Here is a 70,746-nt window from a genome sequence, read left to right as displayed (position 1 = left end):
ACCATCTGTTCCAAGGCACTTTTAAAGGTTTTCATCATCACCATTATGTGTGAGATGTAAAATATATATTCATAATTATTCATTTCTAAGAAAAAGGTAAAAAACAATTACACTTAGGCTTCAAAGATATAACATTTATACAAATGCAGCTGTTTAAATTGCAGCAAATAAAGAAATTTGATATACCCGTAGACCTTCTAGTTATGTACACATTTGATTGATATCACTAAAAACTAAAGGAACATCTTTTTGCACCAGAATTGCAGTCAGTGCTGGAGGTAATAGTACTACATGCAAATTCTAAATGGGTGTCTCCTAATTCCAGGAGCTGCTCTGCAGCAGCTGTGTGCTGTCCTCATGGGTGTGTCTCAGTGACACTGATTTCTCTTCCCGTCAGAGCCCTGCTAGGACCATGGTTCTACCTACTGCCATTTGAATTCCAGGTTCTGATTCAACTCACGCCTTTACTTACCCAATTTGTTTGTTCAACCCTTTCTTCAATTCCGTGATCCAATTAAAACTCCCTGTATGACCAAGCTAGTTCTAACTGGGTTTTTGTCATTTTACACCACCCCCGACTAAAAAAAAACACCAAGAAAAAAAGAAAATCCTGACTGATATATCAAATATCAAACTCTAGTGGCCCTTTGTTCTAGTCTTTTATTCCTTATTCTCTAGCTAATCTGGTTAACTAGTCCGTGGTATGAGTTCACTACGTGCCAATAATATCTTATCCCTCCCAGGTAACATAGATGCCTCTTAAACTTGACCTCTGGGGGAATTTGCCTTCATCTGGGACGTGACAGATGGTCAGCAGTAAGGAGATTTGGGCCAGAGTAAGGATGTGTCCTGTTCTTCAGTGAGTTTAGAATACAAACATCACCTGGTATAACTCTACAATAGAGCTGCCCTGGTGAAAAGAGGATCGGCCTTCCTCTTTCTGGAGGCCAAGAGCAAGTCCTGGTAGACTCCCACGTGGGAGAGGAGCTTAACGGAACCAACAGGACAGTAGGCATCATGGACAAGAAGACGCAGATTGAGCTGTAAGGAGGACAGTTAAATGAAGGCATGGTGTATCGGGTCTGTGGTACAAGCTGGGGCCTTGCTGTTGGACTTGGGATTGCATGGGGCCCTGGGGGTGATGACGCGGGGGAGCGTTCCAGAGAGGCGATGGCCTGTAGAAAGGATGAGAAGGGGAGGGGTCAGAGGTGGGGCCCTCCTACAGAATGGGGGTGGAGTTGAGATAGTCTGGGACCTGGGACCCTTTGCTGTAAAGCTGGCATCTGGACAAACATCTCCTTGAGCAACAAATACAAAGGAACTATAAGGGACTAAAAATAACTGCATGCATGCACAGTTGGGGCAAATTATGGACAAGAAAACACAAAAAGACCAAAAAGACCAACTGCCATTTCTGAAGAGCCGGGAGCAGAAGCAGGGTGTCGGGAGCAAAAGCAGGGTACTGTGCACGCCCCCTGCACACAACACCACCAAAGGGGTGGGCAAACCACCTACGTCACCCCTTCGGCCCGACCCCTGGACCCACCCCTACCCTTACCCCATATAAGGAAGCAGCTTGCCCCACCCGGGGAGTGAGCGAGCAAGGGAACCTCTTACTTGATCTTGCACCCCTCAGCTGCAGCAGGGGCCCCAAAAAAGCCTTGCCTGAATTTCTTGTCTGGCCTCTGATCCATTTCTGTTGATTAAGGAGGCCAAGAACTCTGGTCGGTAACAGGTTGACAGTCCATGAAGCCCGTGATTAGGAACTTTAATGTAGAAAGTGTGCAAAGTAGCTTTTGAATTTGACAGAGGCTGTACCATAGGTTTGCAAAGAGGGGAGTGGGCTGATTCAAGTGAGATTTAAGCTTTGTGTAGGAAGGCTGAGGGAGTAGAGGAAGGCCAAAGGCAGAGCCCCAGATGGGACACGTGCCAAATTTGCAGGAATATATTGGGAGGGATAGGTTGAAGGATATGAAGACAGGACTCACCGATGACTTCTGTTGGGGAAAGAGAGGAGAGAAGGGAAGGGCTAAGCTGATTCAAAGCTGTGAGTCCCGGGGACCAAGGGGAGGGTGCTATTAATGTAGCTATTTGAAGGTGGGGAGGAGAGAAGAGGGGCAAAGGAGGAACAACTGAATCCTGAAGAAGGAAGATGCAAGTGAGACTTCAAAACCTGGTGGTTCTTCTAAGATGAGACTCCCAAAAGGAGAGGAGAACTGTTTCTTTCACTCAATCACTGTCAAATCAAACTACTGGACAGTAGGAGAATTAATTCCATCTGGACTTACTCTGGGAAACATCTAAACTACTCAACTCAGACAACTCATTAAGGAAACCCTCTTACAGATTTGTTTTTCTGCCAAGAGGTTTATATGAATATTCATTTTTATTCCTGTTCTCTCTTTGGGAGGGAGGGGTTGTTTGGAAAACTAAATAAGTGATGAATAATGATAAGAATAATTGTGTAAGGAAGACTTGAGCTATATATTTTTTATAATTTATTCTCATAATCTGCAGAAACTGTTCTAAGCAGGGGAGAGAACTGTGAAAACCTAGTGTCTGGTTTCTGTAAGTGCAGACTTAGGTGTGAATGTGTTAGACCCACCAACCATGGATGCAATTCAAGGTCCCCAACTCCTGAAACCCTCTTGCCCACTGCCCTTCAGTATCTGCATGGGAGCAGCCATGTGGTGTGTCAGGTGATCCAGGCCCCCAGACACAGCTGATTGGAGCCTGGTCAAGAAACTGACACAAGGTCAGCCAATCCATGGCCAGAAATCCCAGCAGAGGTTTTGTGGGGAAAAAAGAAAAAAAAAAAAGCTTTGCTCAGAGATAATGGTGATTAAACACACTAATCAATTTCTGCCTCTTGGAAATTTTGCTCCTTAGAAACTCAAAAAGCCCATCTAGAGTAGTAATATCTCCATCACTGAGAAGTTCAATTGCACCTTTCTGCACTCTGCCGCCACAGGCCAGAAGCTCCTATAATCACTACTCTCCTTGGCCTACAAACAAACACAGTCACATCCCTGGAACAGCAACAGTAGTGGAGGTGAGTTTCATTGGCGTTGACTGGAATAGCCTCACCAGTGTCTGACAACTGGAGCCCAGAACCAGATTTGTAGAGCCCTTCCCGCCATCCCCACAGCATCAGATAAACTTTCCTGCTTCTAGTGCACACAGAAGAGGATGACTATGACCTCTGACCATCCATTACCAAGGGTTGTTTAAGAATACTGTCTGCACCCCTTCCCTCCTGAATGCCGCCAACATCCCTACTCCAGCGGCACCATCCTCCTAAGTGTCATCAAGGAGAAGTGCCTGGGGCAGCTCCGATACCTCTAATTCTGAAGAGCAATGCATTATTGTCCTGTGGACTTTCCAAGTAGTATAAAAGGGCCTGCTGCCATCAGCCAATCACTAGAGAAGAGATTTCTCTGATTGATTCTTCCAGATCCAGCTCTTTCCGATCACCACAGGATAATTTATAGATCTTGCTGTTGCTTTAGAGTAATCGGCTCTTCCCTCCAAAAGAGCAAGCCTTGCACCGCTCACCATTGTCTAGCCTGTCAGGCATTAGAGCAGCTGTTTCAACCATCTTCACAGGCGTGATGGGTGAAGTGTCTGGTTTGCACTGAATGGCAGATCTCTGACGCTGCTGCATTAAAGGGAAAAGGGAGGGAGGAAGGGAGGGAGGGAGGGAGGAAGGAAGGAAGGAAGGAAGGAAGGGAGGGAGGGAGGGAGGGGAAGGAAGGAAGGAAGGAAGGGAGGGAGGGAGGGAGGGAGGAAGGAAGGAAGGGAGGGAGGGAGGGAGGGAGGGAGGGAGGGGAAGGAAGGAAGGAAGGCAGGGAGGGAGGGAGGGAGGGAGGGAGGAAGGAAGAAAGAGGGAGAGAGAAAGAAGAAAGCAAGAAAGTAAGAAAGAAAAAAAAGAAAGAAAGAAAGAAAGGAAAAGAAAGAAAGAGAAAGAAAGAAAGAAAAAAAAAGAAAGAAAGAAAGAAAGAAAGAAAGGAAGGAAGGAAAAGAAAGAAAGAAAGAAAGGAAAAGAAAGAAAGAAAAGAAGGAAGGAAGAAAGAAAAAGAAAGAAAGAGAAAGCCCGCCATCTGGCCCAGGAGCACAGAGTGCCTTTCCTGATCCAGTCTGCCTTCCTACAATTGCCATCAGTCTCTGTGTGCTCTGCGGTTGTGAGGGTTACAAGGTGAAACCCCTCCAGGGCAGCTCTGAGACTTGTCAGGAAATAGGCTTCATACACACCCTGTTTCGCTGACCAGGGTGAGCTGCTAGAATTTCAAAGGATAAGCCATACCTGTCCTTAGTGACTAAATTATTAAGAACATGGAATGCAAATCAAAACTACAATGAGATACCACATCACACCCCCATTAGGATGGTTATTTTTAAAAAAGAAAATAAAAAATTACATGGGCTTCCCTGGTGGCACAGCGGTCAAGAATCCGCCTGCCAATGCAGGGGACACGGGTTCGAGCCCTGGTCCGGGAAAAACCCACATGCCGCAGAGCAACTAAGCCTGTGCGCCACAGCCACTGAGCTTGCACTCTAGAGCCCACGAGCCACAACTACTGAGGCTGTGTGCCACAACTACTGAAGCCCGCACACCTAGAGCCCGTGCTCTGCAACAAGAGAGGCCGTGGCAATGAGAAGCCCGCGCACCGCAACCATGAGCAGTCCCCGCTTGCCTCAACTAAAGAAAGCCCGCGCGCAGCAACGAAGACCCAACACGGCCGAAAATAAATAAATAAAATTTATTTAAGAAAAAGACCAATCATAAAAAAAAATAACAAGTGTTTGCAAGGACGTGTAGAAGTTAGAACCCTCATCTATTGCTGCTGGGATGTACAATGGCGCAGCTAGCGTAAAAACAGTTCGGCAGCTCCTCGAAAAGTTAAACATAGAGCTACTGCATGATCTTTAACTCCACTGCTAGGTACATACTCAAAAGAATTGAAAGCAGGGTCTCAAACAGATATTCCTTCACCAATGTTCACAGCAGCATTATTCACGATTGCCCAAAGGGGGAAACAACACGACCATCCATGGAACAACAGACAAATGGAGAAACAAGATGTGATATATACATACAATGGAATATTATCCAGCCACAGAAAGGAAGGACATTCTGACTCATGCCGCAACGTGGATGAACCTTGAGGACGTCACGCTAAGTGAAATAAGCCAGACACAAAATGAGAAATAGTATATGATTCCACTTCTGTGAGGTACGTAGAATAGGGAAATTTATAGACAGAAAATAGAAGAGAGGTTACCAGGGGCTGAAGGGAGGAGGAACGGGGACTTACTGTTTTAACAGGTAGAATTTCTATTAGCCTTGATGAAAAAGTTCTGGAAATGGATAGTGGTGGTTGTACAAGATGGTGAATGTATTGATACTTAGTGTCACTGAATTGTATACTTAAAAATGGTAAAAAAAAAAAAAAAAGTATGGAAAAGTACATTTCTTTGTTCAATTCCTTGCCAAGGGTGTAGACACCTCAGTTCCAGGTACCGCCTTCTGCCCACACCTGTGTGTCACCTCGCCGCAGAGAACCACCGGGAGCTCTCTGAAGGCAGGTGGCACCGGACCAGTCCAGGTGCCTTGCAGCCGCGTGGTTAATATTCTGCAATTCCAAATGTCTTCCTCCATTTTCCCCAATTCAATCACATACATGTCCATTTTTCTGCCTGCCATTCTGGGCAAGTGAATTCTGCTGGGGAATGTCCCTTCTTCTCTCCCCGAGAAACCCTTCTCAAATGAATAAAACATGGGCCCGAGCAATTCAGCCTTCGCAGCTGGTCTCGCCAGCTTATAGTGCATCTTTTGTTTCCTTCCATCCTCGACAAGCATGATGGCTTTGCTCTCAGGCTAACTTTGATTCCTGGGAAGTTGAGGCTGGCAGGCGCCTGTCGGTCCCATCACACCCGAGTTCAATTTAGACTAATGATTAGCAAGGCCACGCTCCCCAGGGTTACACGTGTGTCTTCTGTTGTCTTAACCCCCCAGACATGGCCCTTCACAGTCCCACTGCATAATTAGAGAAGGGATGACCGGGCAGTGCTGGGATGCTGTCCCTTGCCGAAACAGGCAGCCCTGCTTCTCTGTCTGGCAGAGTGAGCTCCCCAGTCTTGGAGGACCTGACTTTGAAACTCAGCCCCAGCTGTGGTTTCTGCCATCAAGGACCGCCTGGGCAGTGTAGCTATTCTGATAAAATGCAAACACAGGCGTGCGAACTCTAGAAAGAAATCACTCTGTCAGATTTCTGGGTGGGTACCAAATGCTCCAAAAGTGCCTGCGTGAACCATATTGCTAAATTCGAAGTGAAAACACATTTGCCCCAGGAAGCATCAGGCTAACTCCAATTGTCATCTCAGTGGAGAAGATTCAGAACAAATGACAGCTCTGGGAAGTGCGTGTTCACATGAAATGAGGATGCAGGAGTGGCAGGCTAGGCAAACGGAGGCGTGACAGCTCTTTGCTTTTTCCTCTAATTCTTCCAAGGGATGTCTTCCCCCTTTAGCAGATACTAGAGAAACAAAGACACGCCGCCCTAATTTCGAGCGCACTTTTCCCTTCCCACTCGCTCTGGCTTTTTCCACTGAGCTGCTCCATAATCTGATGGCATGGTTCTGGCAGGTTGGCTTCTGCCAGGGTTTTTGGCGTTTCTGATGTGACATTGGCTTCATTGGATGCACGAATTCTTCTCTGGAATAAATGTAAGTTTCTAGAGTGGGTTAAGGGGACAGCTTTGCTTCGAAACCCACCAAAGTCAGAGCAAACCTTGGGCACCTTCTCTCCTTAGTCACTTATTATATAACAATTGCCCAGTGTCACTGCTGCTGACAGGGAGATTAGATCAATGAGGCCATTCCCTGGAGCTGGGATAAAACTGTGTGAAATGTCACCAGGCTAATGTGTTTAATGAGGAGAGGACATTATTCCTGAGGAAGGCTGCTGAAAGCAGATTGAAGGCAGCATGTGACAGTCCGTTTTGTGGGATTTTTCTTGGTATTGGCGGGGACTCTGTTTGCACTGGCTCCTGCATCCCCAAAGCCCATTTATTTCCTTCAGAGAGGAGGGCCACGCCGACCCAGTCCACTCTGGACTCCAGGGCCTTTTGCCTCAAGGAAGAAGATGGCTCCTAGAAGTCTATAGAGATTTCCTGCTTGTGAAATCCAGATTTAAATAAAATAAGTAAAGCCTTTAAAAGTTAGTTGGATGTGGGAAATGGCAAAAAGGGAGTCAGCCTCCTATGACAGCAGGTATTGAAAGCATGGTGTGTCAGGATGGGATGGATACAGGACAGGGACCGGGGGGGTTGACAGAGCCACCAGCTGCCCTGTCACCTTCCACCACAACCTTGTTCTGAGGATTGCAAGGACTCTCATGACTTCTGCCCTTTCTGGATTCCTGTCCCCTGTTGGGATCACGGCAGCTGCAGGTCTCCGGAAATCGCTTCCGTTGTGTGTCCGAGTGGACACGGAGCTGTGCCCATCAGCTCTACCCCTGCTATGATGCACTCACACATGAGGTGAGATGCGATCCACCTGGGAACGTTTAAAAGCCAGGCCACAGAGCCAGGCTGGCTCTTCGGAATGTCCAGGCCAGAGAATCTGGCTCAAGACACACAAAGAGGACTTGAAGTTGAAATTGCCGAAACTTTCAGTGAGTTTTTTCTTTTCCTTGTTTTTGGCCGCGCTGAGTGGCTTCTGGGACCTTAGTTCCCTGACCAGGGATTGAACCCGGGCCCTTGGCAGTGACCGAGTGGAGTCCTAACCACTGGACAACCAGGGAATTCCCTCAGTGAGTTTATAATATGGTCATATTACGTTCATCTTGGCCAGTTGCCTGCTTGGTGCCCTCCCACTGAATTTGGAAGAAAAGGGTGAAAGGTCAGTGCAGTAATGTCCTAGCCACAGGTCCACTATGGGGTAATATCCAAAAGAAGAGTCATGCAAACTGACCCCCATCAGGGATGCTTCAGAGTACACTTGAGTTAGACTCAGATAGCTATTTTGTCCACAGTATTTTTGTCAAGATTTCTAACACGTTTCTCCATTCTGTCGTCATTGGGTTAAAACTACTTTTCTAAATCCTGAAAGCTGGTTCTTTTACTGGCCTCTTCTCTCTCTCTCTCTCTCTCTCTCACACACACACACACACACACACACACACACACACACACACACGGAGCCAGACGCTCAGATTAAGCTCCGAGCCTTCCTTTACAGTTTACAGTAGGTAACAGTCCTCTCACTAAAGTGTTCTCTTGGGATCTTGTGGTATCTGGGATCCCTGGCAGAATCAAGGTAGCTCTAAGTATCCTGCCTTGCACAGTCTTTTAACTAAATTCATTATGATATTTCAGTAGCTTTAGTTAAAACCTTTGTTTTAACTTAAAAATGCAATGCTCTTTGAGATACCATTCTCTTGTCTGCAGAGCAGGAAGGAAGGAAGGAAATCACAGTCTTGCCTTTCAATTAAGAGGCTAAGTGGAACAGTCCCTACAATCTGTTAATCACCTAATATCTCTGTAACGTTTTTCCTACCACAAGCAAATGAATACCGGCAAGCCTCAGAGATCTTGTGGGTTCAGTTCCAGACCACCTCAGTAAACTGGAGATAGAAACAAAGCAAGTCACACAAAGTGTTTTGTTTCTTAACGCATATATAAGTCATGTTTACACGTCTCTTAAGAGTGCAATAGCATTATGTCTAAAAAAAGTACATACATTAATTAAACGTTTTATTATTGAAAATACTAACCATCATCTGAGCCTCCAGTGAGTTGTAATAACAAAGATCACTGAGCACAGATCGCCATAACAAATATAATAATGAAAAATTTAGAAATATTGTGACGATTATCAAAATGTGACACAGAGACACGAAGTCAGCAAATGCTGTTGGGAAAATGGCGCCGACAGACTTGCTCAATGCAGGGTTGCCACAAACCTTCCATTTGTGAAAAACACAATGTTTAGGAAGCACATTAAAGCAAAATGCACTAAAATGACGTCTTCCTGAAGAGAGAGAAGTTTCTCCCTTGGTTCTCAACAAATGAGGGGCTGCGCTCAGCAGTTACATTTAGTCCCCAGCACGTGAAGACACTGGGAGCTCTTGTTGAGAGTGTGTGATGGCCAGGAGTTTCCACCTCTCTCGTTCATTCTCACGTGAGCCCCAGGAAAGCGCAGCCTTCAACATTTATGACAGCTAACATTTATGGAATGCTGACTCCGTTCTGAATGGTTTCATAAAAGATCTCATTTGATCCTTGTAACCACAATGTGGTTTGTTATCCTGTAGGGAGACTGAGGCTCAGAGAACAAAGTGATTTCCCCAAAGACACACAATCAATACATGGCAGCCTGAAGACCCAACCCAAACCCTCAGTTACGTCACTGCCTGACAAGCAGGGGAACCGGGACGCGCGTCACTGTGAATGCATTCGCTCCTCACACTGGGCAGCCGGTGGCTTTGTAGGTAACGAGATCTACAGGGCAAGTGAAGAAGCATTACTAAGAGGACCTCTCAGTAGCAAGTTAATTCCAGGATATGTTGCAAACCGTGGCTCCTAAACTTTGCTGCTCATTTGAACCAAGGAACTTAGGTAAAATGCAGTTTTCTGAGCCCCAGCTCTGGATTCCTAGCCAAGGACAGCTACCCACTTCTTTTTTTCCAAACGGCCCATTACTTTAATAAAATCAGATGGTGACATTTTCAGCCTTAATGGTTTCTGTTGTGAATGGTAGTTGTCATCGGGTACCTTGTCATTTAGAAGCTTACAGTCTGGTGTGATGAAGGAGGCCTTTGTGTGTGTAGGTTCTGCAGGAAGCACGTGCTTATTCTGAGATATTAGTAAACATAGTGTCTCTGCTATAGCGTGGAATACAAAGGGTAGCACACAACCTAGAAAGTGGGAATGCTCAATAAATGTACTCTGCTAAGTAGCAGTGGGAGTTAACTGTGCGCTAAAGATGTTTCATGGCCTTTAATTTAAATGTCACGTAAGTTTTTATGATGCTAACCTCTGGTCGGCCAACTTTACTAGAAAGAAGAGAGCATTTTGTTTTCCCAAAGCAATGATGCACTAGCATCTGGGGGGCTTCTTCTCATTTTCTTTATATTAAACTTTCAAACCTACACCTAAGAAAACCTATCTGTCTTTTAACTTTTAAATATATTCCCTTAAACATAGGTATTAAGACCTTAAAATCTAGAGATTATCATACTAAGTGAAGTTAGCCAGACAAAGATCATGTGATAACGCCTATATGTGGACGCTTACAAAAAACAAAAGCAATACAAGTCAACTTAGTTACAAAACAGAAATAGACCCACGGACAGAGAAAACAAGCTTACAGTTATCAAAGGGTAAAGCGGGGGGTAAATTAAGAGTTTAGGATTAACATATACACACTACTATATATAAAATAGATAAACAACAAGGACCTAGTATATAGCACAGGGAACTATATTCAATATCTTATAATAACCTATAATGGAAAAGAATCTGAAAAAGAATATATATATATATTACACACACACACATATATATATATGTATTACATAACTGAATCACTGTGCTGTATACCTGAAACTAACACAACATTGTAAATCAACTATATTTCAATTAAAAAAAAGACCTTAACATTTTACATCAAATGGCTGAAAGTCAGATTTACCCTCCAGCAATTGCTTCAACATTAGAATATTTAGTCCTTATATTCCTCATTCTGTCACCATCTCTGTTTCCATGTGCTGGTGCCCTGTTCATACTACAGTTCATTAGGAAAGCTGCGGAAATAAATAAAAATAAATTAATAATTATAATGGAACAATTTATTGTGAGTTAGCAGCAGAGAATTAGTAACTAGGAAATGTTCTACATTTTAAATTAACCTGTCCACGTGTAAAATCCATCATAACCTCATGTGTAGATTTGCCCACTGATAAGCAGGTGGGCCCTGACCACAAATCAGGCAGTGTTCTCTGGAAAAGATATTAGTTTTGCTTATGAATAGCATCTGTTCCAAGAATGTATAATATTATGGCTCCAGCGTATGCTGTGTAGAGAGGAAAAAAAATAGGGGTGGATTTAACACTACATCTGTGACTAGTTAGTTATGGTAACCTTCAGGTATTTGGTGGTTCCAGCAAAAGTTCTAATACACATTCCAGGCATCGAGAACTATAGCGAAGACTGTAAAAATATTGAGACAAAGAATTAATGCATTCGCTAGTTTGAGAAAACTAGAAAGTACGTACGGCTCCCTGCTGACTTGAAAACTGCGCTCAGTTCATCCTCTCCAAGGGAGGTTTGCTGTGGGTTCCCACGCGGGGACAGAGGCTCTGGCCCAGGCAGATGCTGAGATGGGGGCGACTTATCAGTGGGGACCCCGAACGATGGACTGAGTTTCCACTTATCCAGGGGACAGTGGGTGACAAAAGGAACACTGCAGGCGTTAAGGTGTTACCCAGGAGCTCACTAACAATCGTCCCAGCCAAATGAGACACTGGGTTTGGACTTTTATTGTTATTTTTTAACCACTGCTGATGAAAAGCTGACTTTCACTAATGATTTATTTTCTTTTCTCAGACTTACGCTTCGTGTCTATTAGATGCTTTCCTACAAACCACTAATTATTCTCCTTGACTCTCTTATTTGCATGTTTTACATTATCTGCTTCTAGAAAATTTAATTTTTGTGGGATTACACCAAATAGCATGCAATGTGATCTATCTATATCTATATCTAGTGATATAGTGGATCAATCAATCACCTGGGTACTTAAGCGACTAATAAACAAAGGAAGAGTAGGCTGGGTTTAAGACGGAACACGGAAATAGCTGAAATAAAACTCAAAACAAACTGGAAACCAATAGACCAAAACCTTGAGAAACCCTCGGCACTTTCTGAAAGTGTTGGTCATTTTTCCTTCAGTGGCACTCAGCCCTCTGCTCACTGATTCCGCCCTGTTCATATGGTGAGGAATTATAACTCAGGATTTGCACAATGTGAGTTCACGTGGCCATTTTCCACTCAGAGATACTCAACAATTCAGTTCAACCCTATGGTGCTGGGTGTGGTAAACAGAGGGATTGATCTGGGTCTTAATTTATAAAGGTGAGTGAGTGACAACTCAGAGAGGTCAATGCCTTTGACAGAAAAGTTTAATGTCCCTCACAGATCCCCTAGAAAGGAGAGGCATGCCACGGCACGCAGGGCCACGGGGGCCCAGAAAGGAGTGATGGGAAAGCAGAGGTCACAGCTTTTACTGGGGTCTCCGTGGGTAAGGCAAGACAGGGCTGGGAAACAGCTTGGGATTGGCTGGTTTGAATGACTCTGGTGGGCTCTGGGACATCAGGGCTGTCCCTTGTTGTCTGGGTTGATTTAGGGCATGGAAAACATCGGCTTGGTGTGCGAGGGTTAGATAAGGAGGCTGTTTACAGCATGGACTCCAGATCACAGAAGAGTTATAAACAACGGAGGCCACTGCTTTGGCCCTGTGATTAATGGTTGACAGACAGATAAATATGGGACCTAAGAAAACACAGTTAGGACAGGGTGGAGCCAATCCCTTCCATCAGGAACTCAGAATCCAGTAGCTGAACTAGATATGTAGGCTGACACAGCCAATCCAGGTGTATCGTGATAAACGCTATCCTAGCAGCTTAGGCCAAATGCTGTGGGAGTTTTATGAAGGCCAACAAGCAGAGATGTGGAAAGCTTTCTTATATGGGGGATTTATAGTCTCTTCAGCATTCGACTTGAATCACTCCTTCAGAATCATCCAACCCTGGTAACAAATCCATGGAAGAGCTTAAGTCGAGGCCTAGCCAAGTGCCTGGCACACAACGAACACGAAACGAAAGCAAGGCCTTGCCTCTCCCCACCCTGGTGTCCTTTTTGTATGCTAGCCATCACCTACTCAATGAAAGCCTGATATCTTATTCTCTCCCCTGATGGAAGCTTTTTTTTTTTTTTGCAACTAATGTTGATAACCAACTTGTTTCACAGTTGTTCACGTATCTCCTTTTTTTTTTTTTTTTAATTTATTTTATTATTTTGGCTGTGCCACTCAGCTTACGGGATCTTAGTTCCCTGACCAGGGATCAAACCCGTGCCCCCTGCAGCGGAAGCAGAGAGTCTTAACCACTGGACCGCCGGGGAAGTCCCTCCCATTTTTTAAATTAAAAGTCACACAGGGTTAAAGAAAATACTCAGTTTTGGTTGCCTCTCGATCAGCTGGTGTGAGATGTCAGGAGAGGAGGCCAGAGTGCCTGTGCCTGTGTCTGGACACTGCGGTGCTGGCCTATGTCACTGTCCTCCTACAGCCACATCTGTCTCTCTTGTGTCCCAGGTGCTCCCAGCCAGCCACTGTCATTCCCCGGAGGACAGGAAAATTGCGTTTTCCTTATGAATCTGACAAAGACTTGTAGACCGCAGGCAGGGGGATGCTCAGAACGAACTGCACCTCTGCTCCGGGGGCAGGTGGCAGGGCTCGGGAGGGAGGCCGAGAGGCTTTCCCGCAAGTGCGTGGCCTGATGGAGGAGAAAGTGGACAAAGAGAAAACAATGAAAAATCATTTTTCTCATGCAATAACCATGCAGATTCAATCTCCTTAGAGTGAAGGTATAGGACTGAAATACATTTGTCATCCTTTTTCTTAATCCCCAGGGTTGTAAAATTTCTGTTGGGGGTGGTGGCCAGTCTTCTAAGCCTGCAGTTAACAGACACCTAATGCACTTTATTCCCCCAGGGCCTCCGCCAGCATCATGTAATGATGACGACGGCTGCTGTTCTGTGAATGTTTATTACGTGCCAATCATTCCGTTAGGCCCTCGACACACTAGCTCTGTTTCTTGTGCTCTCTCCCTGCTTCTCAAACTTTGCAGTGTATGCGAATTATCTGGGCATTCACTGAAAGTACAGGTTCCAGGCTTTCAGCTGTAGCAACTGGAAATTCTGATTGTGTCCAATGAGGCCCAGGAATCTGGCTTTCTGGCAAACCCCCTGGTTGATCTGGAAGTAAGTGGTCCAGGGAGTACATTTGGGAAAACAGATTTCTAGTTCTTAGTTAAAACTAATAATGCAGTTCTTGGTTAAAACTAATAATGCAGCATAGCATTATGAATTAATAGAAAGTATGTCGAGGTCTAAAAACAAGTTTTCTTAGCACCTGTTGCTATAAAACCCTTTCTAGTTTTTGTATAACTATTATTGTCTGACTTTCTAGAACAAGCCAACAAGAGGGACTTCAAGATCTTATCGAGAACATTAATCTTTTTAGAAAACAAGAACTGGTAGTGTTTTTACAGACTGAGAAAAACATCAAACAATAGTAAGTTAAAAGAAACCTTGTGGTAGGGTCATCACTGAGGCCCTAAAGCAAGGACGGCGGTGGGGCGGGGGGCAGGTTTCTAGGTCCTTATAAAAGCAGCAAGTCAAAGGAACAAGGGCTTTGTCCTTTTTATTATTTTTTTCCTTAAGAAGGCCGTTAAGCATTCTCTCTCTGGTCATCGCACATCTGCCCTGATGACTCAATAATCCAGTTCCTTCCTGAGCCTGTGAAATGCCTTCTCCAGGACTCGGAGAGAGGCGGAGACGTGCGGCCATCCGGGGCTGGATCCTGGCACCGGGTCCCGCTCAGGGTTGCTTTAAACCACATTTTTTGTTTTCTTACAATTGCATAAGCAGTAGATAGATTTTTTTTTTCCTGTGTTTAAATCTCCCAAAATCAAGTAGATGAGAGAGAGGGGGTAAGGTTACACCAAACTGAGAGTGGGAGGTGATGGGGGGAAGGAAAGGGGTTCTCTTTGCAGTCAAAATAAAACCTACGCAGGTGCTTTCTGAGTTACAGAGACCTGCCTTTTTTTTCTAAAAACAATAACAAACATACGTATACACGTATATGTGCGTGTATATATAAAAGGCAGAAGACCACATATACGCATATGGATACACAGCTGGTTCGCACATCTGTCCACCACCCCTGGTCTATGTACTGGTGACCAGTGTGGGAAATGGGCACAATGGATTTCCCTCCCCAGCTTTTACCTTCATCTGGGGAAACACGATGCTCCCGTTCACCTCTGTTTTCTTCTGTTTATAATTCAGACACCCACCCCTCATACTCATGTACCTTTTCTATCTTGCCCTCTCCCCTCTTCACAGCAGTATCCCCAAATCTGCAGAAAAGTCTCCCACCTTCTTCCTTGCTTCCCACTGCCCCATCCTCATTTTTTCATTCTGCTTGTTCTTCTGAAACGGCCTTAGTCATGGCCGTGATTAGAGCAGGGCCAGTGATGTGTCTGTGCTGAAGAAAGAGGGAAGGCAAACACTCTGAACGAGGTTGTCATGATAAAGAGGCAGTGTCAGGAAACCACAGGAATCTTGGAAATCATGAAGTCATCTTCTCCAGCATCTCCAATATCGCAGTCTCGGTACCTCCCTCTAATGAAAGCTGCCTTTGCCCTACCTTTCTGCTCCCACCGTTTCTTTCTGAAGAAGCTTTATGTGGGTTAGTTGAGTTTGTTTCTCCCACTGCTTCAGTGTTGTCTTCTGCTGCAACGACACAGCATTTCAGCTACATTAGGAAGTTTCCGTGGGGCTGACCCAGAAACCCGACAATATAACGTTGTTCTATGGGGAACCGTGTCCTGATCTCAATGCGCTGGTTGAGAAATGATCCTGCGGGAACATTTGGCTTCGTGTGTGCGCATATGTGTACTGCTGGGCACATGTAGATGTTCCACACCCCAAAAAAGTTATTTCATTGTGTTGACAAATTGAGGACAAACGGGAGTGGTGTGTCATTGAAGCCGTCTATCCCTGAGAGATGCTTTTATGACAAGAAGTAATGTCACCGCTGTATATAACTGCGATTTCCCAGAAAAGCCTCTGCATTTTATTTTCTTTGTTTTTTTCTCATCTTATTTTCCCAGCCCGGAGATGATCGCCTTCCTCTTTGCCTAAGTGCAACCTACCAGGCCTTCAGGGCGCTCCCCACAAAGCCTTCCCACAGACCACTATCAGGACAGGTGTTGGCGGTAGGAGCTAACATTTCTGCGTTCTTACCATGTGCCAGCAGTATGCTGAGTGCTAAAAAGGCATTATCTCACTTAACTCTCATGGCTTCCCTATGAGGTGAGCACTGTCGTCGTCCCCATCTCAACAGACAAGAAATTGAGGCTCACGGAAGTGAAGTGACACATCTGGAAAGTGGCAGAGCGCCCAGGATCAGGACCCAAGCCGTCTGCCCCTTGAGCTCCTGCTCATGCAGTCTGCTCCCATTTCCCGGTCCTGGTTTCCTCGGATGCACTACAGATAAGGAACGACACAGCCCTTGATCATATTCTCTTTCTTTCCCAGCACTGGCGTGTTTGGCTTTTTTTTTTTTTCTCTCTCGTAGACTGCACACTCCTTGCGATGAGGGTTCAGAATGAGAGTCTTGAGCCAGATTCTGAGATTTGCTAACTGTGGCACCTCCCCGAGACCCACCATCTCAAAGGACGGTGGTGAGGATTAAAAGAAAATAATGCATTTGAAGGGCTCAGCCTGGGGCTGCCCGCGGTGAGAGTACAAACGACTTTAGATATTATTGGTACGATGGCAACGAGCACAGCCCGAAATCCATAGTGGGGCTGAACGTTTTTCTACCAATTCGTTCTGCAGGGGTCCCAGGCTGCTCCGCCCACCCATCCTTGCCTCAGTGAAACTGACTTAGCCAATACCCTCTCCCTCTCTGTGACTCATCAGCAAAGTTGAACGCTTTGTCTTTTCTCTGCCCTCCGAAGTACAAGGACTTTTGCCACCACAGAACTGGCAGCAGCCTGATCACTGTTTCGAGAGAGGTGGAGGGGGCTGGAAGCAGGTAAATGCTCATCCCGCTGAGCTCCACCTCCTCCTGGCTTCAGTTTCCTCATCTGTCAGAGACGGGAGATAGGACGGAGCCGCTGACCTGCCAGGGCCCTGGCAGCCTCCAGCGAAGGCTCCCAGGGCTCTGCTTTTAAAGAAGGCGATCCCAGGCACTAAACTGTTGTCAACTGTCTTCCGCTCTTCACGCCTTTCCCGCGTGCCTGTTTTTGTGAAAGTGTGTGTGCATGAGTGTGTTTGTGTGAATCTGTGTGTGGCTGTATGTGTGTGTGTGCATCTGTGTGTGTGTGAATATGTGTGTGTGCTTCTCTGTGAGTGGATACGTATTTGTGTGTGTGTGTGTGTGTGTGTGTGTGTACATTCGCACAGGGTTGAAGCAGCCCAAACCAAAGGAACAGGAAAGAGAGGGAAGGGTGGCCCGCTCACCTGTGCCTTCGGCGGGGTGGGAGGGGGCCTGAGCCCTCGGCTCTGCGTCCGCCGCTCGGGTGCCGCCCTCCGGCCGGAGACCAGAGCCCGTAGGCCGCCTGGCGGGCGGGGAGGGGCTGGGGGCGGAGCGAGGGGTGGGCGGGGTCGATGGGCGGGGCGGCCTGGGTGGGCGGGGCGGCCGGCGGCTCCGGGCATGCTCGGCCGCGGCGGCAGCGAGCGGGGCGGGTCGCACTGGTCCCCGGCGGGCCGGAGTGGCGGCGGCGGCGGCGCGGGGCAGCATGAGGGAGCCGCTCGGTAAGTCCCGGCATCCCTCGCCCCTCCTGACTCCCACCGCCCATCCGGTCTGCTCCCACGGCGCCTCGCCCCCAGCTTCCCGCGCTCGCCCCCCAACTTCTCCAGCCCGGACGCGGCTCGGGTCGGCGCCCTCCCCAGCCCGCCGCGCGGCCTCGGGCAGGGGGCGCCGCTCTGCTGGGAGCGCGAGTCCCCGCCCTCAGGTGCCCAGCCCCGGGCGCGCGCTGCCCGGCCGGCGCCGAGGGCCGCGGCTGGCGTCGGCGCGCGTGTCGCCCCTCGGCGCGGGGGGGCCCGGAGGGCGGGGGTCGCTGCCGGGTCCGGCGCCTTCGCGGGCGTGTCCACCCTTTGAGCTGACAGCCGCTGCGCGGGGTCCCTGAGGTCCCGGTTCCCACGGCCCCCCCGCGCCGCGCCATCTCCGCCCGGCCGCGCGCACCCGCCGCCGGGGGGTCAGGGCCGCCGGTGTTAGGGCGCAGATCGCCGCCAGTGCCCGCGGCGGCTCGGCCCCCGGCTGCCGGCGGTGAAGCGGAGGAGGGAAAGGGAAACCGGGGGGGAGAAGGGCAGGGCCCCGCCCGAGAGCGCCGTGCGTCTGGCTGACCAGCTCCCTGTGCGGTCTGCAGCGCGCCCGCCCGCCGGGCCCGGGTCTCCGCGCGCACCCTCCGCGCCCCGCACCCGCGGTCGCCAGCGGCTCGCCCCCGAGGGCCAGGGGTTTCCTGCACGCCCGATCTACGGCTCAGGGCGCCGCTCTCGCCCCCGAAACGGGCCAGAGCAGCCGAGCGCCTGGGATTCTCCTAGGGGTTTGGAAAAGCAGCTGTGATTTCACTACCGAAGGAAAAAATGGAAACGGGAACTTGACGCCCGCGCAACCTGGCCGCGCCCCAGCCCTCGCTCGTACGCGCTCTCCGGGGGCAGAAGGCTTCGGGGAGCTAGCTTAGGCGGGTTCCTACCCCCGCCCGTCCCCTGCCGCCCTGGCCACCCCGTGCTGCGTCTCCCGCCCCGGCTCTAGACGCCTGGCCTGCTGGGGAGAGAGCGGAGCCGTGCGGACCACACAACTCGGAGGTCTTCCTTTCGTCTTTTCAGTTTCGCAAGTGTGTATCCCGGGGATCTGAGATGCGGGTTGGACGATGGGAGGGGATTCTTGGGAGGGGGAGTGGGCCAGGGATTCAGGCGGCCAGAAACGCTTGGGTGAAAATCGCAGACGCAGTCGTCTGAGTGGGGAAAACTAAAGGGAAGCGTTGCCGTCTGTCAGGTAGTTTTAGAATTTAAGATGAATGGATTAAGACCGTCCAGCAGGGCAGGCGAGTGTAAGTTTGTTTGGAAGTTCCACGCAGATTCTATTTCGAGGAACTCGTGTTGGTTTTCGTGTAAAGTGGGGAGTTTGGTGAATTCGTTCGGTTTTCCGTAATGCTCTGTGGGCTTGGACTTTATATTTACCTTGATAGTAGGTGTCTAATTCTTGGCCACCAGCTGAACAAGCTTCCTGAAGGGCTCCAAGCGTTACTCAGGGCAGGCGGCGTGCAGCAAACGGTTTCCCTCCCACTAGAGGGGTGAGCAAATATTTGTTGAACAGAGGCCTTCATCTGCTGGGCCTTCCTCCAGACTTCACCCGCTGTTGCAGAGATGGGAAGGTCAGGCCTTTGGCAGGCCCAAGAGATTTAGGGGGATTGGGTGGGTGGAGGAATCCCGTGCCAGAAAGGAAAAAAAAAAAAAAAAGAATTTTTGTCTTTCCACCTCCTTGGAACATAACTTAAAATGCCGAGTGTCCACATGCTCTGGAGGGTTTGACAGGCTAATCAGAGTTATCCAGTAACGCATCTGAGTAAGTCACAGATTCCAGAGACATTGGGCCGTAAAATTTTAGCTATAAAAGGTAACTGACGACTGGAGGTACACAAGGAGAATAAATAAGGACCAATTTTTCAGTTAAAAAAAACAAAAAAACCTTTGAAAAGATCCTTGGAGTCTAATCTTTAAAATGCAGTTTAAAACTAAATCTTATGAGTAAAGAAAGCCCGGCGGTCTGCAGCCCCAGCAGGTTCTCGAGTTTGGGAGGACCGCAAACACGGGCCGGGCTGTTCAGAGTCCAGCGTTTCTCTGTTAAAGAGCTTGGCCGGTCTTCTCGCTAATTAATCTAAAGAGAGTTTAGAATGCAGAGCGTTGGAGTGAAACAATTGTTCTGTTGTGGTTTTTATTTTGAGAAGCAAGGACTACGTCTCTGACGTCCTCCAGGCCGGTGGCTGAACCCATTACTGCAGTTTATTTGGCTTTTCAGCAGATGTTGTTGTTCACCTTTTGCATGGGAAGTGTTATCTCAGTTGCTGAAACCTTGCTATTGTGCTTTGTCTCGAGGGCGGGCTGACTTAGGGAATGCAGCACGCGCTAAAGGGGCGCTCACTTGCTAAAGCCAGCAGCCCAGAGGGGCTAGAACAGTCTCCAGTACTTTGATATAGTCTTTAAACGTTACATGTTATTGAAACATACAGGAACCGTCCGGGTGCTAAAACCTCAATTATCTTGTTCTGAATTTGTGATGTTTTGTTTAGTTTGGCTTATTACCTTAACTTTCTTTAACTAAATATATTTTCCAGAAACTTTCTAAAGGTAATATATTGACAGTTGGGGACCGCCTGGCCCAACTGACAGAGCCTTTTATTATCAGACCACTAAATATCTTTGTAGTTTGCTGCTTTTTGGTTCTCTCTCTAGAGCTTTCTCATTCAGCTTGTTTCTTCTGTGTGTAAGTCTAAGAATTTAGATACTATTATAAAGACACACCAAGATACATATTTCAAGGAGGGAAAGAAAAGGGAGAGAGAGAAAGCAACTGTGTATAGGAAGACTAATTGGAGAAACAGAAACCAGATGGTTTTATCTCTTGACACAGTGGGGCTTGGGGGGACTTTAACTTTTTACTTAAACGCTGAGTTTTTCAGTGTTTATTTCTAGAATAACATTATATGACTTTCCCAATTAGAAAATAAATAATGTAAGAATTATATGAAATAATTTAAACTTTAACATTTTTAAATGTTACATGTTGGCTCTTTTATTCGAAACAAAACGAGTGTGTTATACGTTTAATAGACGACTTCAGGAATCTTCGTATGTGGAGTTTGATGTCTCTGGTGATAGTGGAATTTAATTCTAACCTATTATAAGTTTTACAGTTGTTTTGCAAATAGCCAACAATTCCAGAAGATTTAAAAAATCGTATCCAATTTCAGTCCTTTTCTTAATGACTGCTAATCTTTTGGAAATGTTAATGAGGTACTTAGGGTCTCTTACAAATGGGTGAGGTCTCCAAAGCAATAATTGTGTGACAGGATTTAGAGGTGAAAGAGAAGATCTGTGTGTGTGTGTGTGTGTGTGTGTGTGTGTGTGTGTGTGTGTGTGAGAATGTGTTTGTATGTGTGTTCATACAAGTTGTGGTGAAGAGACAAAGAAGTTAGAAGAGATAATATTTATGAAAAAAATAAAGTCTGTAATATTTGGTACTTTATTTTCTTCTCTTTTTGAATCAATGCCTTAATACCAACCCAACCCAGCAAGATTAGTGTTCCAGGAACCTTTTGATCTCAGACCCAAGTTTTCCATCTCGTTTTTTTTTTTTTTTTTTTTTTTGTCATCTTAAAGAAACTTAACTCCATGACAGTTGCCCTACTAAAAACTATTACTTCCCAGGTTCGATATGCTTTTTATGTCTAAAGGGGTTTTCACCACTTGAGGGCCCTGGCAGAGCTGGTCATCCCTCTGTGGTGTGGTGACCACAGTGTGTGAGAACTTACTGTCCCAGGACTTAAACTGTTGAGCTCTTTATTTAATTATTAAGACTGGAAAGGGAAATGGCAATCCTCTTGCTCATAATAAAATACATGGCTCTACCATCGAAAAAAACACCAAAAAAAAAAAGCTGTAGAAAGCAATAAAAATCCATGCCTCAGTTAGCAACATGCCTCAGTCTGGTTTGTTTTGTGTCTTGGCTATTCACCTCTTGTTTAAAGAAAGTACTTTGTTATATATTAATCATAACATTTGACCAAAAAATTGTCAGTTGAAGAAATATTTACAGTCAACTGCCAACAATTTGAGGGACTAATTGCATCTTAAGGATGGAATGTCAGCAAATGCAACTGAGAACGTTTTCTAGAAGAGTAACAATGTCTCATCGAGACCTTTAGAATGCTGCTTGTAATCTTACATACAATTCTATCAGCAGAACGTGATTTTGAGCCTACTATAATCAGGTTAAGTATATCTGTAGCAGATAAGACGCAAATACCATATACTAGACCCTTTGAGCCTTACGTAATTTACTATTCATTTATTCTTTTCTTCTGTGTCACTTCTATGCTCGTTGAGTCTTCCAACTATGCCGTACGTTTTCAGTGGTACATTTTCCTAATCCTACCCATGTAGCTTTTTGTTTTTACGGGTTTTTTTCTCTGATGATGCAATAATAATAAAGTGTGAGAAAGTGCCAATATTTGACCATTTTTTACCCATAAAACGTCATACGGTTCGATCTACTCCATTTCATGACAGAACATCATAAAATACAGTAAAGTATAAATAAGGACATTGTTTTAAAAACTCAGAATCCAATAGCACTGTTGCTATTTTAGTATGTTTCCTCTTCCCCACACTGTGTGTGTGTGTGTGTGTGTACGTATATAAATGAAATTGTATTGTATGCACTGAATCTAGGCTTTTGTAAACTGTCTGTTTAACACGGGACCAGGAGCATTTTCTCCTGTGCCGTTATATATCTGAAAACATCATTTTATACACCTGTGTGCATATTGTAGTCTACCACGTGGACGCACCAGAATTTTAACCATCCCTTAAATGAACATTTAGTTTAGCTTTTTTTTATTGTCATAATTAGAACTTGGATAAGTATCCTTATATAAAACTTTGTGTGTATCTTGGATGATTTCATTAGGGTGGATCCCAAGAAGTGAGATTATTAGTCTATAGGGTTTCAGATTTTTAAAGATTTTATAACATTAATCACTTTTAAGAAAGGAAATAGCATTTACCTACAGATCCCTGCACACAGTCATACACAAATAGGAGAACCCTTAAAGCTCACTCACCGTGTCCTCACCAACAACAGCTATTGCTTTCTAGAAGCTTCAATAATTTGAGAAGTGAATAGTGGCATTTGGGTTTAATTTGCATATCCTTGATCACAGGTGAGGGTGAACATTTGGTTCATATTTTTAATTGGGTATTTGTCTCTTAGTTTTTAGTGCTAGGCAGTTGTTAAAAAGGCAGAAAAGTGCTGGTTGATTTCATGAGTTTATTAATATTTTGTTTCATTTCACTGTCTAGCGGAGCCTGCTGACCGTCAATACGAAAAGATGGAACATTTTTATAAATGGGAAGGGAAGAGGCAGTGGAGCCTGTTTAGGTACCATTCGTTCGCAAGGCTCCGCCTCTAGTGATGAGAATGCCTGAGTCACGCCTCCCAGCCTAGGAGGTCCACAGGTGGGGGTGTGGGCGGGGCTTGTGTGTCTTTGTGTTCTCCGAGCGCAGGGCCTACACACCCAGGGCAAAGCAGGTTGCAATCAGTGGGCATCACTGCGCTCGGGGTCTTCTGGGAGCGAGGGTGCTGGGTGGTAGACTCCCTGGCCTTACCTGCGCCCTCCTCTCAGCGTGTGGCCGCTTAGCTCTGCTCTCTGGGCTGGCCTCTGTATGGGTGCTACGTACGAGGCCAAGGTCAGAGGGTCTCTCTTCCTGTGACCCAGTTAGCTTTGTTCTGTGTCAGAGCCACAAGCTGTATTCTCTTCACCGGGGCCGGCTGACTTAGAAATGCACGCTGCTCATCACAGGGGAGAAGAGGCTAGAGAGAGGGGCGATTTCTAGAGCTAGACGGACCCCGAAGAACCTCTAGTTCAGTCTTCTTAATTTACTTTTTGGGGAGAAGACTGAAACCCATGGGTTCTCTCCTTTTCTCCTATGCATCGTCTCAGGCCCCGTTCCACACAGCAGATGTGTACTGAGCAACGTGCAGGAATGGAAATTAGTCCCTACAGCGAGGGGGTGGACGGCTCAAGTTCATGCTCCAATGCTGATGGGTTGTTAGCGGTGCTTTCCTAACCTCACCGTCCCTTCAGCCTGGATATAAAGGATACAGCTGCTACTTACAGAACTTAGAAGCCCACCGCGGAGTAAGACGGCTTTAAGTGGTCTCGTTCGGGTTCTTTGGAAAGGACAAAAACTCTGATGAAAAGCCATTCGAGAATGATTTGGGCACAAAGAAATTTTGCAGGAATAAGTTGGTTAAATTAAAATCGAATGACCTGTCATCTTCTCCAACCGGGAGTTATTTCCGACTTCTGTGTTTCTCCTAATGAAAGGACCATTACCTTAGTCACCAAGACCAAAATCCATTGTACTTCTTCCCTTGAAAGTTACTCTCAATAATTTCCTTCATCCCTTATCCTCTCTGCTACCACCCCTGCACATTACAAAAGAGGGGACTTGTGACTACTTGTCCACACGTCTGTCCTTGTTCTGACCGTGTTAGTCCTTCACTTTCCTGCCAGAGTCAGTGTAAAGCACCTTTCCTTTATCTGCCCAAACCCTTCTGTGGTTTCACACTGTGTGCTCATTTAAGTCCAGATCCTGTTATCGTTGCAGATAAGGGTGGCTGTTTCTTTTTTACTTTTTTTATAAATTTATTTATTTGTTTATATTTGGCTGTGTTGGCTGCACTGGGATGCGCGCGGACTTTCTGTTGTTGCGGTGAGGGGGGGCTACTCCTCCTTGCAGTGTGCGGGCTTCTCACTGCGGTGGCTCCTCCTGTTGCAGAGCACGGGCTCTAGGCACGCAGGCTTCAGCAGTTGTGGCACGAGGCCTCAGTGGTTGTGGTTCACAGGCTCTAGAGCTCAGGCCCAGTAGTTGTGGCACGCGGGCTCAGTAGTTGTGGCTCGTGGGCTCTAGAGCGCAGGCTCAGCAGTTGTGGCACATGGGCTTAGTTGCTCCGCGGCATGTGGGATCTTCCCGGAACAGGGCTCGAACATGTGTCCCCTGCACTGGCAGGTGGATTCTTCACCTCTGCGCCACCAGGGAACTCCCAAGGGTGTCTGTTTCTATGCAGATAATTTTTTTTCTCTTAGAATTTAGTTTTTTTCTGAAAGTTACAAGCTCCCCTCCCATCTCTCATACGTGCAGTTTGTCCGTTTTTCAGCTTCACACGGCAGCTTTTATGAGAACCCCAGGTCCCCAACCAAGAGCCTGGAACCCAGAATAATTGAAGAGGTCTGCTGAAGGTCGGAGAGCATCGTGTGGTGTATTTGTGAATGAATCGTGTTACTGAATATTTGAGTGTTTAGAAGTCAGTGCTAGTACGGCCATCAAGACGTTGCCATCAGCGAGGCATGAGCCCTCGTGTGTGTGCATGTACGTGCGTGTGTGTGTGGTGTGTGTGCTCAGTGTACAAGGGAAGCATCGCCTCGAAGAGCCGTCTCAGTCCAAGAGAATAAAGAATTTTTTCCTTTTAAATATAGTTTTCATCTTCATGCCACCATGCCTTCTCTCCTTTCTTGTTTATATTTATGCATTATTTGGTAAATTGGGAAACTTCTGTTGCTTATTAAGGAAGGAAATTTAGAGCCTACAATAGTGCACGGGCTGTGAAGCTGGACAGACCTTGGTCTGACCCTTGGATCTGTGCTTGCAGGCTGTGTCACCTTGGACTCTCAGCCTTGGTTTTCTCGTCTATAAAATGGAGACGTTCATATCCACAGCAGGACATTTACTGGGAGTAGAAAACAAAGTGCGCCAGGCAGCTAGCAGAGTAGCTGGCAGACTGCAGATGCTCGGGGACGGATGATGTTATTATCTTTCATGCGCTGCTATTCTGAGCTTATGGAACAGGCTCTTCCTTCTGCTTTGTACAGAGAGAGTTAATTGCAGCGGTGGCAGGGGGATAAATTAACCACAGATTGGAAGATGTTCTTGGTGAATTCGTCATGCATCTCCTGGAGGGTATTTGAGCATCTTACCACCTAGCCCAAGCATCCTCAAGGGGAAGAAAAGTAATAGAATATAAACCTAGTGATGTCATGACTCAATCATAAAACCCAACCCGGGAAACTGAGCTGTTCAGCATTGTTATTCCTCTCCCTCCCCCCCTACCCCTCTAAACCACCTAGATCACAGCCTGTGTGCCGTAAGCATTTCTCTTTGGGCCTCATCTCATGAATTTCGTCTAATCTAAACCAGTCCTGTCGAGGTGAACAAGAGAACTGTGGACTGAACCCAGTCTTCTCACCCAGCTCACTGTTCCTTGTTTTTTATTTCCTTCACTGTTTCTTCGATTATTTTTGGAGTCTTGATGCTTATAATTATGCATTTTAATAACAGAACAGAGGGGGAAAAAGCAATAGTTTGCATTTAGTGTAACTATTTTTTGGTGTGTTGTCACACACTCAGCACAAAAGTTTTCCTCTGTAAAAAGAGACTTGTTATGAATCCAGTTTTCCTTCTTTGTATATACTGTCCTACACAATTTGCTTTAATCCAATGGCTTCTGTCGCTCAACTCAAGTTGTATAAACGGGTGAGAGGTTCTCTGAGCCGGGTGGCCAGGTTGGGCCCTGATTTCTCTTTGGTAACATTGAGCAACGCCACAAAGTCCAGTAGAAATTGCTCTCCTGACATCCTAGTAGCTACTAGAAGCCACACGCTTTTCTTTGGAATAAGCGGCTTGGAAGTTGAGTCACTTGGTAAAGGCCATCCGCCAAGCAGAAGCCAGGATGGAAAGCGAGGCCCTTCTGCCGAGAAAGCTCTCTGAGCTGCTCCGTTTTCGCTCTGATCGGGTGGAAGTCTGCAGACAGCTTCCACCTGAGATGAGAAGAAACAGCCGAACATACGCCCCCCAGAGAAGGAGACCCACCAGGACACGTGGCCCTTTTGCCAGGCCATCAGGTTTTTATTGGGGTGGCAGAGTTTTTCAACCGGTTTCTCAATTTTGTCTTTGAAATGATGGACTTAACTCTAGCAATTTGTGGGGCAGAGAATAGTAGGAAAAGATGAAAAGAGCCATAGTGAACTCAAAAGAGACAAAATGCTGCTTCCTGGCTCTCTCCAACCAAAAAGAATAAAAGCGGCAGCACTGCAGGTCCAGTTCATGCTGAGGGCTCCTTGGTGGCCCTCTTGGCTCCTGCTACACCGGGTTTTATCTGTCAACCAGGGATGCTGTGCTCCAAGGCCTCAGGTCTCGAGCCCCAGGTAGATCACAGGCAGAGGAAGGAAGCAGCAGACTGTCCTTTCCCTTAAGGAGGTTTATTTCTTTTCGTCTTTTGCTCTTAAGAATAGGAAAGTAGCTTCACTTAGTTGCTGTGACTTTTCTTGAAAGGAAATTGTTGATAGGACAGAAGAGGTGTATTTGCTGTTGAGAACAGAGCAAGGAACTTGTTAGACTACGGAATTTCTCGTAGCTTGATGGGGTCATTGAACTTGACAGAATTTCAGGGGTCACCTAGTCCAGCATCCGACCAGCGCAGGACTGATTTCTGCATCAGTGCTTTCCAAACTGCAGGTTGTGGCCGATTCGTGTGGCACTGAATTTACTGGGTAGTGGCCAGCATGTTTCAAAAGTGAAAATGGAAGAGAAAATATGAGAGCACCCGTCAGGATGTGAGGGTAAGTACTTTCCCTTTCAAGTTTTGACTAAGGTGTGTACACACACCTTCAGTGGATTTGCTGTAAAAACAACAGAGTTGACAAATCCTTGACCGCCACTGAAGACTCTCCCAGCCACGAACTCCCCCCTTTCAGAGGCAGCCGGGCCCTGATGGACTGTCCTGTTAACACGTGTGTCCTTATCTTAAATGTCTTCTCTGCATTAATGGTATTCAGATAGTCATAGAATGAAAAAGATACTGAAAGTGGGCTCCTTCGTCTCTGTCCTTGTGTCCCGGGATTCCTCCCCTGAGAGTGTATCTACGTACCTGCGCTGACTGGACTGCTCTTTATTAGATGTTCCACTATGAGTATTTGACACAAGGTGACAAAGTAGCAAAGAAAAAAATTTCTTACATGGACTGGCTGGAAAATCATACTCACAGGGTGATCTCACAGTGCAGCTCTACCTTGAGGGATTTGTTTGGCTTAGAAGCGATCTTCCAGAGGCCTTCCTGACCCCTTGAGAGCCTGGGTGAGGGTCCCGTCTCTCCTCCTGTCCTTGTCTCCGCCGCAGCGCTGTGACACTGTGGGGAGGGGCAAGCTCCCGTCGGTGTGCATGCGTGTGCCATGCTTCAACGACCTGTTTTCCTGCTGTCGCCACAGCGAGCCAGTGAGCTGCTTCTCGAGAGCAAAGAACATGTCTCGTTCATTGTTATAGTTTCAGTGTCCAGTGCATCCTAGGCCCTCAGGAATTGTGTTTCCACGTTTGGGACTCTGTAAAATAACATTTGCTGTTGTCAGTGACCCGGAGGGCGATGGAAGTGTCCCTTCCTGGAAGACAGCTGTCTGGGTGTTGGAAAGCGGGAGTGACTTTCGAAATCAAGAGTCACATCCCAAGTGACACGAAGGGAATCAGGAAGGGTCTAGTGGTCACAATGAATAACGAAGGTGAAAGCTTTTCATCGGGCAGGTAACCCTTCAGAGACAAAGGAGACATCGCTGCATGATGAACTCACTCTCACATTTGTGCACGAGTTACACTTTTCCCTGTACTTATGTGGCCCTCAGAACGGTCTGGTGAGCCAAGAAGAGAGTGGCCATTTTGCAGGTCAGAAAACTGAGGTTTGGTGTGGTTCATGACTTGCCCCCGGGATCATGGCTGGGGCTGGGTGTCAGCACCACCATGGGGATGAAAAGTCTCCTGCCCGGGCCCTAGAACAACGCAGGTCTGACCTTCGCGGGGCCGCAGATACACAGATTCTTTTCAGTAAGCGCCTCCTTACAGGGTGTGAGCCTGCACGCCCAGGCTCGGTTGAATCCGCGGATGGGGAACCGAGGATACAGAGGGACCCTGTGTACAGAGGCCTGACTGTAAAGTCACCCCCAGATTTCTGATGACCCGGGCGTCAGCGACCCAAGGGTCCACTGTACACACACATCTCTCCAAGTTGTAAACCCTCATGTTATAATAGCTTGCGTTTATGTCCAGCTTTGCTGTGTGCTTGTCTGAATAGCAGCCCTTTGGGCTGGTGGGCAAGGGTGGCCTCGGGTGCCATCCGTTCAGAAGGCCGCTGTCTCAGGGCTGGGCAGAAAGTTTGAAAGGGCGCATCTCCTCCTCAGCACCTTGGCGTCCCCTCCTGGTGGCCAGGGGGATTGCTGCGTTAGGGACAGGCCAGCCCTTCTGCAGTAGGTAAGGATGCTACGGGAAGGACACTGAATCCAAGAGGGGTTGGGACCACCGCGTGGCTATTGAAACTCTGGCTGAGGGGAGGGGTGATGTTTGGCCTGGGGTGGAAAGGAGGGAGAAGACCAGGCTCTGAGTTGGGGTCGAGAAGTGGTGAGTGCCAGCCAGAGGGAGAGGGGTCCTCTGGGGATTGGGTGGGCGCTGGGCATCCCACCCGGGCGGCAGGGCCTGTGGGTCACCCCCTCCCATGGGGCCCCACGGCCTGCGTGCCGAAGCTGCTGTGTTTCATTCTCCTGCTCCCCCAGGCTGCTGGCCTCTGAGGCCGAGCAGGTTACGAGTGCCCCCAGATCAATACACTTTTGACCTCAAACCTCTAAGGTCAAGTACGGCTTGTTTGCGTTTGGGTCTTTTTTGAAAGGTATTCACGGCCTGGCCTGAGCTGGCGTGCCACTTAAGGGTTTGCTAACTATACTTACACACAGACAGAGCCAGGATGGAGCGGTTCACCTAATCCCGGAAGGACAGTGACCCACGGACCTTTTCCTTGAGGGTCATTGCTTCTTACCGCTCTCACAGTGGATTCTGTGGTGGACGCCGGCCTGCTCCTCTGCGTACTGGGTGGCCAGTTGGGGTGCAGCGCACTTGGCTTTGCTTTTCAAGAGCCTGACGTAGTAACGGAGAGAGAAACTGAGTGTCCTCGGACCTAAACTCTAACTTTAGCCGTGGTGCCAACTGGCTGTGTGACCTTGAGCCAGTGAGTCTGGGGACCCTAGTCTAGGCTACCAGGATTCTGTTGCCGTGTCATTTCTTTACTCCTGGTATGACGGTACCCCAAGTCTATTTTAAATGCCAGTTCCCCATCTCATACACATGCATGTGCAGTTTATGGAGTGAACTCCTAATCATTCTTCAAAACCTAGCTCAAATGTCCCTTCCTCCCACTGTGCATTCATTCAACAGTGATTTATTGAGAGCATACTCTGTGCCAGATGCCAGGGGCCTAGCACTGAACAAGACAGACCTTGCCTCCACGTCCCCACGGCCCTGGGTTTGTGATGGAATCCCTTTCCTCTGCAGTCCCAGCCCAGGGCCTGGCTTAGTGGAATTGGAAGGAACGCTCGCCTCTCTGGTCCTTCCATCTCTCTGGCCATGTTGTACAAGCGCCCTAGAAGACGCACAGCAGCAGGGTCAGGAGTGGCAGAGTTGCTGTGGAGACGGTTCCACTAGTAGTACAGCCACGGCAGGAGCTTGTGGCTGTTCCGTGACGTGTAGGTACCTGACGGAGAACCACAGACTTCCACAGTCTGGTCCCCTCACCCTCTCCGTGCTGACAGTGGAGACTTTGCTGCTGCCGGGCCGAGAGTGTGATGAGCTGAGGACGGGCACAGTCAGCGGGATCCTGTGATGGGCCCCCGTGAGAGGTCCCGTCAGCAGGAAGCACGTGCGCCCCCTGCGCCCCCCTGCACCCCCCTTTCACCTGCAGGCGGGCGGCAGGCATTTCCTGGCCATTGTCTGCAGGGGCTGCCACGGTGCTCGAGCTATTTCCGTCCACCAGCCAAGCGGGGCTGGAGCTGGCCCGGCTCTTCCAGGCCCGCTGCTGTGTGCTGCTCTCCCAGGCCAGCATCACAGCCCAAGGAGAGGCAGCGGCAGGTCTCACCAAACCGCCTTCCACCCTATTAGCGATGGGAAGACGCAGGAAAGAAGATTCTCTGGTGTCAAAGTAAACATGGCAGTGCCACGCCTGTGCACGCGTGTGCCTTCTCGTAGGGCTCTGTCCATTTACATTCTTCTTGGCCGGTACTGTTGTCTTAGGACAGTGTGTTTGGGGAAGTTGCCACTGTTAAACTAAGGTGCCCTGGCAGGATTCGGACGTGGGCGCCCTGGGCTCAGAGGTGCAAACCATCTCCCCAAGATAACGTTGCGGAGGGATTTGATTCTTACAGGTTTCGTGTGGGAAGGAACTTGGGATCGTGTAGCGCGTTGGGTGTGTAGGCTTGGTCAGCGTTTCTCATTAAGGGCTGAAGATCTATTTTCAGCGGCTAGTTACCCACTCAGATTGCGTCTGCTGAAGTGTATCCTGGCCCCGGGTTGATTAAAGATCTCGCTCTGCCCTCTTGGAGCAAAAGGTGTGTCTCCAAGATGAAAGCAGGGAAGTACAGTAAGATTAAGCTGGGAATGGCTCTTTTTAGCAGCATGGAGTAGTAATTGCAGCTTCCGAGTCTCTCTCTTTGTTTTGTCTTCTCTCCGGTGTGTGTTGTCCTCCGATGTCTGGGCTGTGGGCGCTGGGACACTGTCAATCATTTCATGGCTTAAATCGCTAGTCCGACTCTCCTGCCAGGAGCGGCCATTCGAGGGCGCGGTCCCCAGCGTCGGCGCCCCGCCCTGGCTCAGCGGAATCAAAGAACAGACGCCACCTCTCTGGTCCACGAGGGGCCAACTCACCCAAGCCCGGGCTTAAACGAACTGCAGGAGCCCCCCTTCCCTTCCTCTGCTGGCACCGCGCCCAGGGTCCGGACTGGTCGGGGTCGAGGGCGGGCGAGGTGCGGGGCCCCAGCGGGAGTCGGTGATGGCTCACAGATACTCTCCTTCCTTGTCCCGCAGTGTGGGTCCTGCCACCACGACGGCCCCGGCGGCGGGGCTTGGACGCGGCCCGAGCGCTATGTACAGCGTAGAAGACCTCCTGATCTCCCACGGCTACAAGCTGTCCAGAGACCTGCCGGCGCCGCGCAAGGATGATGGCGAGGGGCGCCAGCCCGTGAAGTCCCGGGCGCCGGCGGGCCCCGGCCTGCTGAACGGGTGTGACGATGGCCCTGCCGCCTCCCCACGCGGCCAGGCCTCGCTGGGGACCGGCCGCCTGAGCGAGCCCGACAGCCGCAGCCGCGGGCCTCGGGGCCTCGGGGAGCCCCCGAGCGCTGCTGCCGCTGCGCGGATTTCCGAGGCTGGGTAAGCTCCAGCTGAAGCCACCGTTCCCCGTGCCCCGGGGGTCTGGCAGTGGGTGTGTGAGTCCGTCCCTGGCCACCTCCGGTGGGGCTGGGGGGCCTGGGAGGGGGGGAGCAGAGCGGCACAAGGCGGCGTGCGCGGGGACGCAGGGCTGGTGCAGCGGGCGTTTAGCGCAGAGTGGCCGGTAACCGAGTTGCGCCGGACGCCTCTTTGTTCCCGTGTAAGCTCTTCGTATCTCCTCAGCCAGGAATCACTTAAAAACACTGGAGAAGCCGGTGTATGTCAGGCACACATTCCCAGCACGTTCTGCTTTCTCATCAACATGTTTCACCACCTTGTACCTCACAGAGTTGGGAGACGGATACGCCTCCTCCACCCGTGCCGAAGCAAGCCTTTCTTCTCGCGTATCCGTGTAATTCCACTGGCCTCCACCCATCTTTTCACAAACACACACACACGTGCACAAGCACACGCGCACACACGGGCCCTAGTGCGGAGATCGCGTCTGAATACAGCTGCGTCTGTGGGTGTTTTCTTAATAACCAAAAAGAGGGTGGACCGGGGAGGCTTGGTGGAGGAGGGGGGAGGTAAATTAGAGGGAATTTCGGCGGCTTTGCCCCAGAGCCTGCGCGGGAGAGGACTTCGCAGCCCTCACCCGGCAGTTTCAACCTAGGGGAACCCTTTGCCATCACTTCCTAAAGCTGTGTTTGCCTTTAATGCTGCCCGGGGACCAGGCTCAGACCGGGGGAGGGGCCGTGCCTACAAAGAGCATGAGGCTGGGTACAGCCGGGCAAAATGGGCCACCCAAACAGGTGGGAGCAGAGGCCTCTGTTTAAGGGAAGCAAACAGACATGCAAACGAAAAGGGCAGTGAGTCTAGTCCAAAGGGAATGAACTAGCTTCCACGGTTACAGGTTGCCTTTCACAGGGAGGATCTTCCTTGTTGGTTGACAGCCTTCAGGGGAGGGATTTTGCTCTTACAGGTCGGAGCGTTCAACACCTTGGTCACTGAGTACAAGCAAAGGGGCGGGCCCCTCCTCACACCCAGTGGAGTAGAAGCAGGTTTGTGTTGCCAAGTCAGAGCTGCCTCTCTGTGGAGGGCGAGGTTGTCACTGATGGGGCGGGTTCAGGAGGGCGCCCAGGATGGAGAAGGGCTTGAAGCTGCTTTTTTTTAACCTTGCCCTTCAAAACCTGCCCTTACGTCCACTACTGCCTTTGCAGCCCTGTTCCCTGAAAAGCATGCCCACCGTGGGTTTTGGAGGAGGGTGATTGTGGGTATGTTGTCCGAGAGCCAGGACAGCCTTAGCTGCTGCTGCACAAACGCGTTCTGGGTCTCACCCCGCCTCCTGCGCTTCCGGTTCTGTGCCGAGTACACCTGCACCTTCCGCCCTGGATTTCAGGGCACCGAGGCTGTGCCCTGCTCCCCCTTCTGCATTTCCTGCAGAGCTTGCTACATGCTGGGCACACAGTGTGTCCAGTATAAGCCCAGGGATTCAGTTCATCCACCCAGCCTCGTAACAGTTGTTGAGAAGCAGAAGGTTTAGTTTCTAACGAGGTGAAGACGATGGCCTTGGAATCCCTGCACACGTGCCACGAGTGGGGTCCATCCCAGTCCAAAGGGCTGAATCAGAGATCAGAGTTGGGTCCCGCTCGGGAAGCAGCAGAATCCCCTGGAGGATTCCACGTGGGCAGTGAGGCTCCCAGCCCCGTTCACAGCTTGCTCAGGATTCCCTAGCCCTGTGTGATCACGGGGGCCTGGGAACCTCAAGGCCCTCCATCCCAGCCTCCCTCAGACCTGTAGGCGCCTTTCTTTCTGTCACAAGTGAAGGGCTCAGCTGGGTTGAGAGCAGCGCTGGGACGTCTTTGCCTGTCGACAGAGTTCTGAGCGATCTGGCCGTTCCCCCCCGGTTCTGAGGCTGCCCGGTTAACTTGGGAGGTGTCGAGGTGCTTTTGGATTGAAGGTTGCCTTGTAGGGTAGAAAGAGAAAACGCATTCATGTTTGCAGAGATCCATGCCAGCGCCCCGTGCCTCAGAGACCCGCTGCCCAGCTTCCTGGCTTGAAGTGAAAAGACGTTTTCTTTCTTTAGTGGCCAGTAGAGAACTGGAAAGAGGAGGCAGACGGAAAGGTAGGCTGGAGCGGATTACGTTTCCCTTTCGGGAGAAGCGTGCCTTGAGAGGAAATAAATAGATGCTAACAGTTAAAGCTTAATTCTGAGTCGGGGCGCATCAGTGGCGCGCAGCTAGATCCCAGCCTTTAGTCACGGGGCGAGGCAGCCATGCTCCTGCACCTGGCCTGGTCCCCACTGTGACCCTGCTGGGCTGGCCTCCGGGTCTGGGGGGCCGCTGGGGCCCAGGATGCGCTGTCCAACTCCAAGCCATCAGGGTGACTGGGGAGCAGCACAGGGGCCCCTCATCCTGCAGTTCCTCGGTGGGGTGAGGTCTGCCCTAGAGAGTGCCCTCACCACAGGCAGGTCCGCAGCACCCCTGGACCTCCTGGGGACGGGGGGCTCAGAGCAGTTTGGAAGAGGCCACAGGGGCCGAAAGGAGACTGCTTTGTTTTATTCTGGTGGAATGGTGGAGAGGTAGGCATGTTAGCAATGTCGTTATTTTATAGCCAAGAGCTTGAAGCTCAGAGAACGTCAGTGACTCTGCAATGGCCACGCACTCAGTGCTGGCGTGGAGGGAAGCCCGGCTCGTGCCACAGCAGCACCGGGCCTGGCCACACTGTGCCTGGCGGGGCCCATCGCCTGTGCTGGGCCATCCTCACGTCCTCCCCTGCACTCCCTGCCCGTGGGCGGGGGTAGCAACTCCCACGCGCCGCCGAGCCCCTTCCTGTCTGGGGAGCTGTGTAGGGATGGCATCTGTGCTCCCTGGTCAGAGCCGGGTAATGACGCCGCCCTGCGCACACAGGCCGGGGCCACGTAGGTGGGGAGCAGTGTCGCCTGTCATCTGGGCGTGGCTGGAACATCAGGGTTCCCGGGTGAGAATGAAGAACGATAGGATTGATAACTCACATCACCTTAGAGTTTCTCGTGTATGAGCTGGTTATATGCAGCAAAATGTTAAAAAAAAAAAAAAAGGCGGGGAGGAACACAGAACAGATTTGGAGCCTTGACTAGATTCCCAAATGCAGGACCCACGCTTCCTAAGTGGGCGGAGAGGCTGTGCTCTGAGCTGTCGCTGTTGTTGGATCGAGCGATACTGAGCTCCTGGGGTGGCAGGAGGGGTGCAGGACCGGCTGAACCTGCTGAGAAGCCCTTCGGCTCAAGTGGGGAGACCGTTTATCCAGCGCGATAATTAGAGTCACTGCTGTCCAAAGCTGCGTCCCACGTGTTGCCGGGACTGACCTTCTCAGGGCTGGAGACTGGACGAGCGTGTAAAGCACAGACCCTGGCTGTGCGGCCCCGTCACCTGCACTGTCGACCCCAGCTCTGAGGTCGCGGCCTTGGTGGCTTCGTTTATGCCAACCTTGGGGGACGGGTGGGGAGGGGACAGTCACAGGCTCAGCAGAACTCCCGGGGGCCGCCTGGTCCCTGGCGGGAAAGCTTCCGTCCTTGTGGCTTCTCCGGGTGCAGGGAACCAGAGGCACCTGCGTGAAGGGGGAGGTGTGAGGATACCACGGGGGCTTGGCCCGCAGGACACGAAGACTGGCGGCCTCACCCGATGAGGGACGAGCAAGCTGGGCCCAAGATGGGCCATTAGCCCGGGTCTCTCCAGGCTGTGGCTCGTCCCTGCGGGACCCTCTCCGCCCGAGGTGTCGCCTGTCACTGCGTCTCCGTGCACTGCAGCTCCTCCACTGACGTCACCAGCAGTTCCCACTTCCCGCTAACCTGGGCTCCCCGGGACTTGAGTCCCACGTGGAGGCAGAGGTTTGCCTCCAGAGCCCCCGCCGACTTCCGCCCTTGGGTCTCAGTTTAAATTTCCGAGAGAAGGTACGTGTAGTTTGGGGCAGCCAGAGATGCCTTGGGCATGGTGAGCCTGCGGCCCTGTTCTGGTCGGCGGTCAGCACGCGAGGCTGGCCAGGGCAGGGCGGCTGGACGGTGGTGGGTGTCCGGGCCTCACCCGCTCTGGGCGGAAGGCTTCGGATGAGGCCGCTCTCCAGGCCAGGGTGGGCGCGGGGCTGACCGTGCACCCCACACATATTTTCTTTTCTCTTCCCAGACCGTTGGTTTAGGAACCCTAAAGCCCTGGCACGTCCCCCTTGAGTCATTCACTCCGCAGGGTGTTCACCTGGGTGCTAAACCACTCCTAGATGGTCTCAGGGACCGGACTGGGGTGATGAAACTGGCTGTGTGAGTCACCCACGTGGTACAGAAGAAAACTCACAGGTCACGTCAAATGTCACTACAGTATTCCCGTAGCAGGAAAACCGAGGATGTACATAGCAGGGAAACCCAGGATGTCTGTAAAACTGCAGACAGCGTTCTAGATGTCAGATGATTTAATGCTAGGCTTTTGTTGTGTCCTAATCTTGGCCGTATAACCAACAGCAGATACTAACTGTGTGCATCTTCTCTGTGGCCTCTCTGTCCTCCCCATGGCAACATGAAAAGGATGCTTCTGAAAGCTGGTATTTACATCTGTGCTCAAAGCTTATAACGAGTAGACTTCCAGTTCATCAGTTTGTACCAAGTTTAACTATTTCTGCACATACTGCCTTGTTGCAGGGTGTGCTTGCCAACACACACACACACACACACACACACACACACACAAAGATTAAGGGGAAACAGAGGAAACGCGCACAGGAGAAAAGCTAGCTGTTATCTATATGTGGAGGAAACTGCATGCTTAAATGCAAGTAGCCATCACTGAATAATACTCGGCTACCATTAAACTTGTGAAACACTGTTATCAGGCATTCCCTGTTTCCTTACTGTGTTTCCTTTGAAATGCTATAATCAGAGGAAGCTGTAAAGTAACGTAACATAGCAGAGGTCTGAACCTGAAAGTTGTACCACAATAAGCTCTTTTCTGCTCAGCCCCAGAAATCCTGAGAATAGCTTGTAATTATGTCCTGTCGTCAGCGCAGTCATAGCTAATTAGAGACTCAGCAGTCTGAGAGGGTCTCTGATGTGGGGTGAGGGGCCTCGTCTGGGGAGCCTTCCAGTGGTGGCTCAGTGGACGTCGTTCTAGGTGGTGCTACTGGGTATGGTAAACAGTTCCTTTGCAGAGGCTTTTTAAGCTTCTCTCCCATCATATCCTGCTTATAATGGTTCTCCAAAAAAGGAACGCCTCGAGTTTAACATCTGTTTCCATGTATCTCTTTCTCTGTACAGAATTACACTTCCACAAACATCATTTGTCTTGTAGCTGCTGCTTCGTCTCCTAAGTGTTAGGCCTTGTTGGTTTGACCACTTCACAGAGCAAAGTATGGGCTGTGTGAGCTGGAGCGCTCATCAGCGCACGTGAAGCTCCAGACCTCCGATTTCCCCGTTGTCTTGTTGTAAACCCTTCTTCCAAGGCACTTTGCTTTTGTTCATCAGCAGTGTCAGCTCCCAGAAGCCCGGACGCTGGTTCTCTCCCTGCACGCGCTCCCATGTTGCTCTCCCGTCACCATGTTTTCCCAAGAAGAATCAGGTTGGACCCTTTGAACATGAGACTTCAGGGAGAACAGTGGGGAGGAGGAGGAAGACATCAGCAGCACAACCAAGAGCTCCATTTGTCTTGGCAGCAACGTTATCACCAAGAGGAGACTTGCTGGTGACGAGTTCCTTCTTTAGCCAGAGGACTGGGTTAGTTAGTAGGTGAGGAAACACCCATATATATCCATAAGGATACGTCCTTATTACGAGAACACGGGGAAAATTCTGGAATAATCTGCCTTACCTAGTGGATTCATGAGAGAGAAGATGGGCCCCAGCTTGCTCTTCCTGCTTTGTTTGAATAGACTAGATATTGGTTGGCTGGACATCGTTGTTACGGACCCTCCCTTAGAGCCTGGCCGGAGGGTCAGGGTCTTGTTATGTCAGTCAGTGCAGGCCCATTGATTACAGCTTAGGAGAGGACAGTACGGGTCTACAGTAACCCCACTCGAGGGCAGACACTCACTTGTCTCTTCCCTGCGTGCCCCTCACCCGCTCCGTGTACCATGTGAGGCGAAGACTTTCCAAATGGATCCCCCCTGCTGAGAATTGCTTTTAATGGGGGTCATGATGGTACTAGTAGCTAAAAACAGGGGGTTCGTATGTTAGACACTCTGCCAAACAGTTGAAATGTATTATCTCATTAATCCTCCCAACAAGCTTGAAAAGGAAGGCGTTCGGACCTCCCACTGGACAGGGGAGGAGTCAGGCCAGGGGAGGTGAGGCCTGTTGCCGAGGGTATGTGGCCACGAAGCCCTGCTGCAGGCGTCTGGACCCCCCGCCGTCCAGCGCCCCAGGAGACGCCCACACACTCCGGGCAGCGTCCCCACCCCGCCCCCTGGTGGCGCCACTGAGGGGCGCCTCGGCAGCTCCATCGCCGGGAGCCGCCCTCCTTGGGGGTCCGCCGCAGGCTCCCGGCAACCCGACCACAGGCCCTGTCTTCTCATCCCACTTCTCCCCACTTCAGCCCTTTCTTCCTGAAGCTGGGAAATCCGTCAGAAGGGGCCAGGTCACCCAGAGTAAGTGCAGGGCAGCTGCCCAGCCACTGGGGGGAGGGTCCCACATCTGGGAGGGAGGGGACGGCGTCTGCCCCACGTGTATCCCCGAGAACTGCAGCTCCAGGCGCTGGTTTGTAAAAAGCAAGCAACGACCCTAAACGCCCCTCCCCGCAGCAGGGCCTCTTGGGCGGGGCCTCTGACTTAGGTCACTTGGATAAAAGGTCTTCACCAGACCTCGCAGAATCAAAAATCTCTTGAAGTCCTCCCGAAGATGATGCAGAAAACTGCCGGCCGCCACGGAGCAAGTTGCGTCCACTGCTGGCAACGCGGGCTGATAGCCAGCCCTGCCCAGGGACGCTGCCCATCCTGAGCTCATCTCTGTGGGCCCTGGACCCGGGCTCAGGCGTTCAAACCCCCGGGTGGAGGACCAGATTCAGAGGGCCTTCCATCCCCTGCGTCAGCAGATGTGTTTCCCGGGTGGGTCTGCTTAGTTACCTGTCCGTGTGGATACCTAGAGTGCTTTGGACTGTCCTCCTGCCCCGCCCCTCCCGCATACGCTAAAGTTAGCATCATTCATCAGTCCTGTCATTTATCATGCTTCCTCTTCCAGACCCATTGTTAAGTGTGTGTATTTAAAAAAAAAAACAAACAAACAAACCAAATAGTAACCTCCTGAAATAGTCTCCCTGGTCCTTTATTTCAGCTGATTCTGTAGTGTTTATCATTTGCACTCACTCATCGCGACATTGTGGAAAGCAGGCGTAACAGTACATTCGCCGTCTGACCCGACAGTTGTGTGTCTCTTAGTTACCTCTGTGCCAGTGCAACTTGGAGTTCTTGTTCACCTTGAGCCGTTGGCTGAATAGTGATCTGTCCATTATGTTCCCAGAGCAGCTTTGTCTCTTCTGACTGATCTTAATTTGTGCTAACCTCTAAACCTTAGTTGTGATCTCTTCTTGACCTTAAAGCTCTCCTTTCCAAAATTAGCTTATCTGTTACCCTGAGTCAGAGGGTTAGTCACACAGTGTAGTATACTGAATATACCACGGCACGCTGGAAAGTGAAATTGCAGGCTTCCAGGCCCAGAGAGGATTGGGGAGGAAATTCTGTAGCACTAGATAGCTGACCGCGTCCCAGAAACGTGCCAGACACCCAGCACTGGGCTGCTGGCGCTGAGTCCCTCTAAAGAGATGCCCCAGTGCCCCTGCCAACCTAGAAGGAAAGCACTGCTCCTTCACGGGGTGGGAGGTCCTTTAAGGGATGTGTACTACCCTTATGCTCAGACTGTGCTCCTGGGTAAGACTGACCCTCCCATCTGGAAGAGGGCGTGGCTTCTGAAGGAAGTGACACCAGGGTTTCAAGGTCATGGGGCGGCACCAGCATCTGCTAGGGTGGTGGCCCTGCCAACGGGAAGAAGTCACTGGACTGGGGACCACTTCGGTGGGGCCTCCCGACCTCCACAGAGAAGACGAGCCTTTGGGGGCTGCCCTTGGGGGACCAGATTTAGGATCTTGTGGGGAAGGGAGGAGGGCATCTCCCCCCGCCCATGGGGTATCAGGCACAGAGCTAGGCTGCATTGAGCCCAGGCAATCACAGGTTGGTGCAGCTCTGAGGACCGTGGAGGGGATAATCCTGCAGTGGGTGCAACCATGGTTAAAAACCGTGGCCCCTGCTGCCCTTCTAAGTAGGCTTTCCTTTTAAAAAGGATGGTGGGATTTCCTGTTGCGGTTGAAAATGTCATGTGAACAGACAGAAAGTTCTCCTCACTTTTTTCATCATCAGCCTTTATACCTTCAGCAAACAGATCTGCCTCTTTTCCTGTAGACATGTTGTTTTTCACATGTTTATGTTTCAAAGATTTTCCAAACACCCCGATCAGTGGTTCTGTCGTCATCGTGTCTCTTTTCTGATACTCAGGGAGCTGCTCGCAGGTGTGGCTTCTGTCTCCTCTCTGACCTGTTCTCCCAGGGGTTCTGTACAAAGACCCTGCTTGTCTCACTGACCTTGTCGACACCGTTTATTTGGGCTCTCACACGCCACTTGGCTTTCCTTATCTTTCTCCCACCCCGTATTAACGCGTTCAGCATGTTTTTTGTGAAACGTCCCATTGTTAACCTTTTGTAAAATATAAATTATTAGTCTCATTTTTTAAAAAGAAAAATTTGATCTCAGCTTATTTCCTCAAAGGTACCGGAAAACACGTTCTTGGCTTTGAAGCCATGTGAAGTGGCATACATTTTAGCTGTTAATGGACGTCATACACTGAAGCCAGTAGATATCCGACTTGATAACTTGTCTGAAGGAGAAATTCACCAGAACTGTCACCGCGTGGGCCACGTGTGCCTGTGAGAGCCAGGCTCAGACTAGGTACAAACTAGATGTTTGTGAAATAATTGCTTCATATAAAAGTTTTCTCTGTCATGTGTACTCTTTAAAATAGATTATTTAAAGTTCTCCGGGTGGATCTGTGTTTTCTTGAAACTGGGGTTTTGCTGTATTGTGCAAATAGAAGAAAGTTTTGCCTAGAATGCCCAGCCGTTTTGATCAGTTGCAAATGGCAGCTTTGACAAAGTTAAGGTGATAACGGAACATTTTTGGGCGGGGAAGAAAACTGGCCCCCTTCCTGGCGTAGGCAACTACAGCCTGTTTATATCCTTGTCCTGTTTGTGTCATTCTTGGTTTGTCTCTGATTATGCTCGTGGCCCGAACGTGGACAAATCGCACCTCAGGATTTCAGTCCCTCCAGACGTTTGCCGATAAGCACATTAAAAAAAAAAAAAAAAAATGAGAGATTACTTGCACTTGTCTAGTAAGGAAACACATCGGCTGTGATAGCCAGACACGGGAACAGTGCGGCAGGGCCAGCTCTGCTCCACGCTGCGGGTGGGACGAGCCTAAACGGGCCGGACCGATCTGAGGTCACATTGCACAACAGGGATAGCATGACCCCTGATCTGCCGCTTCCTTTTCTACAGATTGATTCTAAATAACCTGGGACCTGCTTAGTGTTGGTGAATAGAGTTTCTCAGAAGTGTTTCAGAACGTAAGCTACGTGGATGTCTGATAGCCGCATGATGGTTAAATAAAGCACGTACGCATGATAGACTGCTATTCTCCCATTGAAACTGTGCTCGTGAGGGATTTGTCATGACGCTGGAAGAAGTGAAACATGGTGGCTAACTGGGCTTTATGGCCACATTTGTTGGGTTTGAATTCTTTTCCCACCACTTGCAAGCTGTGTGACTTGGGAGAGTTGTTCAACCTCTCTGTGCCTCAGTTTCCTCCTCTGTAAAATGGGACTGACAGCAGTTCCTACCTCGGAGGGGTGCTGGTGAAGCTTAAATGAGTTAGGAAAGCACTCAGTAAGGACCTAGCACACTGTCACCACTATGTAAGTGTTGGCTGTCGTTTGCGCTGCAGATGTTGGGGAATGTTGACGTAAAACCAGAAAGCAGATCAACACTAAGGCTGTTTGAAAATCCACATCCTTACACACACATAGACCAGAAGATATACATCAAAATGACCGTCTCTGGGTATAAAGACTACGAGCGATTTTTGGGGTTTGTACTTTCCTATATTTTTCCACATTCTCAACAATGAGTGCGTATTACTTTTATAATTTAAAAAGCAATCAGGACTTGTAGAGTTGGAACCTTTCTTGCTTAGCCCGTGGTTAATCGAGGTAGCGGAACGCCCCAGGCTTCCTTCCGCCTCATGGGTTTTCTGTGTTACAGTCCTGGTCTCTGCCGGTTCGTGGGCAGTCGCTTAATATTTCTGCACAGTTCAGCAGTGTTCAGATCCTTCCTTCAGCTGCAGTAGAGCAGCTCTAAACTCGGGCTGCCAGAGTCATTTGAGGAGGTTTTGAAATATCTGGGCCCGGGCTCCTGGCGGCACTGATGAGATCCCCTGTCTGGGGGTGGGCCCTGGGCGGTGGTATGGTTTAAAGGGTCACAGGGAAACCCTGACGCCCAGCCGGGCGGTGGGCCACAGCCTGGAGCTGGCCGGCCGCAGGTGCCAGCATCTGTTACCTGGCAGAGGGCTCTTCTCCGGAGCAGAGCCCCTCAGTCTCAGAAGGTGGCCCGAGCATGTTTCCACGTCCCCTGAAGACAAGATGCCCAGAGAGCTTGGTAACAATAGACACTGGACCCTAACCCGGAGCTACTGAATCTGAACTTTCAGGGGCAGGGACATTGATAATGTGTATATTTAATGAGCCCAGTGGGTGGTTGTTACCTTCGGGGAGGTGTGGGAACTCTGCTGGAGCCTCCGTCTCATCCAGACGCTGGGAAGAGCTGGGGGCCGCGGAGAGACGCGGTGCCTGGCTGCCCGCCTGCCTCGGAGACTCTCACGGGCTGGAGCTGGGGTACTGCCTACGGGCGTGGGGAGGCGGGGTCCCCCGACTGCCGTGCGCTCATGGTTGACGCCCGCCCTCAGTGATGGTGCTGGGCGGGGGTGCTGGGACCCACAGCACAGGCAGCACCCAGGGACCTGGCAGGAGTGCCTTTGATGGAGCCCCACCCAGGCCTGCTGAGTCAGCCTCTGGACTGGGACCCAGGGTCCTCACCTGAGCGGCCCCCTCGTGATTCCTGCCCACACTCGACACGGGTTCCCAGACCCGCCCCCAGAGAGCAAGCAGCCGTCCCGCCTGAGCTGGGGATGGAATCCAGGGCCCAGGGCCACACTCTGGAAGCCCGGTCCCCTCGGGCATTTCAGAGCCCTGAGCTTGGCCTCGCTCACGTGCGTGCGAAGTCCTGAAGTTCTTGAGCGCAGCCTGTCGCTAGGCGCGCAATGGCAGAACAGCTGGCTGCCTTCCAGCCCTTATTCGTGGGCCGTGGCTTCTTCCAAGTCGACGAGTGCTGGGGTTGGGAGTGTGTTTTTGTTTTATAGTCCATTGCTTTTTTTTTTTTTTAATTTTATTTATTTTTGGCTGCATTGGGCCTTCACTGCTGCATGCAGGCTTTCTCCAGTTGTGGTGAGCGGGGGCTACTCTTTGTTGCGGTGCATGTGCTTCTCACTGCGGTGGCTTCTCGTGTTGCAGAGCACGGGCTCTAGGCGCGTGGGCTTCAGTAGTTGTGGCACACGGGCTCAGTAGTTGCGGCTCGCAGGCTCTAGAGTGCAGGCTCAGTAGTTGTGGTGCACCGGCTCAGTAGTTGTAGCATGCAGGCTCAGTAGTTGTGGCATGTGGGCTGTAGGGCACAGGCTCAGTAGTTGTGGTGCACGGGCTCAGTAGTTGTAGCACGTGGGCTCAGTAGTTGTGGTGCATGGGCTCTAGAGCACAGGCTCAGTAGTTGTGGTGCACCGGCTCAGTAGTTTTAGTACATGGGCTCAGTAGTTGTGGCATGTGGGCTCTAGGGCACAGGCTCAGTAGTTGTGGGTGCGGGCTCTAGAGACCAGGCTCAGTAGTTGTGTTACATGGGCTCAGTAGTTGTGGCACGCGGGCTCAGTATTTGTGGCTCTTGGGCTCTAAAGCACAGGCTCAGTAGTTGTGGCACACGGGCTCAGTAGTTGTGGCTCACAGGCTCTAGAGTGCATGCTCAGTAGTTGTGGTGCACTGGCTCAGTTGTTGTAGCACACGGGCTCAGTAGTTGTGGCATGTGGGTTCTAGGGCACAGGCTCAGTAGTTGTGGTGCACGGGCTCAGTAGTTGTGGTGCATGGGCTCTAGAGTACAGGCTCAGTAGTTGTGGTGCACGGGCTCCGTAGTTGTAGCACGCACGCTCAGTAGTTGTGGCGCATGAGCTCTAGAGCACAGGCTCAGTAGTTGTGGTGCACAGGCTCAGTAGTTGTAGAACGTGGGCTCAGTAGTTGTGGCGTGTGGGCTCTAGGGCACAGGCTCAGTAATTATGGTACATGGGCTCAGTAGTTGTGGCGTGTGGGCTCTAGGGCACAGGCTCAGTAGTTGTGGTGCACGGGCTCAGCAGTTGTAGAACATGGGCTCAGTAGTTGTGGCGTGTGGGCTCTAGGGCACAGGCTCAGTAATTATGGTACATGGGCTCAGTAGTTGTGGCATGTGGGCTCAGCAGTTGTGGCTCTTGGGCTCTAGAACACACGCTCAGTAGTTGTGGCACGGGCTCAGTAGTTGTGGCTCATGGGCTCTAGAGCACAGGCTCAGTAGTTGTGGCGCACAAGCTTAGTTGCTCCGCGGCATGTGGGATCTTCCCGGACCAGGACTCACACACGCATCCCCCGCACTGGCAGGCGGACTCCTCACCCCTGCGCCGCCAGGGAAGGCCCAGGGTGTGGTTTTCAGCAGTCACGGCCCAGGCAGGCTCCCCGTGCACGTCCTCCCTGGCGTAACCGCGTGCCTCTCTGTCTCGCAGGCTCCGCCAGCAGCCCCCGGCCAGCCGCAGCCATACCTACCGGAGGAGGGAACAAGAAGCCCGCGAGGAGCCGGCCCGGGCCCCCAGCCCGCCCGTGCAAGCCACCCAGGGGCCCCGGGAGGCTGGCGGAAGGTGCGAGGACGTGATGAGGAAGGCACTTTGCGAGGAAGGGCTGGGACTGGCGGGTCCCGCCAGATGGCAGAGCGTCCGCGTCGGTGGCCAGGCCCAGCCACGGAACCCAGGGGGGCAGATGCCGGCTGGCGTCGGGGAGAAGCTGTTCCAAGACCTGTACCCGTGTGTGCTCGGAGGCCACGGCTTGACCTCCGAGAAATCCCATTCGCTGCCGAGGGTTCTTTCCCCCGAGAGCCTGAGCTGCGTGGAGATTCCCATCCCTCTGAGCGACGGGCACTTTCCAGGTGTCCCTCAAGTGGCATTTCAGCCTTCATTCGGTGCTCGCGATTCGGAAGCCACCAGGAACCCCGAGAAGGGCGGCTCCTCGGCCCCCTTACCGCGGCCTCGGTTTGGGAGACCCCTCAAGCCTCCATCTTACGGCTCCCACCAACACTGCAGGGCCGGCGGGGAAAACGGTAGCTACGCGGACAGCCGGCAGCCGGACTCGGCTGCCGCCCCCTCGGCCAAGGCGAACGACGCCGCCAGGCAGGAGCCGTGCGCGCCTGACCCCGGCCTGGAGCCCCCGGTGTACGTGCCTCCGCCCTCCTACCGGTCGCCGCTGCAGGCCGCCGCACCCGCCTGCCCGGGGGAGGCGCGAGGGCGGAGGCCCGAGGGCGGAGGCCGCCACACGCAGCGGCAGCCGGTGGAGAAGGCTGCTGCCGGCGGCCAGCCCCCTTCGGGCCCCCGGGGAGCCGAGGAGGAGCTGGGGCCCAGCCCGTGCTCTCCTGTCGGGGTCCTCCCGCAGCCCCGCCCCGCCACGGCTTGTGACGGCTCCGTCCTGTACATCCCCTTCGACGACCCACGGATACGACACATTAGACTCGCCCGACCCCACGGGTTCTGGGAAGACGTGAAGCTGGACGGCCTTGTCCCTGCCACGGAGCCGGCGCCTGGAAGCCTGCAGCGGGAGGCTGTCGTTCGGGGCCCCTCGGGGAGCGAGAGCTGGCTGTGGGACCGGCTCCCCGGGGGTGGAGAAGATGGTGGCTTTGCTGAGCACAGAGACGCCTGCGTCTTCACTCGGAGTCAGCAGCCGGACGTGCACGCAGAAAGCCTCGTCTCCTCCCCGAGCCCCCAGGGCGAGAGTACCTGTGAGATACAAACCCAGCTCAGAAAGTTCGAAGCTGGGCTGCAGACCAAGAAAAGTTCAAAGAAAAAAATGAGCGAGACGATATTTTGTTTGGTTTCCATCCCAGTTAAGTCAGAATCACATCTGCCAGCTACAGATACGAACAACAATGACTTAAAACAGAACGTGGATGAAAGGCCTGGGCCCGAGAAGAGCGCGGCTCTGCGAGAGCAGAGTCTGCTGAGTTTGTCCTCCACCGACCTGGAGCTGCAGGCGCTCATGGGCGGCATGACCGGGAGGACGGAGCTCCAGAAATCAGACCCGGGGAGCCCCGGAGGAGACCAGCCAACAGACGACCCCAGGTTCCCACACCCTGTGAAACACCGAGCGCTCGCGTGTCCTGGCTCGTGGCCCGGGCAGCAGTACAGAGACCAGCAAACGCAGACCAGCTTCACCCAGGAATCCCAAAGCCCGCGGCCCCTCCCTGGGGAGATGTGGGGAGGGTCCCCCGACACCACGCTGCCTCCAAGATGTTTGGACGCCTTCGAGGTTCAGATGCACGTGGCGTTGGCGTCCAGTGACCAGAACCAGAGGCCCGGGGCTCCTTCCCCGAAAGGCCAAGGGGGGCCCCTGAGCCCGTGCGGCGGCGGCACCATCTCAGGGTCTTCCTCGCCCAGGAGCCAGGCCCCCGCACCAAGGGCCGGCCCGGGTGAGCCACGCGTGGACGGCCGTGTCCGCGGAGGCAGCCCGGTGCCCAGGGCCGAGGTTGTCAAGGGGGCGACCACAGGCCCCTGCAACAGCAGACAGCCGTTTGGGCAGTTCCTCCTGAAGCCCGTCAGCCGCCGCCCCTGGGACCTGATCAGCCAGTTGGAAAGTTTCAACAAGGAGCTTCAGGAGGAGGAAGGGGGCCGGGACGGCGGCAGCGGCCGCGAGGACAGTGAGACAGAGCCGCCCTGGGGAGGCCGCAGCCAGCCTGTGTCCACGCGCCCAGGCCTCCTGGAGGGCCGGGCACCCGAGGACCCGGGGCCCAGGCCGGGGAGCGTCAAGGGCAAGCCCGAGAGCTGGGCCGAGGAGGCGAGGCCTTGGGCCCCCGGGCCCCGGCAGGCAGACGGCAGCGGGCGCGCCGCAGGGCCGTCGCCCCCCGGGAGCCGGATGGCGGAGGGGCGGGACCGGGAGGTCGAGGCTGGGGCGCCCGAGCCGGCCGTCAGCCCGAGGCCTGTGAGACGAGCCGCGTCTTCCGGGCCGAGCGATGCCGCAGCAGGGCCCCCGCCCGATGCAGCGGAACCGAGGGCGCCCCCGCCGAGTCGGGAGCTCAGTGCTGCGGAGCTGAGCGCAGCCAGCGCGCCCAAGGCGGGCGGTGGGGGGCGGGGGACCACGGGGGCCCCCCTGTCCGTGGCTGGCAAAGCCCGAGGCCTGTCGGCGCCAGACTTGAGGTCTGTGGGGCTAACGCCGGGGCAGGAGCAGAGCGCCGGCCAGTTAGCGGGGTCTCCGGGGGAAGTCAGTGCACTAGAAATCCCCCCAAACGAGTCCCTGCAAGCCAGGGCCGCCAGGATCCTGGGCATTGAGGTGGCCGTGGAGTCCCTGCTGCCAGGCGCCCGGAGAATGGGGCGGAGTCAAGACCCCGAGCCTGAGGGAGGCGCCCGCGGGCTTCAGGCCCGCAGGCGGGACGCAGCGGCCGGCCCAGCCCGGCGGTGTGACCCCGCCGCGTCCGCCGACGCCTTCTACAGCAGGAGGAGGTGTGGCTGGACCGAAAGCCCTCTGTTTGTGGGAGAAGTGGGCAGCGCCCGGCAGGCTCCCCAGGCCTCCGAGCCCGCCGGCGTGGACGGGGCTGTCCCCAGCAAGGCCCCCGAGCCTCCCCCCAGCCCCCAGGAGTGCCGGCCCTTCCATCCCAAGGACGTGGGGACAAAGCCACCCTTCAGGTCCACCTTGTTCCATTTTATAGAAAGGACCCCAAATTTGACAGCCTCCGAAAAGAGGCTCCGAAGCACGTCCAAAGTGATTGAAAGTTTACAGGAGAAACTGGCGTCCCCCCCGCGGAGGGCAGACCCCGACCGCCTGATGAGGATGAAGGAGGTGAGCTCTGTGTCTCGGTTGAGGCTCCTGACCTCGCGGGGCGCGGACTCTGCGGAGGAGGCCGAGGACCTGAAGGCCGAGAGGGGCCCCGGGGCTCTGAGCGCCAGGCACAAGCTCTCTGACCCCAAGGGTGCCCCCCCGCTGGAAGAAGACGGGCATCCGACAGCACAAAGGGAGGAGAACGGCGCTCAGGACTTCTGGTGCCCAGGTGAGGATCGGGGCAGGCGGGCGGGCGCGTTGTGTTCAGTCGACGTCCCGAGAGCATCGGAACACAAGGTTGGTGGATGCTGAAACCTGCAGGTGCAGAAAAGGTGCAACTGACCCTGTGAATTATGGGCCAAAAGAGTCTTCATTTTACCAAGAATCATCCAGAAGCTTTCCTTAAAAAGCAAGATCTTATAGTGTATTTTAAATGATCCAGTCTTGATAGAAATTATCTATGTAAGCAACTAGGTAGAATTCCAGACATAAACAACCTTGGGGTCCCCCAACAGTGAAGGTACATCAGGAAAGTATTCCAGCTTTAGTGCGGGAACCTTGATCAGTCTCGTAGGAGACCGTGGACTCTGTATTCTCTTCCCAGATAATAGCCATTCACCCAGATAACCCTCGTTGCTCTATTAACCTAATGGGAAAAGACGTACCAGTCGATTCGATAAACTCCCTGCCCCGTGATTCTTGCAGAATCCTTTGTCCCCATTTTTATCTGTCTTCACCACCACACCATTCCTGAGACTTGAGAGGTCTAGACAGAATTAGCAGTTTGCTTTTCTCAGTACCCACCTACCCCTGGAAGTTCACCCGCCAGCCCTCTTTCTTCCAGCCCCTGCGCTCTGATGGCTAAGACCCAGGGGAGCTGGCTCTGGCCGCAGCATCCTGCAGGCCCATGAGCCCTGCATCCTCTCACCTTCACGTGTCTCCTGAGCCTTCTTCAGCATGTAGAACCACAAGGCAGGTCCCCATGACAGTGACAGCGGTGCCCCCAGACACCTGTTCCCTCTCGGCTCTGACAGGAACAGGCGACAGAGCCCTTGGCATCTGTTTCAGGCGCCGCGGATTATCAATCATATACCCTAGCCGTGATCAGAGGAAATTCAAAGTCCACATCATAAACTACCGACTAGAAGGGACCCTTCTGCTGGAAGGGTGAAGTGCGCCCCTTTCTCAGTGTTCCGGCGCTGTCCCCGGACCCCGACCCCAGCCCAGCCTCGTCAGCCAGGCCCTCCCATCTGACTAGCTGCGCCGACCTGGTGACCCCCAACCCTCGCTGCTCTGCTTCCTGTTTTGAAATCCAAGGGTTTAAAAGGAGACGGAGAAGATCACTGGTTTCAGCTGGAAGAGTCCCGAAATTTTGGTTAAACAAAAAAATCTCCTTGGCACTTTTTCGGTTTTCCCACAAATGCAGAGTGGTTCTTACGAGCCAACATTGCTCCCACCCTCACTGAGCATCCATGATCGAAAGAACTCGTTTGTCAGGGCCCTCTTGGGTCATCTGAGCTGACAAAGTTGGTCTTTGCTGCGGAAGAGAATACCTGGAATGCGGAGCCTTTGCCATCACGGTGGAAAGTACTCCGTGGCCCATTTTGTGAGCCATTGGGATTTGCCAGGCTGTGGCATGAGACCCTCCCCCCCACCAAAAACAGGCCCCTTGGCTTTTAAGTGCTGGTTACAAGGACATCATCACAGGCTTCTAAAGGGCGTTTCTTTATCTATCAAATCACGATGATTTTGTCAGTGCTCCTGAGAATTATAAGGATTTTGAAGTAAGACACATCCTGTTATAAGGAAAACACCGGTTTGTAGAGATCGCTATGCCTCTGTCCGTGGCCACGTATTTTGGGGAATATGTTGTAACAAAAAATTTCTAGTTCAATTCAGTACCCCCTCAGTTTGTAGCCTGACCTTTTGACACGTGAATGGGGCCAGATGGGTGTCTGAAATCACCTAGGTAATGTTGATTTTCATTTTAGCCAGCCATTCAAACTCCACCCCACCCCCATGACTTTATTATTATATTTTTTAACCATAGTTTCCGACAGTTCGAGATTTTGATTACTTTCTTGTCTCTCCATCTGGTGCATTTGTTATTGATACACAGTAAGATGACCAGAAATCGGAAGGCAGAGCGCTCCTCGTGGTCATAGCTACCTCGAGCTTCCTGAAGTGACCGCATAGCACGACCCACAGGCACGATTTCACACACGTGCAGTGGCTCAGGTGACCCCGTCAGCCTTCCAGGTGATGGTCACCTGGCCTCGGGATCCAAAGCCAGTCCTTCTGAGAGGTCTTTGATTGACATAGTAAAGCTTGTTGCTCACAAGCTTTTGGACTCTTTCCTTTTGATGAATTTTATCATTTTAGGCACGAGAGTCATCATCTCCATCCCCGCCCAACCCCTGCCTCTGTCACCCCAGCGTGCCGGACCCCCTTCACTGCCCCTGAACTCACAGGCCACTTAAGTTCAGATTTTGTTCTGGAATTTTCCAACAAGATTATACCGTGTACATCTGTAACCACACGCACACACACACACACACACACCCTTCTAGAACCTTATTATCTGTGTTGTGCACCCATTGTATCAAAGACTTGCCTTCAGCTTAAAGATGGTCATTTCAGTGAACGTTTTTTAGTGGTTTTTTGCGCTCTAGCTAAGAAGTCAGGAGCTCAAAACTAATTCAGGTCCTAGACTTCATCTCTGCCGAACGGATTCTGTTCCAGGTGAGACGTGTAATCCTGGCACATCAGTGTCCGAACCTGCTGGTCCCATCAGCCTCAGCTGGCTGCTCTCCTAATAGACGTTCAGGAGAAGAGTGGGGGGAGCCTGTCTGCCTGGGCCCGCGGTGGGGAACCTGGGGCAGTTTAATGATGCCAGATAATGCCGTTAGAAGGCTGGGCGTCAGCACGTCCTCAAGGGCAGTAGCTTTTGAGGGTGTTCATACTCGAAATACCCACGAGGGCGGGCCTTAGTGATTTGTCTTCACCTGAAATGGTGCCCATGGGAACCAGGATTCCAGATACCGAGGGTGATGACTTGTCTGTTCTCTGGACCTCTGCCAGCCGGTGTGGTAGCCCCTGGTCACACACGGCTCCTGGGCACTTGCAGTGTGGCCTGTCCACATTGAGGTGCACTGCAAGTGTAAAACACACGCCAGAGTTCACAGACATTCACCCCCAAAATCTAGAACTTCTCAATAATTTAATCTTGATCACCTATTGAAATGATAACCTTTTGGATTTATCTGGTGAAATAAAATACATCATTGCAATTAATTTCACCTATTTCCTTTTGTTTGCTTTAACACGGCTACTGGAAACTTTAAAATAACACGCTGTGGCTCACGTTATATTTTTACTGGACCTCGACCCCCCCATGATCTGAAGAGGGAGCCCCTTATTCTACAGAATTCTCTCCGTGGCCCCCTGTCTCCGGGCCCTCAGCTTCCGCAGTGGAGGTCAGAGAGCAGGCTCGTTCCGTGGAGGCATCTCCGTGCACCTGCCCTCGGGTGGGCTGCTCCGGGCCCGGGGTCTCTGTCACTGGAGGCTTAATAGACACACAGCCTCTCCAGGCCTCTCTGCTGTCGGCAGTGAGCCCGCCCGCCTCATCCTCAGTGGCGAAAAGGGCGTCTTTGCTCACGGGGCGTCCCTCCGGATCCACCTAAGATGAGGCCGATTGAGCACAGAGATGTAGGCTCAGCTGCTACCCATGCTGCCACGGTGGGTGTGAAGTGTGGACCCTCGGAAGGCGGCTGGCTCGCGGGAACTCGGCTTCCAGCCAGAGGGGCACTCGGTGCGGCAGATGTTTACAGAGGAGCAGACTCCTTGCCACGAGAAGAGCCTGTCCCGTCTGGCTTGTGGCGTGCGGCTCGAGCGCAACAGACGCTGCCTTAGTCGTCGCGGTTGCGGTGTCTTGTCGTAAACACCTCATGGGGCATCGAGAAGGTGTCCGGAGGAGGCGGCCAAACATTTTGCTGCCAGAGGGGCGGGGCTCCGCGCGGCCTCCAGGATGCACGTGGTCCAGAGGCTTTGGGAAGAGCTGGCTCTGCAACAGCTGTAGTAACTGCTGAATTGTACCCCCCGTCCAGGTTTCCTACGTGTTTTCTCTTGAGAACTTAAGAACCGTTTGAGCTGCCGTGGCAGGAAATTCCGACCATGGGAGCCACACGCGTAAGCCTCAGGTTTGCCTGGGCCCCAGAGATCTGTGGCCCCCGAGGGCCTAGCCACAGCTCTAATGACGGTCTAGGACTGTTGTTCTTTCGTGTGGTGTCCCGTTTCGGAAACCCAGGCCACCTGGGCCCAGTGTGTGTGCCTGTAGAACGGATCAGCGTGGCAGCCCAGACTCCCAGGGCCTGCTGCCGGCTGTCGGGTCAGGGACAGGAGCCCTGTCATTGCCAGCCCAGCTCTCAGGGTCTCGGGGTCCTCAGGCCCTTCTGGGACATCACTGATCTCAAGGACGCACGTTCTGCAGCAAGGTTCCCTTAGAGTTGTGATTTACGCGCACACAATATCCTCTTTACCGCCAGCTGAGAGTGCCACTGCTGCTTTGCAAGAGTTGCATTTAAAGTTAATTATGTTCCACTGTGAACAACAGGAAGGGGCCATCAAAATGCTAAGCAACTCCCATTTTCCCATCTGCGATTAGGCAGTGGTCATACACGTCCCTTTAAAACAGCCTTTAGACTGTTTAGATAGCTTTTCACTCCGTAGTAAAAAATACCAATAAGATGGGTGAGATGTCTGAAAATGAACGTTTCTACACGTGTGGACTTGGTTCCCTAAACATATTTATTTCTGGTCTGAGGCTTAAACAGACAACAGACCAGCTGAACATACCGCTACTTGTCTTTCGTTTTCTTTTTTGCAGATTCGTACGACCCTAGCAGGGTGGAGAGGGTGTGATGACGCGCCAGTGGAGTGCGGGGCTGTCCTCTGCTAACAGAGTGATCTCCGAGGTGGCCTCAGCCCTGCCGCCTGGGAGGAAGCTGGGACCCTCGCTGTGACATCCTGTCCCCACGGCCGCCAGGAAACTCATCAGCCGTAGAGAGTCACTCTGTGGAAGTAAAGCAGTAGTCGGTTGAAACCATCTGTTTTTATGGCACGAAGAGTTAATACCTGTATTTAGAAAAGAGTCACAAAGACCCTCCTTAATGATGGGTTTAGCCAAGCTGGTAAAGGATTTGGTGTTAATCTGGCTGTATGTGAAAACTCAAATGTGGATGATATAATGAATGATTTTTTAAAAGGACCGTGAATGTCGTAAAGCCCCCTTCGCTTCCCCGTGGCCTGCGGTCCCCGCTCGTGTCACAGAGTCTGGGATGCAGGCCACTGCTAGTGTGTCAGCACTTTGAGTTCTGGGGAAATGTGAACGCATATGTATGATCCATTTCTCATCAGTCTGGCCTTCTGCTGAAGTCACTTTACGTATAAGTAACTTGCCATCAGAGAATAAAGCCGAGAGATTCAGACTTGTACCATAATGAACCAATAGTGTTATTTATCTGGCAATGAGATGCTTTGATCGTTTGCAAACATGATGTTGTCTGCTTTGCACTCAGTATTATCTATTTTTATTTCCTGTATGGATGTTTAGAAATTCTTTATATGAAAAATAATTGCTGGTTTAAAATAGACCATTTTAACAAAGTAACTATATTTCTTTTTACAAAAACGCTATTTTTCTATGATGTAAACAATTGTTAGGTGGCAGATTTTTAAGGAAGTTTATTGTATTTAAGACTCTGTATCCCTTTGTGTGAGAGGAACCCAAAGAGGGTTCACATTTGCTTTAAAGCATATAGCCCTTACCCGTTCACAACTCTGCTACTTTTAGTTTATCTTAGAAAGAGATGTCAATATAGGCATTTTTCAGGGTTAATAAAATTAACTTTTCACAAAGATTTTTTTACAAAGAGAGCTGTACGGTTATATTTGAAAATAACCCTCTTAAAACCAGCCGACATCCTTAAGACAAATTTTTGCTGCCACAGCCACTAGAATTACCAAAAAACATAGTTTCAGCTTTGTACGTCCGTGGGGATCCGCCCTGAGACCACCCCTCCCCTCCTCCCACCCCGCCCCTTTAAAGAAATATGTATTTTTACCGAGAATCATCCTTAATCAGTGTCTGCATAGTTTTCAAAAGTGCTAGAGACGTTGTATGTATGCCATTACAAAAGTATTACGAGGCCTATGTATTCTCCTGTTTACTATTGCATTAACCTGCGCAAAGTTTATGCATTTTTTATGCGTTTGTCCCTTCTTTCTAAGTCGGGCGTTCTTGGGAGCTAACATTTCCTGAATGGTTTCTTGTCTCCTCCCTCCCTCCTTTTCCTCTCCTTTTTTTTTTCTTTTTCTTTCTTCTTTCCTTCTCTCTGTCTCTCTCTTTTTCAGAAACCACCTTATCTATTTTTAGGCATTTGAAATTCCTAAAATGTGAACTATTGGGTGGTCTGCAGTTTGGCCCTAAAACAACTCTGGGCTTTCATGGCCTGTTTTTATCTGTACCTTATGATTTTATTTCATCAGAACTTCATGTATTTGGATGGTAATAAACAACACAGAATCCAAGCAGTTCTGAAAAGTCTTTTCAAGCACATTTCCCCGCAGCCTTGGTTCTTACCTGTTACTCCTAGTTACTCCTTTCCAGATTTTGGTTCCTGTGAAATTAGAGGATTCTCTGCTTCTCACAACACACGGGGACGATGGGCCAGGCCTCTGCCAGGAATGGCTGGAACTGTTTTTCCCAGGAAAGATGTCGTGGGGAAGAGGCCGCTTTACTGTGCTGTAGTTGGTGAACCACGGGCGTCATCTGGTAGCACTCAGTGAGAGCGGCTCCTGGGGGTCCTCGTGGGTGTGCATTCCTGTTAAGTGCAGATGAAGGAGGGCATGTGTGTATATACGTATGCATATAGACACGTACGTGTATCATCCATGTACATACATCTTAACGGTTCCGACGTCCCCTTACATTTTATTGGTCCCATCTAACACTTCTTTTAACCCAAAGAATCCAATTACAGCTTATTCCTCGAGAGAAAGAGAAGGACCCTAAAGGGAAGAAATTACCGAACCTTATGTATATCACAAACCAACCAAACTGCGACCCTCTTCCTTTCTTCTAAATTGTTGTATCACAGCACTCTAAAAGCGTTCTGAAAATGTGGTGGAAATTATCAATATTTATACTTCTAACCTTAATTTCTGGATTCCAGACTGTACATAAGTCTTCCGGGGGTGGGGAGGTGTGGGGATGGTAACTTTGAAAATGTGGCTTTTAAACTTGCGTATTCTGAGGTAAATAATACAGTCTCTAATCAAAAAGAGCTTTTCCAGGGCTTTTGGAGTTCAGCTGATTATGCTTTTATTATTTCTGTTTCTTATACACACACAACCCTCCGTTATCATTTGTGGCTGGAAAAGAAGTTTTCATATTTTGTGTTTGTCATTCTTTTTCTCATTCAGATGACTTACTATTAGTGTTTAATAATTGGTGGCTTATAAAATTAAAAGTTCTCATTTTGGCTATTTGGACTAAAAGAATTATATGAGGAATCACATTTGAAATGTATTTGTATTTCTCGATTTGCAAAAGAAGGGGACTATGTTAATATAGCTGTAATTACCTTTCTTTGAAGAAAATTTCTGAATGATTGAAAACCAAATATCTTTAGTATTGTTTTGAACCTTCCGTTTCTGCAGACCACAGGAAACACCTAAGGATGCACAGCCCCTGATGGCATCTTCAGAATCCTTTTCCACGTTGTACGTGAACTCTTTGGGTTCCTTTTTTAAAACTCCCTTAAAAATGTATGTGCTCTCTGAGATCCTGGCTTCCTTCTGAGAGTTGTAGGTTGAGGTTTGATTCATGTGGAAATTCTCAGTAGATCTTTCTTTTTCCACGTGACTGTTGGTGAAGGGCTGTCTGTCGTTAATGGAAGTCCGAGTGTTTGAACTCAAATGACTCTGAAACTAGACACCGACCGCTTTTTCCAGCAGTGAAATGACCTGCTCTGATAGCACCTTGGTTTAGGCCTTCTGGGGAAAAGTGATGAACCTGATCCTCTGTTGACACGACTCCTTCCCAGCTCTGAGCAGAAAGGGCTGATGGAAGATAAGATCAACCCACCATCTCATCCGTGACCCTCCAAGATCTTGTTTGTGTGGTTTGGCTATTCTTTTGTTTAAAATGACTAAATTATACACAATTCAGTGTCAGGTCAGCATCTCCTAGTAACTGACCAGCACAGCAGAATCCCTCTCTGGAGATCTGGGCTTAGAGACTTGTACGCAGTTACTTTACTGCTGGGACTTTGTTCCCCCAGGTCCGTGTGCGCGCAGGAGACGGTGCCCCAGGGATGGAGTGAAGGGTGGGAGGTGTTTCTTAAGCTGAAGCTATTGCAGGCCTGGGGGATTTTTGCATTTTCTTCTTATTTTGTTTTGAACTGCAGATTCTGTACATCTGTGTGTGGGAGGAGAGTTGCTTCTCAGGACAAGATTTAAGAGACAGATTCCAAGTGACCTTTAAGAGTCTGCCTGGTGGGAGGTCCTTTGCCAGGAACGTGGGTTGGTCCACTTGGGGACCCGCCAAGCCAAGACGGGGGAGATGATAAAATAACACGAAAGATAGAATGGTCCCCCAGCCTGCATGTTTTGTTTTAAAAAGAAGAAAGGGGTGTGGGGAGTGGTGAAGACTCTAATTCAGCCTCTGGAAAAGGTGGACGGGGCCCAGCTCACAGCTCCCCGGGAGAGCCTCGGGTCCGCGGGCGGCGAGGGAAGGGGCAGAGCGCCTGCAGAGCCCCGCCCGTGGCTGTTGAGGGCCCCATCACGGCGGTGTGCACTGCACAGGGCAGGGAGGTCCTTGTTCTGTGGCCTCTGCTCAGCGACTGGACTTGAACCTCCGGCAAGTCCAGGTCGTCGAGCGATTCGTCCCAGGGCCTTGACTGGGGGGTGAAGGGAGCCCTCCGCTCGAGATGAGCCCACTCCAGGGAGCAGCCAGGCCGCTGGGTGGCCCACACCCCGTCTCCGGCCCCTCACCCCACGCACAGCAGGGCCAGTGTCGGGGGGACCGAGGGAGACAGAAGGCCAGTCCAAGTCCAGGTGCGTTCGGCAGGGAAGCCAGAGCAGCCCGGGGAGAAGCGTCGCCTGCGCGCGATGCAAGTCAGCCCGGCGCCCGGCCTGCGCGAAGCTACGCCGAAGCCCTCAAGTCACAAAGCGGGACAGACAAACGCAGGGGATTTGGTGAAGGCGGCGCCCCGTAATCCCATCATTTCTTTGGGCACCGGTATAACGTATTAACACAGTAAGGCGGGGAGAGAGGGTCCCAGGAAAAGACGCAGCAGGTCACGGCCGATTCCCAGCCGCGGTCGTGGCCCCCATCAGGCTGCCCCCGAGACCCTGACTGGGGAGAGGTGAAGCGGGGGAGACGAGTGGCCCCAGCAGAGCTCAGCTGACTGCCTTCAAGGGGCTCTTCTTGTGTTTCTCCGCACGATGTAAATACTGGCTATTTCGGGATGGTTGACCCGCTAGGTGACACGTATTCCAAATAAAGACTTCGCTTGAAAATACCTACGTCTGTTGTCTTTGGCCTTGTGGGTGAGAGCTGCCCCTTAAGCCTTAAAGGCTGGCCCCTGGAGGGTAGCAGGCTGCAGGGGGGGCAGCTCAGATGGGGCCGGAGATGCAGGAACATGGGGCCCAGGGAGTTGGGGCACCTCTGGTCCCCACCGAGCGCCTCCTGGGTGTTCCAGCGCCTCTGCATCTTCCGCAAGGTGGGGAGAGGCCTGGAGTCGACCTGGGGACTGAGTTTGTATTTCGACTCTACCACTAACCGTGTGGCCTTGCACACGCCCCTTCCCTGACTTCTGTTTCCCCGTCTGCCTCTGTTACCCCTTGAACATAATAATCAAGTGTATAAAAGCCCCTGCCTGACCCGTGATGGGTGTTCGGTGCACAGAAACGCACGAAGACCTGCAACCCGTGGGAAGCCGGCAGAAGGTTTTCAAATCCAGGCCTGGGTCCTGCAGGGATTCACTGCCTTGTTTTCAGTAGCGCGGGTCTGGAGGTAGATGCAAATTTGCTACCCTACCGGGCTCTCGGTGTGTTTCTAGCAGCCCAGCAAACTGCTAAGCTGCTGTTTCTGAGTTGTAAGAAAATGTGGTTCTTTTTTCCTCTTTCCCATTAGCTTTGCAGACCGTTGTCCTCATTCTTTCCTGGCTCCACGTGTGTGGGCCTCAAAGCTCAGGAGCTCCAGTGCCCTCTCGGTAGCCTGAAACTTCAGATCATGTTAAGATGCGGGTTTTAAAATAAGAGCTACTCCCAGCCAGCTGGTAGTTCAAGGCACACATTAGAACATAACTGAAAAAGGAGTCCCTTGACCAAATTAATGCTATGGGAGGAAACACGCAAGCCAGGAATCGGGGGCCCAGTCCTGGGCCAGGCTCCGCATAAACCCTCTGTGACTGAGGCCACCTCCTCTACCCACTTGGAAACACTTCACAAGTGGAGAGAAGGGACTGAACTAAATTAGCTGGTTCCTTCCAACTCTAACATGATATAACTACTTTTTGGCAAAATTGGGAGTCCATAGGGTCTTTTGCCCTGTCAGAACAGTCCAGGAGTAAAATAATTTGAAAATTACGGCTGTGCATGACAGAGGACCGGGTCACTGCTGGGGTAGGGAGCCCGGCCACGACTTATCCCTTCACCGGGGTGGTCCACTTCCCTCTTCCAATAACTTATCATGCTTCTCTCTCCACTGCCATAGTTACGGGCCAGCCAAGAGACTGACAACATTGAATTCTCCCAAACATTTTTCTTAGGTTAGAGCAGGGCACCGGGATGTTTATGAGCCTGGCAGTCAGTCCAAGGCGTTAATCTGCAGTGTCTGAGTAGCCTTCTTTTCTCACGATTTCAATGCACGCAGGTTGGGAGAAGTTGTGTCTCACCAGCTAAGTCGGCCTTTCCGCTTCTGCCCCGAGCATAAACCTCCCCCCAGATGCTCAGCTTGTATTTCACAGGCTGGAAATGCTGTCGGTCACCCCATCGCTCGGCATTTGGGGGACAACAGCTCCGTGGAAAACTGAGCGTTATTCCTCCCGGGCCCAGTAGGTGTTTCGTCTGGATTCAGTGGGAGAGCCCAGCTCTTCTTTGACGTAGAGGAGGTTTGTACCAGATCACGCAGAGGCTCTATTTGCTGTTCCTTCTCGTGGTTCCTCCTTCTGTCCTGTGCTTCCTGCTGCATTAACTGTGGTTGTTTTTACCTCGCCTCACCCCACTGGAGTTTCAAAGGCTATCACAGCAGGGTCAGCTCGTGTAGAAACAAACCCAAGTGCATTTACCTGGAGTTTCTTCTGAGTTTTAAAATTAAATTCTCAACATGGGATGGAAGGAAACAAGGAAACCAACATCACTGGGTCCCTACTGTGTGCCAGGTAGGTTATAGCATTAATTTAATGTACAATGCTTTACAAAAGACAAACAGGTACAGAGAAGACAAATAATTGCTTACAGATGCAGCTCGCAGCAGGGGAGGGGTTTAAACCTACTTCTTTACCCCAAAGTGCATGCTGTTCATCTTAGCTTGCTTCATCCCAGGAGGACGAGAGAATGATCCTCCAGTGAGTCAGGAAATTCAAAGGTAACATCTTACCACACTAAATGCATCTGTTAATCAGGCTCAGCTGCTTATGTCAGAAAATTGGAAACAACGTAGCTTAAATGAGATAAAAGCTTATGTCTCTCACACTTCCACGGAGTTCAGAGGCAGGCAGTCCAGGGCTAGCGTCTCAGCTCCATGGCAAATGGGGAGCCAGGCTCCTTACGTCTTTCTGTTCCAGCATCCTCACATGGTGGCTTCCATCCTCGAGGTAAACTCATGGTCCAAGACAGCTGCCAGAGTGCCAGCCATCTCAGACACTTTCCAGGTAGCTGACAGGAGGAAGACTTCTCCTCCCAGGTAGGTTAGCCTCCTTTAAAGAGACTTCCAGGACGTCCTACACTCTTCTACTTTTATTCCATTTGCTGGAACTTAGTCACATGGTCAAACTAGCTGCAAGGGAGGCTGGGAAATGTAATCCTTTAAGTTGGACACCATTATGAATCTGAATATAATCAGGGTTCTGTTACAAGTGAAAGCAAAAGGGGAATTTATGATGGCTATTGGAGAAAGAATAAGAAATGTAAGATGGGTCCTGGGAGGATTCATTTTGAGAGTTTTGTAATTTTACCATAGGGTCTGCCTTTTTTGTATACAAGCTGTCAGGAGAGTTGCTTTGCTTTGGGAAGCCCTACAGGGATGAACTTGGACAGAACTCTGTGTTTGAGTCACACCAATATTGTGCCACACAGGTTATACCAATATTTTAAAATGACTCTCTTTAGTATAAGTGTCTGTTACTCTCAGGTCCCCTGTCAAAGTTATAATCATGCCCATATCATATCTGGTTCAGATACAATCCACATACATAAGATTGTACTATGAAGGATAATAAGCTAAAGTTTGCAGAATTTATTTCATTTACAATAGATCATCTTTATTAAGTTTGGGTACGTCCGATGGATGGTGTCTGGGAAGGGGTTCATTTTTTTCTTTATCCAGAGACGTTTCAAGTCACAGAATCATTGCCTAGATCCTGCCATCACATGCAATAGAGAGAAAACATCTTCTTATGAAAATAACAGGTGGTTGTCTGGGGCAGGTTTCTTCAATATGCCTTGCTCATGGCTTATCGAAGAATCTCCGCTGGGCCACCTGCTTCGAGTGAGCTCTGAGATCAGAACCACGATTCCCACGGAGCGGCTATCTCCACAGGCAACCCCACAGTGACAACAGCGAGCGCCTGCCTGGGCGGAGACTCCCAGTCCTAGGAAACTGGGCCGCTCCTCAGCCTCTGCGAGCTGGTTACACAGTTTTGTCTGTTCTTGAGTGATATTTATGAAAAGTGGCATTTGGCCATTTTTCTGCAGCTGCACATAAATCCTCCAGTTTGAAGCTGGTGGGTCTCAGTACATCATTGACTGGGGAGCCAGCCCAGCATGGGCCTCCCCACAGCTCTGTGTGTTCCACCCACCAATTAGTTCAAAGGCGCATTGGGGTCCACAGGGTGTGATGTTTGCATGACACCCATTGCCATGAAAACACACCCCAGCAGCCCCTCATTCTGGAAACATGAATGGCATTCTTACCCCAGTCGATCCAAAGACCTGTAGCTTGAAATCGGGTCGGCTCAGCTGACCCACGGTAGTGTGAGTGAGAACCCAATGCTTACTGTGCACGTTCTTGAAATGTTCTCGGTTTCTTGTTAACACAGCGTGACAGTGACAAAGCTGCTGACTGGGACGCGGGCAAATTCCATCATTCATTATATGCTGCTTGCATTTACAGGGAGAACCCTGCGCTCTCAAGGCATCCAGGAATTTTTATAACTTGCAAATGCCTGAGGTCAGGGCCTTCAGGGATACGAAGAATCACCCGGAGAGGGGGTGTGCTCAAGAGTTTGGCTCTCTGCCCTTTGACCCTATGCCTGCCTGGCAACCATCAGTGCTAGATTGACCTGGGCTGGTTGCCTTGGGATATCTCACCTCTCACCCGCCCCGTTTATACCTGAGGGTCAAGTTGACCTCGGAGCCTTCCTCTGACCTTCTTCAAAGGCTAAAAATCAGTAGAGGCATCTGTGCTTTTGGGGTATTCTCCAAAGGCCTCACACAAGGAGCTGCTGTGTTTCTTAGTGCTCAGATCCATGTCTTTGGAAATATCCTTGGTTTCTAAAGGGATGGTCACTTGGGAGAGACTAGGAGATGCAGAACATTTGAGGGTCATGGAATCCGAGTTGGCATTCCAGCCAAGCATCAACACTGGCCCTTGGCCACTGGGATAAACGCCTTCAGGGATGACCGACTGTGGCAAAGGGTGTCCCCGAATCCCCACCAGAGAAAAAAGCCCTCCTGTGGAGCAGAGCCTGCTGGACAGCGCTGGCAGCCCCGCTCAGGCCAGGCGCGCTTGGGATTTGCAGGAAGCGTCTGGCTGTCTGTGTGGCCAGACGCTGGGAAGTGGCCCACTGCTCAGGGCTCAGAGGTGTGGGCTCTCTTCTGTGGTTCCAGGGACGACGGGGGCCGCCGTCCAGAGCATCCTTAGAGGAGGTGTCCGACCGGTGTTCAGACACCAGAGGGCAGCGTCGGCTCGTGCCGAGAAGCGAGCTGGTCCAGAGCATCTGATCCCTCGGGGCTGCGGGGAGGGCCGGCAGCTTTTCCCGCCAACAGAACCCCCAGACCTACTCATCTAAGATCTGGGTTGAGGCACTTTGCTGCAATGGGCCGGCACGAAAGAAAGGCTCTTAAGGGATTCTGCTGCTGGACCCGGACTTGATTTGTGAAAATATGCAGATAACCAGAAACCTTTTGTGAAAAGCATATACGGGCCTTAGAGCCACTGGGGCCTTGGACGGATAGGCGTCTTGTCACTTACTGTGTGACTCTAGCTTGCTGTCATAGAGAGGGTTTCACGAGGATCAGATAAAATAACGCGCGCGGAGAGCTTCGCAAAGCCCTATTCAATCTAAGTTCATCAGCAGTCACGCTGCGGCCTGGAGAAGAGGCCAGGCCGAGCACGAGCCCCGGAGGAGACGGGGCAGGAACTGGGGCTCCTGCAGGCACCCCGCTCCCCGCTTCCCGGGTGAGAGCCCCTTGCCGACACCTGTTGAAGCACGAAGACAGACCTCAGGCCAGACCCCTCGACCTCTCGAGCCTGGCCACCTTCACTGCATAGCAACTGCCCCTCGGGTACGGATCCTTGGGGGACAAAGCAGCTCCGGCCGTGCAGGCATGAGTGCGGCTGGCTGACCGCCAGCCCCCCCCCCCACACACACACCCCGTCCCGCCGCCGGGCTCAGCCCCATCGCCCGGGCAGCTCCAGGTCCGGATTGCTTCTGGGTGTCCCGAGCGCCCTTGTAGCCCTCTGCCACCCCTGCAAGCACGATGGCCGGGACGCAGCCCAGGTATTCAGCACACCTCTCACCTGTTTTCATAGGTGCTCAGTCTCGGACGCTTCCGAAGCTTCTAAGGGCAGTGACTGCTGAGTGCTTCCAGCGCTGTAATTTGTAGGTTGTCGTGGGGATGAATGGGGCTCGAGTGACATCAGAGATCATCCTGCCGGGGGCCCCGGAGGCCAGATTTCTCAGGGTTAGACTCGGCGACTCACCGGGTAGCCAGGTGGCCTGGGGCACCTGCTTCACCTCTTCCTGCCACAGCTCCGCATCCTCGTAAGCAACACAGTGGGGTCGTCTCGGCCCCGCCCCTCACAGGGGCGCTGTCAGCATCCGCGCAGCAAGAGCACCAGACGGACGCCCAGTACCCACACTGCACGTGGCGCTTGTATCGGGGGACAGCTCTCTGCGGGCCCCCTGCCCTTCTGCTGACGGCTCTTGTTCTAGCTTTTTCTCTCGACCAGCTTTCCAAGGATGTTCACAGAACGAACAGTCTGGAAAGACAGAGACAGTGTCTGTCACCCGGGCAAAGTGCAGGTTTGTTGACGGCTCAGCGGGATGAAGACCGTGTGCCTCGGGGCCCAAGCTCAGGCTGAGCGCCCCTCCGACCACATGCGTCTCCTAAGCGCAGGGCTCCTGTCCCGCGGCAGGTGTCACCTGGCCCTCTTCACTCCGCCCTGTGCCTATTGGCGGTTAGGGATCTGGATCCGGGTCAAGAAAACGCCGGCACCCGGCTAAGTACCATTGCTGACAGCTGCGCAGCCCTTCCTCCCGGCCCAGGATGCTTCTGTGTTCTGCCGCCACCTGTGACACCAGGCCAGCCTCGCTTACAGGGCGGGCGACGACCTCAGAGCCTTCACAGTCCTGAACCCTCTTCAGCCAAAGCCGAAACCCTTGTTCACCACACTCCTGCGAGCCAGGTACGCAGATACTTTTACTCCTGTTTTACAGGTGAAGCAACAGAGGTTCAGGAAGTTTAGAGATACTTCCAAAGCCAGCTAGCACACATCAGAGGAGACATCTGGAAAGTTTAATTACCTAATTAAAAATCGAATTTCCTCCAAACCTCTCTCCATATATATATATATTTATTTATTTATTACAGTCTCTTCCTCCATTCATCCATCTATGGGCCCTTAGGTTGTTTCCATATCTTGGCTATTGTAAATAACGTTGCAATGAACATGGGTGCAGATATCTTTTCAAGTTACTGTTTGTTGCCCAGGTTATTACAGGATATTGAATATAGTTCCCTGTGCTATCCAGTAAATCCTTGTTGTTTATTTTACATATAGTAGTGAGTATCTGTTAATCCCATAGTCTTAATTTATCCTTCCTCCCTTCCCTTTTGGTAACCAAAAGTTTCTTTTCTATGTCTGTGAGTCTGTTTCTGTTTTGTAAATAAGTTCATTTGTACTATTTTTTAGATTCCACATATAAGTGATTTCATATAATATTTGTCTTTATCTGTCTGACTCACTTCACTTAGTATGATCATCTCTAGGTCCATCCATGTCGCTGCAGATGGCGTTATTTCATTCTTTTTTATGGCTGAGCCGTATTCCGTGGTATATATGTGACACATCTTCTTTATCCATTCCTCTCTCAATGGACTTTTAGGTTGCTTCCATGTCTTGGCCACTGTAAATAGTGCTGTTATGAGCGTTGGGGTGCAGGTATCTTTTCAAATTAGAGTTTTCATCTTTTCTGGCTATACGACCGGGGGTGGGATTGCGGGGTCATATGGTAGTTCTATTTTTAGTTTTTAATGGAACCTCCATCCTGTTCTGCACAGTGGCCACCCTTCTGTCCCTCTGTTGTATATTTTTTAATAAAAGAGACCTCTGAGGAAACTCGGACTGCAGGTTCCAAACATTTTGTGTGTGTGTGTGTGTGTGTGTGTGTGTGTATCTGTGTGTGTGTCTGTGTGTGTGTGTGTGTGTCTGCGTGTGTTTGTGTGTGTGTGTATTTGTGTGTGTGTCTGTGTGTGTTTGTGTGTGTCTGTGTGTATTTGTGTGTGTTTGTCTGTGTGTGCCTGTGTGTATTTGTGTGTGTGTGTACCTGTGCGTGTGTGCAGAGGAGGGTATAGGGGGCACACTGGAAGGAGGAAAAGAAATGCGCTTGGCTGGCATGTGGTCCTTTGGTGACAAGTCTTGAACGACACCAGCTTCGTACTGTGGGGATTGGGCACAGAGCAGCTTCTCGTCCCTCCTCCCAGCTCGGGGGCTTTGGGCGAGTGCCCAGCGGTTCCCACGGCCGCCAGGCCTGCTCCACACGGAGGAGCCCCTGTGGTGTGCTGTCCTCGCGGGGACGTACACTGTCAACGCGTAAGCTACGCCCCGGCTTTGAAGGCTTCAAAAAACAAATGCAAAATAGCTCGGTATTTGTATATTACACATGGAAATACTACTTGAGTATATTGGGTCAAATAGAACAGTACTAAGTTAGTGGCACCTACTTCTTCTCCTTTCTGAAAGTCACCAATGCGGCTTGCCTATGTGGCTCACATTACGGTTCTACTGGGCGATGCTTTTCTGTCGGCCACAACGTGTTCCAGGAAAGGGGCAGGGATGACGTGCTCACCCAGCATCACAAACCCAGCGTCTGCATCTAAGGCAGCAACTCCCCTACCCTTCCTGCCTCAGCCAGGCGCCACATGGCTGGCTCTGGATGAAGCCCACTCTAAAGAGATTTGGCAGGAAGGTGAGGTGTTCCCGTTTTCTTCATCGCGGGCTGCGAAGCACCCAGCTCAGGGCCTGGCACATACGCGCTGGACGCAGGCTGTCCGGTTAATTAATCCTCGCCGCCTCTGACGCGAAGTCCTTGACCTCCAGCCTTCGCAATGCTGCCCCCTGCTGGCCAGTTGTAGGAAGAGCCCAGCCAGGTCTCGGAAGCCCTTGGGTGTGCGCGGTGCGCCGTGCGCCCGTGTGACGTGAGCGCGTTCCTCGGGCGCGCACTGCGTGTGCGTGTGTGGACGTGATGATGTGCGTGTGCGACACGTGCGACCGTTTAACGCTCCGCAGCTGACAGTGGTCCTCAGCGATCCTCTCCTCCCCATCCCCGGAGCAGCAGTTGCTGGGTCCAAACATCCTCAAGGGGTTGAGGAAAGAGTCCCCGTTTACAAATCGGGGACCCCCTGGTCTTTGCCCAGCACAGAATTATTCCCGAATAGCGGTCCTCTGCGGGGCCACCAGAATCTCAGGTAGGAAATTCTAGCTCAAGTCTGTCGTAGTTCAGGTGTTCCCGGCTCTGTGCTGAACCGCTTGCTTCCAGGCTGAGGGGCGCATTTGCGCGGGGAAGGTGGCAGCGACGGATTGAGAGGGGCTGGGGGAGGGCTGGTTCTCCACGGCGGGGACAGACGAGAACAGAACGCGGCATGACGTCTGATGGCCGAGCTTCCCGGAGATCCCAAAACATGTGGTGCAGACGTTCATGTTGGAAACACCTGTAAACCGGTGACTGCGTGTCCTTACCCCACTGCAGGCGGGCTCCTCCGAGCATGGCAGGTGGAGAAAGCAGTAGGGCCCAGGCACTGGGAGGCCTAAAGTCCCTCCCTTCTGATTAGATCCCATTTTTTCAGGCCTCTGCTCTGTGCCAGGTGGCAGCCAACTGAACCGATAAGCTGGTGGATCAATGCTTTGTTCCTTTCTGTGTCCCAGCTCTGCAGTTCCACGTGGCCTTCTGGAGGTGCACGGTGAGTTACTGTTCATTCATTCAACAGCTACCTTCTGCCAAACACGCAGTTAGTCCCCAGGCCAGAGGTACTCAGAGTCTTCTGAGAAAGAGGCAGAGACGGAGAGAGGGGCAGAGAGAATTTCAGTGCAGTGAGCAGATTCTAAGCAGCAGAGTAGAGGTATCTATAAATAAATGGATGTGGAATCGGGGAGATAACACAATTCAATGCTTGGCGAGGCCCACGGAGACTTCCCAGAGGAGCAGAGAGTTTGGGATGCAGTTTGAACAGTGAGCAAGTGATCTCTAGGGGGAGAAGTGAGGAAAGAGCTTTCTACAGGAAGGAACAGTGTACAGGAAAGCACAGAGCATGGGATGTCTTCACTCATAGCCGGGTGGGAATTTCAAGTCCCCCAAAGTGAAGCAGGACATTTGGCATTCTTCCACTATGGGCTTTTCTAAAGGAATTCTTCCAACCCTTGCTTCTAGGGACTAGGACACCGCATTGGTGATGTGTGCCATTCCCACTGCATTGCATCAGGATCTGCATGGCGTCAGTCTGTGAGGGGTGTAGGCTCCCATGAGTTTGTGCTTGAAACTGTCCCAGGTGGGGGATAACCCTGCATCGTTTCACCTGCTCAGCCCAGATGTGGTGAGTAAGACACCTGAAAGGTCTACATTGGTCCAGTTCTTTATTAATAAACATAGAGGCGCAAAGGAAAACGACAGGACCTGTTCTTTGGGGGATCCCATGAGGGGTGGAAAGGGATCCACCTCTCTTGGTTCCCTTAGGTTCCTGATTTGAGGTGAATAATATGTTAATCACCCTTTGCTGCCTCACTAGCTCATATGAATGAAATATTCCCCCAGCACACAGCTCTTCCTACACAATTGCTGGCCGGGGTTTTCTCTCCCCCCTGGAGAGCCATTTGCTTCCTCGCACATGTGGAGTGAACTTTTCTTTTCCCCTTCCATTCTGCTGAGTAAGCAGACCCTGGATAACGACACCTGCATCCTATTCAGTCTGCAATGGGGGCCAACGGGGAGGGAAGCTGGTGTGTGAGGGACCAAGGGTGGCGAGGTCTGGGAGCAGCCTGTTTCTTATCAAAAGAGGCAATGGGGACGTTTCAGAGACAGGATCGCAGGCCGATAGACAGTGATGCTTCTTGTTTATTGATTGACACATTCAAGCCATTGCCCACTGAGGGTCAGCCTGTTGGTAGCCCCCGTTTCCTGACTTCCCTTTTAGTTGAACAGAAATTTAACTCTTACTAGGACCCTAATAAGGCAGACTTTGGAACAAAGGAGAAACCAAAACTGCACTGTTTCCTTCCCCAATGATTTAGCACTTTGAACATTTCCATCCTAAAAGCGTTGATACACCACTGAGAAAGACAGTAGCTCTTCTGAAATAAACACAGTACTAATTTGAAAATAGAATCATCAACCCCGACACTAAATATCACCGTCATCACTATTAGTGGACGCAGGCTCAGTGTATGCATGTAAACCTTTGTCAGATAAGTGCATACCACGGTGCCATTATTTCTGGTGTTTCGAGACGCTGTTGCTGGGAGCTTCTTGACAGAAAAGCTGACATCACCACTCACATTACCCTGATCATATCTGTTTTTCTACGAATGGACATTTAGGTCACATTCTTTCCATCGCTTCTCAAGCCAGCCGTGAGCAGTGACATCTGGGATGAGCTTGCCCACTGACTCACCGCCTGGGGTAATGACTCCCTTCCAGCTATGCGAAGTGCATTACAGACGCCTCATTTATTTTCCACCTTTCCACGTAGTTAGCATGTAGGAGACTGAAAGTCAAAGTACTGTCCGTCGGTAGATGCATGCATACCCAAAATGTGGTAGAGGCGTACAACAGAATATTTCCCAGCCTGAAGAAGGAAGGAATTCCGACACACACTGCAACCTGGATGCACTTGAAGACATTATGCTAACTGAAATAAGTCAGTCACAAAGATAAATACTGTACGATTCCTCTCATATGAAGTACCTAGACTAGTCAAATTCTTGTCAAATTCATAGACACAAAGTAGAATGGTGGTTGCCAGGGGCTGGGGGAGAGTTCGTATTGAGTGGGTACAGATTGCAGTTGGAGAAGGTGAAAAAGTTCTGAAGACGGATGGTGGTGATATTTGCACAATAATGTGAATGTACTTAATGCCACAGAACTATACGCTTAGAATGGTTAAAATGGTGACATTTAGGGACTTCCCTGGTGGCACAGGGGTTAAGAATCCGCCTGCCAATGCAGGGGAGACGGGTTCGAGCCCTGGCCCGGGAAGATCGCACATGGCGCGGAGCAACTAAGCCCGTGCGCCACAACTACTGAGCCTGCGCTCTAGAGCCCGCAAGTCACAGCTACTGAGCCCATGTGCCACAACTACTGAAGCCCGCACGCCTAGAGCCCATGCTCCGCAACAAGAGAAGCCACCGTAATGAGAAGTCCATGCACCGTAATGAAGAGTAGCCCCTGCTCGCCGCAACTAGAGAGAGCCCGTGTGCAGCAACGAAGACCCAACGCAGCCAAAAAAAAAAAAAAAGTACTCAGACAAGTGTGTTTATGAAAAAAAAAGGCAAATTTTCTATATATTTTGCCACAATAAAAAAGTCAAAATACTGTCATGTGAGAAATTGATATTACAAACAGACTATTTGATCAGTTCGAGAATTTCTATCCTAAAATTCCTCTTTTTTCATACTCCACTGTGCCTGTAGATTTAACATTCTGGTTTTAATGGTGGGGTGTCTTCTGTGGCCCATCTGTGGAATCTTTTCCCCAGTGTCTCGTACAAAGCAAGCTCCTCTCTTCTATTCGCTATTGTACATGTAACTTGCCTCTAAGGTGACAGGGTAACTTTCCTAAGCCTTCCTGGATGTTTCTCTCCTGAGTTTATTACCAACCACAAGTGGCTGTAATGAACATGTGATGAACAGGTAATTTTCTAGATGAACAGACCAACCCCCACCGTCTACTGATTTCTAAGGTGCGCTTTTCCATCCCTGGGAAGGCAGACAAGCCGAGTCTTCCCTCCCGCCCCCTCACCTGCTGGACCATCTTTCATCACCATGGGGCTCCTCTTGGACGTGATGTATCGAACTTTCTCCCGCCTGCAACAAAGAAGGCCTCGCGCCTGGAAGCAAAATCTATAGCAAAGCGCTGGACACCTACCATCCCCTTCTGGTGAACTGGGTCCGCAGGCCGGGTTACTGAGAAGCCGGGACACGCCCGGGCTGCTCCCAATGTCAGCATCCACGGGGGGCTGCTCGCTGTACCCCCGGCGTTGCGGCAGCCGCGAGGGGCTCGGCCCTGAACCCCACGTCTGCACCGCGATAGCCACTGGATGACGTCATCAGGGTCCTCGGTGCTCTTGGGAGGATTTGCTCTCTCTCACACACACACATGCACACACACATGCACACACACATGCGCACACACACGCACACATGCACACACACACATGCACACATACACATGCACACACACACACATGCGCACACAATTTACTTTTTCAGTCTTCTGCATTAATACATATACTGATTGTGACACAAATCATTTCAACTGTTGCTGTTTTAACTCCCTAAAAGGGTGAGTTTCAATTTTCTGGCAAACACAAATAATTAGCCAACATGGATGTGTGTGTGTCTGTGTTTGTGTGTCTGTGTGTGAGTGTGTCTGTCTCTGTGTATATGTGTGTGTCTCTCTGTGTGAGAGAGTGTGTGTGAGTGTGTGGGAATGTGTGTGAGTGTCTGTGTGTGTGAGTGTGTGTGTGCCTATCTGCGTGTGAGTGGGAGTGTGTGTGTGTTACAGACGAGGAAGACTCACAGGACGCCCGGGGACCTGAGAGGAGAAGGCTCTTCTGCTTCAGGTCTCAAGGCTGGGTTCTTTCCCACCCGACTGTGAGGTCTGCGCGTCCCCCCTGCCGGGCCCGTAGGTCTCTGAGGCTGCGTCTCTAGATTGATGGGATGCCATTTCAATTATTTATGTTTCTACTTTC

At 51.0% G+C, this 70,746-nt stretch overlaps 1 protein-coding gene across 1 annotated transcript; it reads left to right on the top strand.

The window, feature by feature from the left end:
- The first annotated feature begins 17,556 nt into the window (after positions 1-17,556).
- JCAD (junctional cadherin 5 associated) lies at positions 17,557-55,589 on the top strand. Its single transcript, XM_082648093.1, has 4 exons — positions 17,557-17,609; positions 31,524-31,865; positions 44,766-48,283; positions 52,940-55,589. Exons 2-4 carry the CDS (start codon positions 31,582-31,584, stop codon positions 52,972-52,974), a joined length of 3,837 nt encoding a protein of 1,278 aa, XP_082504219.1. The 5' UTR covers positions 17,557-17,609; positions 31,524-31,581; the 3' UTR covers positions 52,975-55,589.
- Positions 55,590-70,746: the final 15,157 nt, after the last annotated feature.

The sequence above is a fragment of the Grampus griseus genome, assembly GCF_964374135.1.
Source record: "Grampus griseus genome assembly, chromosome: 2".
NCBI lineage: Eukaryota > Metazoa > Chordata > Mammalia > Artiodactyla > Delphinidae > Grampus > Grampus griseus.
The sequence above is the reverse complement of the archived record's forward strand: the minus strand, read 5'-3'. Positions and strand labels throughout refer to the sequence as shown.

What these genes read in the sequence shown, in the direction of transcription:
- JCAD (XM_082648093.1), top strand. Translation starts at nt 31,582, where the DNA reads ATGTACAGCGTAGAAGACCTCCTGATCTCCCACGGCTACAAGCTGTCC. An exon ending in GCGCGGATTTCCGAGGCTGG is followed by an intron (nt 31,866 to 44,765) that starts GTAAGCTCCAGC and finishes TCTGTCTCGCAG; the next exon opens with GCTCCGCCAGCAGCCCCCGG. An exon ending in TCAGGACTTCTGGTGCCCAG is followed by an intron (nt 48,284 to 52,939) that starts GTGAGGATCGGG and finishes TCTTTTTTGCAG; the next exon opens with ATTCGTACGACCCTAGCAGG.